The 72089-nt window shown below is 45.0% G+C and overlaps 1 protein-coding gene and 1 non-coding gene across 2 annotated transcripts; one reads left to right on the top strand and one right to left on the bottom strand.

Annotated features, from left to right (window-relative positions):
• Nucleotides 1-35408: 35408 nt before the first annotated feature.
• LOC129383396 (glucose dehydrogenase [FAD, quinone]-like) lies at nucleotides 35409-67344 on the bottom strand. The gene is made up of 11 exons (XM_072284125.1): nucleotides 67209-67344; nucleotides 64642-64844; nucleotides 60637-60832; nucleotides 57578-57715; nucleotides 56775-56899; nucleotides 53152-53322; nucleotides 51260-51404; nucleotides 43335-43489; nucleotides 40248-40425; nucleotides 36536-36752; nucleotides 35409-35655 (listed from the first exon to the last, which is right to left on the bottom strand). Exons 1-11 carry the CDS (start codon nucleotides 67342-67344, stop codon nucleotides 35505-35507), a joined length of 1815 nt encoding a protein of 604 aa, XP_072140226.1. The 3' UTR covers nucleotides 35409-35504.
• Nucleotides 63270-63341, top strand: TRNAT-CGU (transfer RNA threonine (anticodon CGU)). Its single transcript has one exon. It is a non-coding gene; the product is annotated as a tRNA-Thr (tRNA).
• Nucleotides 67345-72089: the final 4745 nt, after the last annotated feature.

Here is a 72089-nt window from a genome sequence, read left to right as displayed (position 1 = left end):
GCATAAACTTGTGTCGCCGCCTGCCGTCAGCTGCAGAAGGCAGCGTTTCAGGGAAGGCTGCCGCGTGTTGCCCGCTCTTGGGACAGGCGACTGCCCTACCACAGCGGCATCGGAGCCAGCTGTAGAAGAAGAAGACGACGACGAACGCGAGAGCAGTGACATGAGCGCGTCTCCGCGCGAGGCGAGCTCATGGTATAGGCCATCAGGTGTGATGAACGCGGTTTTTTCTCTGTCCATATCGTCAACAGCGATCTGCCAGTATCCCGAATGAAGATCAATAGGCGAGAAATAGCTGGAACCGTGCAGGCAGTCAAAGGCGTCGTCTATACGTGGGAGCGGGTAGACGTCCTTCTTAGTAATTTGTTCAGATGACGGTAGTCTACACAGAAGCGCCACGTGCCGTCCTTCTTCTTAACCAACACCACAGGTGACGCCCAGGGACTCGAAAAAGGCTCAATGATGTTTTTATCTAGCATTTTGTTGACTTCGTTTTGAATTACTCGGCGTTCCGACGCAGAAACTCGATACGGTCGTCGGTGAATAGGCGTAGCATCGCCAGTAAGAATCCGATGCTTGACCACGAGCGTCTGGCCTAAAGGGCGATCGTCGAAGTCGAAAATATCTCGGTAGGACGATAATACTTGGCCAAGCTCTTCAGCCTGCGCAGAGGACAGGTCCGTCGCAACCATTTTCTTTATGTTGGGATCGGCACCCGAGGCTGGCGCGAGGGGCATGCTAAGCTCGCGAGAACCATCGGTCGATAACGCTGCCACGTATTGGTCGCCATGACAATCAACGGTGGCAAAGGCAAATACCTTGCGGTAGAACTTGTTTTGCCAATCCAAAGTTACAGACAGTCGTGCTAGTGCGGTTCCCAGTAATATTGAGTTTACTGTGAGGCACTGTAACGTCATACCTTATTGCAATGTCGGGCAGAGGAGTGACGAGGTACTCGCCATCAGGAACTGGTGGGAAAGACAATAGTTCAATGTAGGCTATTGACTTTGGCTGCAGGCGAAGAAAGCCGGTGGGACGTAAGCGGCAGTGGGGTGCGTCAGAAGGTTCTGCGAGCAACGGCAACTCAAGGCGAAGGGTACTGGAAGAGCAGTCAATAAGAGCAGAATCTGCGGAGAGAAAATTGAGGCCGAGAATGAGGTCATGGGGGCAATGAGCAATTACGGTGAAGAGGACAGGAGTGTGGCGGCCGGCGATGCTGACACGTGCCGTACACATGCCGATGATAGGCACAGTACCGCCATCCGCAATGCGGCCGACGGGTGTCGACGCTGGGGTGAGGAGCTTGTTCAGTCGTCGTCGGAAGGCAGCACTCATAATAGAAAGATGTGCTCCTATGTCGATGAGTGCCGTGACAGGATAGGCGTCATCGTCAACGTCAAGAAGGTTTTGGTTCGTGGGTAACGTGAGCAGAGGATATGAGGGCAGGGTCGACAACGCAGCTTCACCTCCAGAAGCTGCAGTGCCTAGTTTTCCGGCTGGATCCGGGAGGCGATAGACGGCGAAGAGAAGCGACGGGGTTGGGGCGAACGAGACTGATGACGTTGAGGAGAGGGCGAGCGGCTGCAGGGAAGGTTCGGAGCAGGAGCATCAGCGGCAGTGGATTCATTGCGGGCGGTATAGGGAACGGAAGGTCCAAAGGTGCGGGAATAAGCGGCGGCGTATGTCCGAGGAGGTGGTGGTGGCCATCGGTTGCGGCAGTGACGAGCGACGTGGCCGATGCGACAGCAGTGGAAGCAGATCGGCCTGTCATCAGGGGTACGCCAATCGGACGGGTTGCGGCGAGATGTGGCGGAAAAAGACTGCCGAGGACGAGGAGGGCCGCTAGAGAACTGGGGAACGCTGGGTTGAGATGTGGAACACACGGAGTTCAGACCCATGTTCTCAAATTCCTGTCGGACGACCGCCTGAATCATCGCAATGGTGGTTGCTGGCGGATTGGGAGGCGTCATGGAGAAAGCTGGAGAACAGGCGGCCTCGAGTTCGCGGCGAACAATACGCGTGACATCGTCACAGGTAGTGGTCTGACGTGGTCGGCCCTCACACGCCGACGCAGCAGCAGTGTTGGGTAGCCACGTGATGTGGTGTGTGATACGGCGGCCCTTAGCTTGTTCAAGGCGAGGCATTCTTTGATGATGGCGTCGATAGTCGAGACGTTGCCGAAAACAAGCAAATTCAAAGCGTCGTCGGTGATGCCTTTTAGAACATGTGGCACTTTATCTCCTTCAGACATAGCATCGTCAGCTTTGCGGCATAGAGCCAAGACGTCGAGGATGTAGGAAACGTACGGCTCTGCAGATGACTGAACACGAGACGCAAGAGCCTTTCTCACGGCTGCCTTGCGCCCAATGGAGTCGCCGAACAGTTCCCGTAGCTTCTCTTTGAAACTGTCCCAACTGGTTATCCCGTGGTCATGCGTTTGGTGCAACACGCGTGGGGTGCCGTCGAGATAAAAGATGACATTGGCGAGCATAATCGTTGGGTCCCACCTGTTAGCACTGGCGTGTTCATAGAGCTTGATCCAGTCGTCAACATCCCGTCCCTCCAGGCTAGAGAACACACCTGGGTCACGATGTGGGGCGACCGTGACGATTGGAGTAGTGGGACAAGCCGAAGCAGTTGCAGAGGTGGGCGCGTCACCGGGAGGCATGGTGACAAGCTCGGTGTGCCGACCACTTCGGAGTTCCGTAGTGAGGACGGAGATCGCTGACCTTCACCAGAATGTTGCGTGTGGAAAGACATAGACAGAAGGGGCTATTTACAGGCTATATACACTGGAGCCAGGCAGCCAGGCCGACACTCGCTCGCGCCAAGTGGTATGGTATGGTATGGTACTCCTTATGCGATGGCGCACACCCACTGTGGGGGACAAGTGCACCGACCAACTTCATCGTCGTTCTCGCGGCGGCTCGTCTCTTGAGCATCGCTCGATGATATCGTTGTAATATATATATATATATATATATATCAGGAGTATAAAGCTCACAGGCAACGATGCCTTCTTCCATCCGAATTCGCGCACGTTACTGGCTCGCCGCCCAGACAGAAAGAAATCAATGGTAATATCCGTCATCGCATAGTCTCATCTCAGGCTCATTACACAATAATAGGTACGTTTCATAGTCATTATTGAGATTGGCCGTTTGTTTAGACGCTGCTAGGACTACAGAGGCGGCGCTGCACCGTAATTGTGCTTTCATTTCCAGTTAGCCGATGGCGCTATAGCAGTAGTACTGGTGATGCATTGACGATGCGAAACGCTCTAAAGGCGTAATTGTTCGCTGCATCATAAGTTTTCTACTTTCCCATAATATAGTACGTGATGAAAGTGGCGTTCAAACGCCAAATAGACGCCGAGCAGACGATGCGGCGCGGGTGAAGAATTATACGAGCATTCGCCCATGTTTCCGGATAATTGGGCTGCACGGATTATCTAAAAGCGTACAGACGAAATAAATCCCCGTGTCACATTCATGTGAACCTACTAGGAGAGAACTACTAAGAGAGAGAGACAAAAGGGGAGAAAACACAGGGAGGTTATAGCTAGTGTAAGTTCCAGCTGGCTACCTTGTGCTGGAGAACGGGGGCAAAGGGAACAAAAGGTGAAAGAAGAAAAAAATTGAGAAGAGTTCACACAATAACGAGGTGCTACGCGCCACAACAAAGGCGGTCGCACAATTCACAAGCCCTTACAAACTTGAGCAGAGCCCTTAAGAGGAAGCTTTAGCTCGGGTGCTCCTATCTAAATACATGTAAAAAGAGAATTCGTTTTTCTCAGCAACCACTGCACCAAATTCGATGAGGTTTGTTGCATTTAAAAGAAAAACTTATAATCTAGTGACTGTTGGTTTTGAATTTTTTATTTACGTCGTCAATATTGTATTGAAGATTGGCAAAAAGCAAACATTTTCGAAAAAACGAAACTATCAAGTTTACAACTCTGTAACTCAACAACGAAAAACGATAATACAATGCTGTAAATTGCATCTATTAGCACATCTAAAGCGGACAAAATTGATATATCACACATGAATACAAAAAAACTAGCAATATGGGAATACAGCTTTTGCAGAACCCTTGTGAACAACGTAACAAAGTCACATAAGATATAATATGACATATCGGATTTGTCCGCTTTTAACGATCTAATGGATGCCGTTTACAGAACTGCGATATCTGTTCTTGATGCAGAGATATGAATTTGTAAACATTGTGCTCCTGTTTTTTTTTCAAGCTTCCGAATTTTTGAAAACTCTTTTAACAAAATTCAGGACCTAAATCGAAATTCCGCTTACAACAGTCACTAGAATTTAACTTTTTCTCTCAAATGCAACAAATTTCATTAAAATCGGTTCAGGGGTTATCTCAGAAAAAGTTTTTGCGTTTTACATGTATTTGAATAGGACGCGTCGGAGTTGGGCTCGAGCTAAAGCTTCCTCTTAAGACCTTGAGCCCCAACCCGTCTCGACCAGTGTCCTACAACGTTTTCTTCTGTGAAGGCGGCTGCCACCGTTCGAACGCCCTACGTCGTCGAGGCTGAGGAGGCGGCCATCGCTTTAGCCGCTACCTCGACCGACACCAGCGTCATACTCTCCGACTCCAAGCACGCCATCTCCAATTTCGCCCAAGGTCTTGTCTCGCCTACCACCTTACGGCTCCTTCGCCCACTCCTACTGGAAGACGAACCACGTCATATTGAACTGGTCTGTGTCCCCGCCCACTCGGGCCACGCCGGCAGCGAGTCGGCTCACCAACACACTCGAGGATTCGTCGACCGAGCGGTGGGCCCCTCCACGTCGGACGCCCCGGTGCCGGAGCCCCTGGTCACCTACCACGACATTACCCAGCACTATCGCCTCGAACAGTACGCCTACCCACCCCCACATGGCAGTCTTCCCAAGCGGCCCGAGATCGCCTGGCGTCGCTTCCAGACCCACACCTTTCCGTGCCCCCTAGTGCATTCGCTCATCCACCCTAGTGTCATCGATCCATGCTGCTGCCTGTGCGGCGACGTTGCCTCGTTGAACCACATCCTATGGGGCTGTCCGGAAGATCCCGCGCCCGCCGACCTCATCTCGCCACCCCCCACCGACGAAAAATGGGAAGCCCTTCTCTCCAGCACCGACCGAGACATCCACACACAGGTCCTGGCACGAGCTGAAGACGCCATCGTGAAGCACAGCGTGACAGCCTACGTGGCTCAGCCTCCCCTATCCCTTACCCCTCCTAATAATAAAGTTGACACTAACTCACTCTGTGAAGGGGCGATTGTCTAGTTTTATTTAGCGACGTCGCGAACCGGTTCCTCCCATATTGGAATGGCCGACACCTCTACTTGCGATACCTGCGGCTACGAGGAGATGATCGAGCACCGCCTCTGTGACTGTCCCTGTTACAGTGTGTCAAGAAAAAAAAAGCTTCTAAGATAGACTGTAGGCCATGGGCGCATGCCTCAGCAGGCGGAACAAAACATCCATAAGAACTTTCCGCTCGCAAGCCAGCGTGTTGAGACGCTAGGCGCATTTTATGTACTACCAATTAAATGAACACTCCACGCGATTTTCTCCGTCGTCAATAATTACACATTACTAAAAAAACATTACTAACATTAATTGTGCGAGTTTCCTTTGTGCCAGCATTTGAATGCCAAGTGGCGAAAGATGTCTAGGCGTTTTCGTATTCCAATCGCACAGACGGGTGCGCAGAAGAATCGGTATTCTAAGACCTTAAGTTGGACAGCCTTGCTTGCTGTAACGAAATGTAAAACAGCTATGCAGAGCCTGCCCGCACATGCCATGGTTTTTCCACACGTATGGTATCCATGATAGTACCTGCCGGTGCAAGGCTTTTGCAGCGGAGCACCGCGTTCCTCACATCGAGCAACCGTGACGTCACGTGTTGTTATAACGCCGCAGCTTAGGGGCTGAGCCCAACGCTCCCCCATTCCCCTTACACGAGCAGTGACGCGATAGAGAGTGGTGTGCATTGACTCCGAGCCCCCATCTCAACCTCGACTCACTCAGGAAGACCTTGTCTCATGGTAGCCACAGCGCGACAGATGCGGACAGAAGGAATAGAAGGGGACACCATACGAGTAGGTGTCATCCTGTTTTACCGCGATAGCGTTAAGGGCCCCGTGTCGCAAAACCGTGAAAAATGCTATCGCGTTAGAAGGGGTTCGTGTGTAAGTTTCCGCGTAACAGAGTTATAGTTTCTCGTCTATTCAAATTGCAATCCGACGCTGTCATGTATGTAGGTCGTAATTTGCGACTTTTCTACGTATTTTACCTTAAGAAATTCAATTAGTTGAGTAACTTCCTTGCGCCACATGGAAGGCTTGCGTGACTGGGTATTCATGGTTCGAAATTCTTCTTGCCAAAGCGACTTCTGACGCTGGACGCTAGACGCGAAACGCCGACGCTGGATTTTCTGTGACCCGGTGTTTATAAAAAAGTTTATTTCAACAAAAGGCGATACGAACATTGGGGCTTTAACGCACTCGCGTTAAAATCAGATGTTGACGTCGGATGTTGCTTGGCGAAAAATCATTCCGAACCACAACAACGCAGGCCCTCCGCGTGACGCAGATGCGTTACTGAACTAATTGAACTCCTCAAAGTTAAATACGTCAGCAAAAAGTTAAAGTACGACCTAAACACAACCTGAAGACATGATAGTGTCGGTGTTTAATTTTAATATACCAGAAGAAAAATACTTGTGTTGCGCAGAAACTCAAACACAGACCCCTTTTCCGAGCTGCGCAGCCCGCTCGGTTCCTTGCGACAACACCATCGCGCTCCTCTCCGCGCAACAGCAAGGCAGCTGCGGTTGCCGGTAAGCTTGGCAAGCAGTCAAAGACCTTAGAAATCTATCGCGTTCCACTACTCTTCAAGGCGAAGCTTAAGTGTCCCACAAAGTTTTTTTGAAAGCACTATTGCGCTTTTCCCACACAGTGAAAAGCTCTCCCACGAATTAATAGAGGCTTATCACATTAGAAAGAAGGGCTCACTGTTAGCCAGCCATCCATCTCGCTGCAAGATAGCGAGGTCGCCTTGTTAGATCTTGGGCAAAGCCACTGAGTTGCCTCGTGCCTTAGTAACTTGTTTGTTACGTTGGTTAATCAGTCGTGACATGTGTATCACCGTCAAAACATGCGCCATCTGCGGTATGAAGGTTGTTTTTGATAGTGTATCTGCGTATGCTGCGAGTGCGGGTGTTAGTGATGTGATACGTGGTATTAAATGTCTTTTTTTCTTCCAATAAATTTCAGTTGTTAGTCAGCGCCGTATTGCGTCCCCTTGTATTCCTTTTGTCCACGTCTGTCGCGCTGTAGCTACCATAAAGCTCCACCAACTCGCCCAATTTTCCATCTTATTGAAGGCGTTGTCCTTCATCAACTTCAAATGTTTATTTTAAAGAATATACTCTCGACGTGTCGCAATGAGTGGGGTGCATCGACGGCACATCATAGCGCATCATGAGGTCTCCCGTAATCTGACTGCTTCCATCTGTATGGAAATCATCATTTAATGTTTATTAATGAAAGCCACGTCTTTCTTTCTTTCTTAACGACTTCACAACACTTTTTCGTATCGGGTATGTTTCAAGTTTCTTTGATGGGCCGATCCCATAAGTAGTGCGTAGCCTCGCCAATGAAATTACATCATTTTAAGCTTTGAGCGCAGTTATTGCTTCGCGCTTTTAATGTTTAAGTCTGAGAATATTTAAAATGAAAGGCATGCGCTGTCGGTGTTTTTGTTTCATGCCATTTGTTCGCGGGATGCCATTCTCGAAATTCCGAGGAATAATGGTTGCCAAAAAATGTAAGACCAGCAATGAGCAACTTTAGTGAAATAATGGCGTGGCAATATAACCCACATATACCGCATGTAATACAGCAGAACGAGGTATATAGCATACACATACCTAAATATATGCAGAAACTCATGGCTATGATGACACCGACGGCGACGCTGACGGCGAAAATTCGCTTGGAATGTTCACATAATTGCTATCGCAATAATAAAAAAAATTATAGTAATGCACGTGGCAGCACTCCAGAAACAGAATTGTAGACAAAGCCCAGCAAGGACCGCCACCTGCATCTCAGACAGCATTTGTAGTGCTAGCCGTGAATTGCCACAGCACAAAAAAAAAAGAAAAGGAATAACCAGCAACCCTCGTCTGTGTAGTATCCGTACATAGTGTTAAGCACCGAACTATTGCTTCATGAGAGAGAGAGAGACAGAGAGAGAGTCGCACCGGTGCAGACGGAACAATAGAACAACTTGAGAATGGTAGATATTCGGCCTGGTCGTTACGACACACTGCAAAGGAAGCGCAAGAGAACAAGGACTGAAGGACACACCACAGCACGTATGCTGTACTCTCTTTCTGTCCTTTTTTTTTTTTGCGTGCAGCAGAACAGCATTGCATGCTAATGTCCGGTTTTGTTGCGACACCCTGGCACATTTGCAGCGGAGGTATTTAGCACGTTTTGCATAGACCTGTAGATACAGTAGTCGCGCGCAGACAAAAGCGTAAGAAAGCACAGGCCTTTTTTTTTTTTCATTTCTAGAAAAGTAAGATATTCTGGTTCGCAGTCAAATATATTCATGAATTTATATGACGCTACAAATGCAGTCGAGAGGTATAACAATTCTCCTTTCTGAAATCATCCATTTTGTATATTACCAAATAACATTGTCACAGGCGTTGCAATGACGCAGTATCTGTGCTTGAAAGATGCGGTGGTTTTTCGAGTGTCTTCTGCGACCGTAACAATAGCCGACACAGACGTTTTCGCAACGGCGGCGTTGAAGGCGTGCAGAGAAAATGTGTGCGCCGGTTTGCACGTGGCTGTTTTTCTGGGATTTTTTTTAAATAGTGGGTTTTAACGTCCCGGAACCTAACAGTGGGTTATATGGGACGGCGTATCGTTCAGGTCTCAGGGTTAACTTGGACCACTTGGATTTCCTCAGCGTGCACCCAGTGCACGGTACTTGCACGATGGTTCTTGCATTCCACCCACATTGGAATGCGGCCTCCGCCTACGCGTCTTCTCGCAGCGACGTTTGCCGTGGATGCAGCGCTTTCGCATGGCCGATTAATGTCGTGTTATCGTGGAAAGCCGGTATATCGGGAGTCCCCGGGCGGCTTAGATATCAGAAACTGGAACTAACGGAAAGGCTCCTGTGGCGCCCACCTGATAAGGGCGATCGTCGAAGCTGCGTTAGGCATACGAAAAAGGTTTATAGAAGCGCTGTAACTTAGAAAGCATTCCTGCATTTTTGAACGTGTATGAGAGTTTTAGACATATCGAGACGCCATCTTATTGAGGAAATGACAGCCGAAGGGGTTCAAATTGTCGATGCGCTTCATGTCTGCACATTTAAACGTGCCGCAATGGTCACATATTGGGTAAATATAGGCATGCTGCACACGAGCAATGTTTTGATGCACGCCAGAAATTTTAAGTGCATCTGTCATTCGCGGGCTTTGTTAAAACTCGCCTGTGACAAAAGGAAAGAAAGAAAAAGAGAAAGGAAACCGCATTGTTTTCCAGTGTTCTGATATAACAGTACGCAATACCAAGACCACATTTATTGAAAGTTGGGTACGTGTTAGGGGTGGCTAACTTTCAGCATATCTATCTCCAGGTGAGCTTTGCCAATATAGCTATGCAGAACACTCGTTTGCTTCGCCTTTTCCAGCGTAATACGAGGCGCCTAGGACACGCACGCACGCACGCACACACACACACGCACTCACACACAAAAATTGTGGTTTAATTACAGAAAATTTGCGTTTCTAATGCAACCGCTCGAAAGAAACAGCCTCACTGGAAATTGGCTTGTGATTTTGTGTGTGCGTGGGGGGGGGGGGGGGGGGGGGCGCAAAGTGCGTTCTGTTTCTACACCGTCCATTTCTTGGCCATGAGCCGAAAGTTACACCTTCAGAGGTGTGCAGCGTGATAGCGAGAATCAATCCCAGCCAGGAATTGAGACGTGCCTGCGTTAGAATAAGCATGATAATTTTATATAAATGACTGATAGTTCGACGGGGCCAAGCTCACGCTGCACCACACCACATAGCAGTGCGCCGCAAAGTGTCTCAAGAAAACACTAACGAAACAACAACGCGAGAGGGATGGGAGGCCATGCACTCCAGCTCGGAGGAGGGGGCCCGTAGTGTTGTCATACTCCAGGCAAGCCGAAGAGCTCAAGCCAACGGGGCCCTAGAGTAGGGGCCACGACCAGTCTGAATACTGCTCGTCATATTTTGTACAGCAAAAGTTTGCTACTACTTCTATAAGCGTAATTAATAAGTATGAGCGCTTTAGACCATCGCCTAAATTTAGAGATACTTTAGGATATTCAGAAACAAATGTATATGGTCTATATCCTTGTATAAATTTGTAGAAAGTTTCTGGCTCAAATTACCTAGCTCATGCCATGCAGACCATTGTTTATTAAACATAGAACATCTCCCATCCATCATCTAGGGTTATTTACTATAATTCGCACCTTGCATAAATTGAGCTTACCTCGGCCTAAGTTCATAATCCAACTCTCATCAGTGACACAAACGCACACTCATACAAGCACCAGACGCTAAGAGTAATGACATTTACCCCGACTTCGCGCAACGTATGGCTCCCACATGTTGCATTTACTGGTTCCGAATGCCCTTAACACAAACAAAACAATTGTTCAGCAGTTTTTGAGCATGTGTTGGGCCCAAACCCAAATTAGTATATTCGTTCTATATATCTTTTTTTTCCCACGGTATGAAAGGAAAAAGTACTGCTATGTATTGTGTTTGAACTTCATTTACTATATCGTAGTGTTGAATTGCAATTATGTCTTAAACCTTCCGTTTCTGCTGTACCTTTCTTTTATGCTTCTTTTTTTCTTCTCAGTGGATTCTATATTTGAATTTTACTGTTGTCTTACATTAACTTTAATTGTAATTCTGCATTGTGTACGGTTCCTTGATTCATGATGTATGTAAATTGTATTTTTTCTTTTCACTGCTGCCATATTGTAGATGGGCCCCGGACCCCGTCAGTCTGCTTCAAGGCAGCTTTTTGTCCCGGGCCTTTTTCTCTTGGAGAAATGAATGAATCTTGAATCTTATCATTGGTTTATAAATTAACAAATGATTGCTTATTGTTCTTTATATAGATCTTTTTTGTGTCTTCTACTGTATGACTTTCTGTTCTGATCCTCTATTAGAACCAGCTGCCTTGCCCTCTACAGATGCGGCCGGCAGCTTATACTGAATATAATTGAATAAAAAATAAATGATTATTATACGGTTTTCTTTTAGGAGCTACTCAACAAGCATGTTTTGGTGAGCTTTTTGAAAAGTATACCAAATGGGCTTCCTGTATACGCCCATTATTATGCAAAGTACGTCATAAAAAACAAGAATATGGTTAACGTTTATTTTTCATTATTTCATAGACTCTCGCGACACACTTGGGGTCCAGCGAGGACTTACAAGGACTGCTCTTCCGTTCCTACTCGTCTCAGTAGCTGAGGCAATCCGCAGGAAAAGAAAGCAACCTAACACCGAAGCTATGGTCATCGAAGAGCAGTGCACAAAGAAGGACCGTAAGGTCGTGGGGATTCCACACAAAAATCTAATCGTCCATCCACTTAAAAAAATCGATGAGCGGATTGGCGCGCGTGTAGTCCTTTTCTGCCCCACGCAAGCTTTGTTCAATATCAACGAGAGGCACCCCCATCAAGAAACAAAAAGTCCAGTTGAAGTCAAGCGCCGTAACCGTTACGTGAATTGTGTGCACGGGGTTGAGTACAGAATTCTCTCGAAATGCGGCGCATGTTACGTGGGTTGGACAGGCATGTGTTTGAACGATCGTCTGCGTGAACACGCGAATAATGTTAATGAAAATGAAGGTTCTTTAGCCCTGCATTGCAGCGCATGCGGATGTACCACCTCGGTTCGGAAAAACAAACGTAATCTTTACACACATCCCTGGCCTTATCACGAATGGAGTTGGCATTCTTAGACAACGGCAGCGCCACCAGTGAGTGGTGATGGCATTTTTGTTTTTTATGTTTTTTTCTTCTGTATTTTTTTATATAGCACCTTGTATCAGGCAACAAAATTTCAGTTAGCAGTAAGCGCTTGTCCTCGTTTTTTCCTGCGTCCCCTGTCCTGCTTCGCGCTGCACCACACGGGGTCATTATGATGGCCGCTTGTATTTTCCCAGCTGTGATTCGGGACATGACTGAAGCATCAATAGCTTTCACTCTAGTAACATTTTTAACCCTTCATGGGAAACAAACTAAAGGCATTTTTCAATAGAGAATACAGAATTTCACTTTGATGGATTCAGTATCGGGTACATATATTATACTAAGAGAATTCAGTTTATAAATCAACATTCATATCGGCAAATGCCTGTTTTGATGATGTTTAACATGCCGCCAACTGGGCACAGTAGTATCGTCTCTCGGTAACGTCTTAACATTATTCTATTTTCTGCCCTTGAACTCTTCCCATTTGGCCTATGCATACGAGAACTGAAGAGCAGCTACAAAAAATTATACAAGAATAATAGCCGCTTTGGTAACCTTGAGGCAAAGTAAATTCACCGTGAGCTCCCTGGGACTTCTGCTTTTTGAGATATGAGAGCTAGGAGTGAGTGTGTCCGTTTCCGTGCAGTATTTATTTATTTATTTATTTATTTATTTATTTATTTATTTATTTATTTATTTATTATACCTCAGGAGTCCCATAAGGGACATTACATGAGGGGTGGGTACAGGGGATATAACATAATTACAGTCAAAATTGGTGAATACAGGTCAAAAGAATACAAGTCAGTAAGTACAAGGCGTGATAAACAAAATAACGATGCGTAGCAGTAAACACGATAATCCTGTGGGTTGACGTGAATGTGTGTGATTTCTTCGGTGGCAGATTTGTATCCTGCATGCTCGGTAATCGTAACAATATGGCCGGGAAGGTGATTCCAGTCAAACGCAGTACGAATAAAAAATGATTGATGAAATGTTGAGGTATGGGCACGCTGATCAACAAAAGCATTTGCATGGGTGTTTCGTGACGTGCGATGGATGGGAACGATGAGTTCATTTTTAGGTGACAAACAGGGAAAGAACTTGTGATAAAGATTTAGACGAGAATTTCTGCGGCGATGAGCCAGGGCGGGTAGATCAAGTTGTAATTTTCGTGCTGTGATGCTAGAGTTGTAAGAGTAATCACTCATGAGCCGCTTGGTTCTGTACTGCTTCGAGTGTTTTAATTAGGTTTAGTTGGAAAGGGTCATACATTGCAGTAGCATAATCAAGTTTTGAACGGACTAGTGTGTCCGTTCAAAACTTGATTATGCTTAACAAGAGCTTAACAGAGGAAGGTGCAAGGGAGAGATTGCGATGGACGTAGCCCAAGACATGGTTTGCAGAATTAGTAACATGATTAACATGATTAGTCTAAGTTAGGTCGTGGGAGATGTGAACACCGAGAGAGGTATTTATTATGAAACAAAAGCTGAAAGGTCGGCCTGAATCAATGTTCTGATCTGCTACTCGGCGTTGGGGGAAGGGGAAAGGCTGTAGAAAGAAAGAAGAGAGATGTTGATTATGAGGATGAAGATGGTGGTCAAAATCTTGCACACTCCAAGACTCTTCAAAGTCTCTTGTCCAGTCCGTTCACATGCAAAAATTTGTTGAGAGCCTTCAGACTATCAGGCCGATGACGAGGATCATGCGAAGCTCCCAATAGAACTTTTTCAGTTAATGATCCAACGACAAATTTTGACAGAATGTCTGTCAACGATTTTCTCTGTTCATCAAATCGGGGGAAGATGCACAAGAGGTGTTCTGTCGTCTCAGGAATACCGCATTCCTCACATTTCGAACTCTCCGCGCGGCCAATGAGATGCAGGTAGCGCCGGGAGAAGGAAACACCTAATCTTAACATGCGCAGCAAGCTCGCATTGCACCTTTTCAGGTTCGTTGGTATCCGTATTTTCATCTCTGGGTGGAGTTCGTGAAGGCGGCGATGAAGATGACCTAGCGAAGCCCAATATACTGCGGTGTTATCGCGCTGAAGTCTGTACACTAGGGCATTAGTGTCTGGTCGTGAAAATGGGATGGACACTGGTGCGGCATTAATGTGGGCCATCTTTTCCTTCACGTCGGCGAGCTCATTTCCATGTAAGCCACAGTGTCCCGGAATCGACTGGAATCTTACGCAATGGCCGGCTCTTAGGGCGACATCATATGATTTTATCGCCTCTTGAGCAAGAACATAGTAAGGTTCTCGTTTAAGGGCAGAATCGATCACATGAACTGCCGGCTTGGAATCGCAAAATATACTTCAAGTCTGATATAGTCGATATATAACGAATTGCCTCCCGAATGGCAACAATCACTGCGGCCGTTGATGTAGTGTGGTGGTCGAGACGGAAATGCTTAATGACCTTCATATTAGGTATTACGCATGCCGCGGTTGAAGTGGTTTTGACACCGACCCGTCAGTAAATATGTGTATGGAAGGGGCATATCCATCAGATATACGGGTTAGAGTAAGTTGTTTAAGTCCACATGAGGGTATACGTGATTTTTTCCTGACTCCGGCAATATGTAGATTCACCATACGTCTTGACAAAGTTCACGCTGATTCGGCCGCTGCTTCTCCCGTAGTCCTGAGGGAAGGACATTCTCATAACGCGAAAGAGATTCCGAGAAAGTGCTGTCTGGACGTAGAATGCGAATGGTCGATAGAGGGTGACGTTCGTGGCGGGTCAATAGTTGAACATATACCTTTAAAGGTTCGCATGAGATATTTTTACTCTTAATTATTTATTTAGACATATCCCCGCTTAGCCCGAAAGCGTTACAGCAGGGGGGTTACAAGCATGAAAAGAATACATCTTGATTCACGCTACACACCTGTCCACATGACAGTCGATTCCACTGAGCGATAGTTTTTACAAAAAAAAAAAAAGAATTGGCGTACAGGCCCGTCCTAGCCCGGTATTCTCTATTCTTGCACTGGTGGTCAGTGCGTGCCGATATATAGTTTGGTGGTTTTATGTACATTTCCCTATCCATTCCAGTTTTGTTGTGACAGATTTCATGCAGAAGCTTTGGCCGCAGTTTCTTTCGGAGAGACGACAGGGATTCCCAGTTGCGCTCTGTTTTCATTGCTGTGCAACTGTACTTCCTCCCGTACCTACCCGAGACGAACCTGGCTGCTCTGTTTTGTATTTTTTCTAATTTATTTATAAGACATATCTGTGACGGGTCCCGAAGGGTACAAGCATATTCCAAAATAGGTCGTATACAAGTTAGGTACGCGGTGCTTCTTAGGTTAGAATTTTCACATTTTAAATTTCTTTGAATGTAATTCAAAGCAACTGCCGCTTTGCTAACTACATAGTCCACGTGTGCCCGCCAAGAGCAGTCGCCCGACAGCATCACGCCCAAATATTTAGTCGTGGATTTATTACTTAATATATTATTCATTTGACAGTAGCGGGCATCGATTACTTTTTTTTTTTGTAAACCGCACATGGACGCACATACCCGTATTCAAGTTCATTTTCCACTTATAGCACCATTCGCAAATACGTTCTAGGTCGGCCTGCAGTTTGAGAACATCATGCTCATTGTAGAAGCCATCCGCGAAGAGCCGCATAACGCTATAAACGTCTTAAGGAGGTACACGTGCTTCCGCAATCACGCCCTTTGTCGAAGTGCAGCGTGGCAGACCAAGACTTGTTCTCAGTGCTTGAGCTAGTAAGCTCACCAGTGTACGTAGGCAGGAAGGGCGAATGTTTGTAATAATCGGTAAACAGTATTGTATGTAGCCCTACGAAAAGTGATCCATATAGCTGGAGCAATGATCTCTCTGACGGGTGCCACTTCATGCCTGCTATATATTTAAGCATGTGTATGAAGCTGCTTAATTTGGACTTGAGCATCGACACTTGCTTAGACCAAGACAAGTTTCGGTCAATCATCACTCCTAGAAATCTGTGGTGCGTTACATACGGTATCATAATAATAATAATAATAATAATAATAATAATAATAATAATAATAATAATAATAATAATAATAATAATAATAATCATCGTCGTCGTCGTCGTCGTCGTCATCATCATCAGCAGCATCATCATCATCATCATCATCATCATCATCATCATCAGCCTGGTTACGCACACTGCAGGGCAAAGGCCTCTCCCATACTTCTCCAACTACCCCGGTCATGTACTAATTGTGGCCATGTTGTCCCTGCAAACTTCTTAATCTCATCCGCCCACCTAACTTTCTGCCGTCCCCTGCTACGCTTCCCTTCCCTTGGAATCCAGTCCGTAACCCTTAATGACCATCGGTTATCTCCCCTCATTAGATGTCCTGCCCATGCCCATTTCTTTTTCTTGATTGCAACTAAGATGTCATTAACTCGCGTTTGTTCCCTCGCCCAATCTGCTCTTTTCTTATCCCTTAACGTTACACCCATCATTCTTCTTTCCATAGCTCGTTGTGTCGTCCTCAATTTAAGTATAACCCTTTTCGTAAGCCTCCAAGTTTCTGCCCCGTACGTGAGTACTGGTAAGACACAGCTGTTATACACTTTTCTCTTGAGGGATAATGTCAACCTGCTGTTCATGATCTGAGAATGCCTGCCAAACGCACCGCCCATTCTTATTCTTCTGATTATTTCAGTCTCATTTTCCGGATCTGCCGTCACTACCTGTCCTAAGTAGATGTATTCCCTTACCACTTCCAGTGCCTCACTACCTATCGTAAACTGCTGTTCTCTTCCGAGACTGTTAAACATTAGTTTTCTACAGATTAATATTTAGACCCACCCTTCGGCTTTGCCTCTCCAGGTCAGTGAGCATACATTGCAGTTGGTCCCCTGGGTTACTAAGCAAGGCAATATCATCCCCGAATCGCAAGTTACTAAGGTATTCTCCATTAACTCCTATCCCCAATTCTTCCCAATCCAGGTCTCTGAATACCTCCTGTAAACACACTGTGAATAGCATTGGAGAGATCTATCTCCCTGCCTGACGCCTTTCTTTATTGGGATTTTGTTGCTTTCTTTATGGTGGACTACGGTGGCTGTGGAGCCGCTATATATATCTATCAGTATTTTTACATACGGCTCGTCTACACCCTGATTCCGTAATGCCTCCATGACTGCTGAGGTTTGAACTGAATCAAACGATTTCTCGTAATCAATGAAAACTATATATAATGGTTGATTATATTCCGCACATTTATCTATCACCTGATTGATAGTGTGAATATGGTCTATAGTTGAGTAGCCTTTACGGAATCCTGCCTGGTCCTTTGGTTGACGGAAGTCTAATCTGTTTCTGATTCTATTTGCGATTACCTTAGCAATTACTTTGTAGGCAAGGGGCACTAAGCTGATCGGTTTATAATTTTTCAAGTCCTTGGCGTCCCCTTTCTTATGAATTAGGATTATGTTATCGTTCTTCCAATATTCTGGCACGCTCGAAGTCATGAGGCATTGCGTATAGAGGGTGGCCAGTTTTTCTAGAACAATGTGCCCACCATCCTTCAACAAATCTGCTGTTACGTGATCCTCCCCAGCTGCCTTCCCCCTTTGCATAGCTCCCAAGGGTTTGTTTACTTCTTCCGGTGTTACTTGTGGGATTTCAAATTCTTCCAGACTATTCTCTCTTCCATTATCGTCGTGGGTACCACTGGTACTGTATAAATCTCTATAGAACTCCTCAGCCACTTGAACTATCTTATCCATATTAGGAGTGATATTGCCGGCTTTGTCTCTTAACGTATACATCTGATTCTTCCCTATTGCTAGTTTCTTTCTCACTGTTTTTAGGCTTCCTCCTTTCCTTCTATATTCTTTCCATATTATACTTTCTTATGTCAGGTATCTTACGCATGTTTACTAACTTGGAAAGTTCTGCCAGTTCTATTCTAGCTGTAGGGTTAGAGGCTTTCATACATTGGCGTTTCTTGATCAGATCTTTCGTCTCCTGCGATAGCTTACTGGTATCCTGTCTAACGGAGTTACCACGGACTTCTATTGCACCCTCCTTAATGATGCCCATAAGATTTTCGTTCACTGCTCCAACACTAAGGTCCTCTTCCTGAGTTAAAGCCGAATACCTGTTCTTTAGCTTGATCTGGAAATCCTCTATTTTCCCTTTTACCGCTAACTCATTGATTGGCTTCTTATGTACCAGTTTCTTCCGTTCCCTCTTCAGGTCTAGGCTAATTCCAGTTCTTACCATCCTATGGTCACTGCAGCGCACCTTGCCGAGCACGTCCACATCTTGTATGATGCCAGGGTTAGCTCAGAGTATAAAATCTCTTTTATTTCTAGTCTCGCCATTCGGGCTTCATTCGGGCTCCATGACATACAGTATGGGTGTGCCATTAATCGTAATATGGTAGTGGTGCATCGCTTTGCGAGTAACTGCAAGGGTCGCAACTTCGCAGTTGACAATTGTAGCCCTCACTACTGCTAAATACTTCGAGGGGCCCGACACTGCACATTGCAGTCTTGCACGAAGTTGTGGCCGAAAAACACCAGAAGCCCATTGCAGATATCGTCAGCGTATAGGCTCATACTGGTAGTCTGTAGCACTATATCGGCGAGTCCAATAAGGGTTATATTGAACAACGAAGGTTTGAGTACACCTCTTTGAGAAATGCCAAGGCTGATTTGGCGACGACTGGTCTCCCCATCTGTCGTCGTCATAAATGTGGTCCGGCCTGTAAGTAACCAGTGATTAACCAGTGTATAACCAGTGAAACATACTACTTCCAATTCCTAGTTCTTTAAGTGCGTCAAGAATGGCGTCGTGCAACAAATTGTCATGTGCACCTTTGACGTCCAAAAAGAGTGCTCTTGACAAGCGTCGGCGCTTGTTATACTGTTCGACGATTGACACCGACTCAATCACGCTGTCAATGGAGGATCTTCCTTTGCGAAAACCCGTGATCATGTCTGGGTAAAGGTTGTACTTTTCGAGAAACCACTCTATCCTCGTCGGCGCCATTCTCCATGGTCTTGCTCACACAGGTTGCCAGGGCAATAGGTCTGTAGGAAGATATCGTGTGAGGTGTCTTGCCAGGCTTCAGAAGCACTACAATACGACAGCTTTTCCATTTCTCCGGCACAGGGCCTGAGCTTCGCGATGCATTGGAGAGAAATGGTGTTGGGCTGCTGAGCACGAGGTCGCGGGATCGAATCCCGGCCACGGCGGCCGCATTTCGATGGGGGCGAAATGCGAAAACACCCGTGTACTTAGATTTAGGTGCACGTTAAAGAACCTCAGGTGGTCGAAATTTCCGGAGTCCTCCACTACGGCGTGCCTCATAATCAGAAAGTGGTTTTGGCACGTAAAACGCTATAATTTAATTTTTTTAATTGGAGAGAAAGAGGAGAACAGTGCGTGCGTCTTCCCCCAGGGAACGCAGAGCAGCATATGTGATGCCATCAAGTCCAGCCGCTGATGATCTTCGAGATTAAGCCAGTGCAGCGTCTAGTTTCTGCATTGTGAACGTGATATCAAGACGCTCGCATATGGATGGTGGGGCTTGTCGGTCGATTGTTGCATGTGGACCAGAAGTTACAGCCACAATCATTTTGCAGTAGTCCTCTGCAACCTCCACGTCGCTTCTTCATTGTACCACTGCCAGAGCAGGGTATGGGTACTTTCTTGAGTGGGAAATCGTAAAAAGATGCACATTACCTGCCATATTTTACAGAGTGGTCTGCGAGGAGCAAGGGAAGTACAATATTCTCTCCAGCGCTTAGTGCCCAGTTTGTCTAGGTAGCGACCGACATGTCGTTGAGCCCGGCGACATAGTGCGGTCAGAGGTAGATATCGTTCTTCAGTATTTCCTCTCGGCGCGATGACGCACAGCTCATAGTTTTTCATATCCGATGTCGATGGAGCTTCTTGGTACCGATAGGCGTATGAATTTTGTGGTGTCATGAAGAGCTGTGGCAATAATACGTTCTAGATCAGGCGGCGAAGATTGGTCTGAGCAGGCGTTGTCCACCAATGTGTGATAATCTTGCCAGTTAGTACAACGAATGCAAGGTGGAGGAGCTTGTAGTAACCATGGCAGTTGTACATGTGTAGGTGTGTGGTCACTACCATGCGTCTGCAGATCTGTGCACCAGGTGGTTGAGGGTAGAAAGCTCCTCGACACGAATTCAAGGTCTAAGGAGCTGCTATATGTCGCGCCTGGGATAAATGTAGGAGAACTGTCATTAATGATTGCCAAACGTTCGTTATGCATGAAGTTTGCCAATTCTTCATCCTGTCTATTCATCGTAACACTGCCCCATAATGGGTGGTCGGAATTAGAGTCTGCGATGATTATATGTGGTCCAGGGCACATTTGGACGACAGAATTCAGGTGTAGGCGATAAATTTATCTTTCGGTGGTATGTATCCTCCAATGATCGAAAACACGCGCTGATTATGTCGTACCGTCACACAGATGTATTCATTAGGAGCATGTTCCACGACCATATGTCGGGCGTACACGATGTAACGACGTATGCACAGCAGAAATTTGCTTCCGGAAACGTCTTTCCGTGACCAAAGTTTTAAATATTGTGATAGTTGGAAGGGAGATGGAATGTTGGGCTCGTAAACAACCACAAAAGGAAACTGATACTTGAATATGCGTCGTCGAAAATCCGAAAGGCGCCCACGCAGACTACATGCGTTCCACTATATAGCAAGAGATCGATGCATGCGCTCTTCAAAAGGACAAGTTCTTCCTGACAGCGCCATATTAAGATACTACCCTAAAGCCGCGAGAAGCGGCTCTAGGGTATCAATAGTTTGTAACGGAGTAATCGCTTATGGCGTGCATAGACTAGAAAGCACGTCACGCATCGCATTCATCAGTTGTCGAAGCATATTCTGGACATTGCCTTCATCAAGCTTAACAGCAGGACGCATCGTAGAACCTTCGTTCGCGTGGTCCTTGTGAGAGCCTATCAATGGCAGGCAAGGCCAGGCAACCTCAGCAGCACCTTGCGCGGGGCCAGTCACTGCGGGCGTTCTAGCGGGTCTCGATATACCGACAGCGATTGCTCGGTCTGTCCATACGTTTCCCGATTCTGTTAACGGTTGTGCGGACAAAATACGGGATGCTTGTTGAGGCTCCGGTTGACGTGGCCTGGTTTTACTACTGGCACGCATGTGCTTTTGCCGTGAGTGGTGCGGCCATCGGTGCACTAATGCAGCTGCCTTCCCGCGGAAAGAATTATCTCTCGCCATTTTCCTGAGAATCTGTGTTTCAAGTACGATTTTTGGACATAACATGCATCATGTGACTGAGCACAGTCGGGACACTTTGGGGCATCCGCTTGACAGTCTTCCATTTGGTGACTCCCGCCACATCGTTGACATGTCATGATGTTCTCGCAGGCTGCACTCACATAACCTATCTGCTGGCATCTGTGACACTGCAGCGGCTTTGGCATGTATGGCCGCACAGGATGCCTCACATGACCCACTTTTGCAAACGCTGCTAAGGAAGCTGAGTGAAAGAATATCTTAATGCAATGTGGCTGTCCGAAGTGATGAACATGCAATATTTGAGCTGTTGATGTCACAAGTTTGGTGAGATTCTCGTCCGTGATTTCAGAGTCCACTTCAGAGATCACGCCAATTGAGGCATCTTTCCCATACACTTTGACAGGAGGAACCGGAATGTTGCCAAGTGTCTGAACTCCCTTCAAATTCTCTAGTAAGGTTCCATTTGCTGCATCAATCGTAAGTACGTTCTTGCGGGAGTTGATGCGAACTTCATTCATCTGACCTAGTGCTATGCGGTCGAAGAACTCTGTTAAGAATTGTCTAGTAAGATGTTCAGGTTGTCACTTGTTGGTGTAGCCGTGTACCCTATTGTAAAGTACTGGGTGCCCTTAGTCGCCGTCAACTCACACCGTGGTGATGTCCGGCGTAGTTTCCTTTTGAGACGACAACCTCTGAAGACCGTGAATCCACCCTCTGATTCCATTGCCTCTTTTGTGGAGCTATCCGTAGACTTAGCGAGCCCTGCGCTTCCACGGGCGATGTCTTCCATCTGGAGCTATGCAGGTGGCGGATGGCCGACTCCAGGTAGCCTTGGGAGAAAGCCTTCCCCCTTTCTAACGGAAGACGCCCTCGTGAACGTGGCAGATGACGAGAAAGCACCACAAAAACACAGCGGGACGCATACAAAAAAGGCTCTCACTTCGTCTTCCTTCCTCAGCTTAACAAAGTGAACACCGAGGTATTTGAACGAGTCAAACAGGCAGAGCGGGATAAATTGAATGCACAGATTAGGAAGATTACTAAGCGGGTTCTCGGGTTACCCGTATACACATGTACAGAGCGCTTAATGCAGCTTGGCATTCATAACACTCTTGAAGAGATTGCAGAGGCCCAGGAGCGCGCACAGCTAACTCGCTTCACAACAACGAAGGCAGAGAGATCCATCTTGCAGGAACTCGGACATCACCCCGATAGAGTAGCGGAGGAGTTCTCTGACGTTCCTCCGTCGATTCGTGAGAACATTACGGTCGCGTCAATACCTAGGAATATGCACCCCGGTCGTAATCGCGGTAGAAGAAGGGCAAGGGCGGCCAACCTCCTTAGGCAAATACACACTGATCAGCGACAAGTCAGCTTTGTGGATGCCGCTTCTTGTAAGGTACGTCGGCCGTTCACCATCGTCACTGTTGATGGTCGGCAAGGAATCACCAATGTTGCTTCGGTTCGGACGAGAGACTCCGAAATAGCTGAACAAACGGCTATTGCGCTAGCCCTGCTGGATAGCTCACGGGATGTCATCTATAGTGATTCAAGGTCTGCAGCCAGAGCATTTGAAAAAGGCACCGTTTCCAAACAGGCCCTCAGACTTATTGGGGGCAAGGCAATCACGCACCATTTCATTTATTGGTTTCCCGAACATCAGGGTCAGATAAAGGGTGATCCTCCCAACCTCAACGAGTCGGCTCATGGGGCTGCGCGTGAACTTGCCCACCGCGCTACCCTCTACCAATCGGAAGCCGACTCCCCAGAGAACAGGGACACGCCCTCCACCTACAACGAGATTACTAAACACTACTATCTCAGCCGTAGAACCTACTTTGTTCCTCATCCGCGCCTCAATAGAGCTCAAGCATTAACGATCAGTCTACTACAAACGAATACCTATCCCAATCCGTCGCTCTTACATAAAATCTATCCGGATACTTACACCAATGCTACCTGCCACGATTGTGGAGAAATAGCCACGTTAGACCACATGCTCTGGCGGTGTGCCTGGTCACGCTCTATCATCGCTAACAGCTCGGCCAGATGGGAGGCGGTTCTCCGCAGCCCTCTTCTGGCTCACCAACTCTGGGCTGACCAGCAGGCCCACGATGCGGCCGAGAGGCTCGGCTTTCCGGTACCAATGTGGGAGCGGCCCGCTTCGTGAGGACACACGATCTGCAGGACTTAATTAAAAATTTCCCATACCATACCATACCGGGAATTACAGGACAATTTTTAATGGTGTATTCAGGAGTTGGAAAGTTGCGACGGTGGTGAAGTGAAATTATTACAGTTTCATTAACAATATAGTGTAGTACGGGGAGAGAGAGAGAATGAGCTTTTTTTATCATGATCGCGTATCTTCCTCCTATAGTAAAACCTTTAATTCATGACTGCGCATTGCTCCAATGACTCGCGCCAAGCCACTTGCCCTGTGGATAAGCTGTTGGTGCTCCTGTCGGTCATAGTTGACCAGCGCAGCCTTTCAGGAGGAAGTTGTGGGTAGAAAATTTTGGGGAGAGGGGGGAGTAGCCAGGAGGGCATTCGCAGGGGTAGTTAGAGTTACTGTGTATGGCTCCGTATACAGTAACTCCATGAGGAGTGGTAGCCTGTGGGTTTTGTTCGACAGAAGGGACCGCAGGCAAGATATTGGTGACTTCGGTCTATGACGCGAGCAATAGCAACCGCCGCAGTTGCTTTCTTCAATCATTGCCACAGTCGTAAAATTAGATGTGGGAAGGTAGTGCATGGATGAGAAGTCAGCCAAGCACTTGCGGGGCGTGGCATTTGCGGAGGCGGAGGATGTTTGCGCGCATGCGCGAGTAAGAGCGGGTGCGACAGAGGAAATGTGGGGACTTTTTCTCCTTGAATATACGACTCTGCCTAGGCACTACGGAGAAGTTTCTTGGCGCGCGTTGTATGCGCTTGTCCCTAGGCGTGCCGGCAGAAGTCGCGGGGTGCGGTAGTGCTGAACTTAGCATCGCAAGTTGGCGGCTCGACGCAATTATATTTATTCAATCATGTTTTTACTAATTAAAACAACGTGTCAGTATTTCGCATTATTGGCGGCGCCTCCAGGACATTAAAGCGGCAACGGGAACATCAAAGCTAGAACCCAGACTGGTCCGTGGGTTGGGGCTAGCAGAGGCCTGCGCGTGCCAGGAGAGCATAAGATCGGCTGTCCGCTATCGTGGAAAGCCAATTCTTTATGCGAACACCCCCTGGCACGCTTCGGCCTCCGCGGCCCCAACCCACGGGCCGCCTTGCTTCCAGCTTTGATCCCCCCGCTACTACTTGGGTGCCCCGGAGATCCTGCGCCGCCTGCTTCAATATAACCTCAGGTGCTCTCCTGAGGCCTCCGTTTGCCGGTTACATGTACCCTTCTGGAGCAGTGCTTGTAAAAAATGCAATCTATGGTCCCGACTAAAAAAGCGACCCGCCACTTATACAACACCAGTCAGAACATTTCCCCTTCAGATACATCGATCACCAAATGGGGCGTCCGTGCCCACTGCGTCACCGCGCAGGCAGCCAGCGCCCGAGCACAAACTCGACCCCCCTCCGCCATGCCGGCACACCTAGCGACAAACGCACGCTACACGCGCAAAGAAACTTCTCCACCGTAGTGCCTAGGCAGACTCACATATTCAAGGAGCAAAGGCCCCGAGATTCTCTCTCTCGCACCTGCTGTTACTCGCGCCTGCGCAGAAACGTCGAGCGCCGTCAATAGCACCACGCCCCGCTGTCCCTACTAGCAATTGTAAAAACGCGACCGGGCTACGTCGACGAAGTTTACACCGTGGTGGTTGTCACCTTTATGTGGCAGAATATATATGTCATGAAAAATGGAGGTGTGTTACAAAGAAATGGCTGAATGCGGTGAATTAACGCAACAATATTGTTACAGTATGGCATGTGCTGGCAGTGCGAAAACGGACGACGAGGGCTACTGTTTTCATGGATTGTGTTTGCATATAAAATTGCTCAAATAATTCCAGTTCTTAAAATCACACAATGATAACAATAGACCAATCGCGCTAACCTGAAATTTGGTGAAATTAATTGAAAGAAACCTATATGCCCGTATGCTTAAATTTGTCGAGAACAAAGACTTGCTTAATCCCTGCCAATTGGATTCCTGCCATCATGCTCAATCTGGCATGCTCACGTGAGCTTAGAAAGTAGAATAAAATTAGCACGGTGCCAAGGGCAGATAGGTGCTATTGTGTCACTAGACATCTGAAAAGCCTACGACAGCATAGAATACATAATTTTATTCGGTATATTACGAAATCTAGAGTTTCCAAATTATTTTGTAAACTGGATATGTGAATTTTTAATTGGGAGGAAATTTTACTGCTCTCTAAGAGGGTATTCTTTGAGAATACATAATCAATCACAAAGTATTCTTCAAGGAGCTGTCACTTCATTGTTACTTAACGTTCTGATGAATTCCATTCCTCGGCCTTCACATGTACAAAAATATGTATAAGTAGACTATATTGCTTTCTGTGCATCAGACAGTGATACTCACTTCCTATGTTATCAACTACAGAACTATCTCTACGCCATAGAAACCTGGTTAAACAAGATTCGTCTTTCACTTAACGTGAGGAAATGCTCGAAATTGGGTTTCCTCCTAAATAATCCCGTTAACATATCGCTATCCTACCGTCTCGGGACTATACCTCAAGTGGAGTCGGTGAAGTACTTAGGTTCCATGACGGTTCCCTCAGTAGGCTTGGCGATGTTGACCATATAGTTAAAGGAGTGAGAGCTGTTGGCATGCTACGTAAGCTATGCAACAGTCGGTCGGGGATGAGAGACCCACTACTAATGATATATGAAATGTATGTGCGGCACATTTTAGAATATAGATGCGTGCTATTTTCTGGTACGCCAGCTTATAAATTACGCGCCCTTGTTGTGATTGAGCGGGAAGCCCTGCGATTATGCTGCGGATTACTGAAACTTGAGGCAAATAACGTACTACATCAAGAAGTCAGGTTTCCTTCAATATTGTGCAGATTGCGGTTGCTGATGGTGCAAAAATTCTTAATATATACGAATTTCCTATCAGGAGATTGGAAAACATGTTCATTCCCAAGCCTTCATTATTTTTTGGTGTACACTGGCCCCGGTTTCCTACACCACAGGTGGTCTTTGTAGAAACGTTGATTAACCCCTTAAATGTATGTATTTGGGAGGTGCTACCTATTTGTGATGTGCAAAAGAGTCTACAAATCATCTGTGATGACATCTACCCAAACAATCTAAGATTTCCCTATCATGATATATTAAATGGACTATAACGAGATCATTTATTTAGTTGAGGTATAAATACGGTCATTGCAACAGACGCCTCACAGTGTGGAGAAAAATCTGGAATTGGCATATTTTCTCCTGCTCTAGACTGGTTATTCTCAATTAGGATTCCGGATTACTGATCCGTATTTCTGGCTAAATTTCTAGCTGTAGTGTTAGCCTTCGGTAAACTAAATTCATGATAATAACAGATTCTTTATTTTTATGTACATCGCTCACAACAAATAGTGGTACTAACCTTTTACGTACACTTCACTTTCTAGTGCCTGCCCATATAAATTTAATCAGAATATTTTTGGTGCCTGGTCGTAGGGAATTATAAATGAACAATATAACTGACAGTCTCGCGAGAGTGGTCCTCAATCACCCTGTACTATCATTACTTACCGCATCAGCTTACCTAACTATTACTAGGTTCAGGACATATGCAATCGCTCTAGACTTTTAGAACCTAACTATAGCAAATTTTCAGTACATCGACACCTCCTATTTTCTTTGTCACAAAAATTTCTTTCACACAAGAAAAACTAAAATAATTTTTACCCGGTTAAGCTGTCGAACACCGTTATTACACTTTTATCGTCACAGGGCTGGTCTGGCACCCTTCCCTCTGGGCCCATTCTGTGCAGTAGATGAGACCATGAATAATTTTTTTCTTATTCTGCCACCGTTTTTCTTCTTTAAGGAAAAGTATTTTAGAACCAACGTTCACGCAACATTATTTTTTTCCGTTTTAAATATCCTTTTTCTAGGAGCCTCCACTCTTGGAAACTACCACAGGGAGGTCTGCTCAGCCGCGGAGTAATTCATAGTTGTTTCAAGACGATTCTCTTAATTCTCCATCGCGTCTCCGCCGTTCTTACGGTTTTCCTACAAGCTAGTCTACAGCTCAGCTCTGCTAAATGCGATTTCGGGCGCCGTCATATCAAAGTCCTTCGCCACCTCGTTGACGCTGGCGGCATACACCCTGATCGCGACAACGTCCGTGCTGTAAAGGAATTCCCGCTTCCACGCTCGTCGAACGATGTCCGTGGCTTTAGAGGACAATGTTCCTACTTTCGACGCTTCATCGAGGACTCCGCGGACATCGCCCGCTCCTTGACTCGTCTTCTCAAGGAAAGCGTTTTTTTTTTTCGTGGGGACCTGACCAGGCCGCTGCCTTTTCCGAACTTATTACTAGACTCGTGAATCCGCCCATTTTGGCTCATTTTGACCCGGCCGCCGAAACCGAAGTCCGTACAGATGCGAGTGGTCATGGCATCGGCGCTATTCTGGCCCAACGACAGAATGGCTTGTCCCGCGTTATTGCCTACTCCAGCCGACTCCTTTCTCGTTCTGAGCAGAATTACTCCATAACCGAACGTGAATGTCTCGCTCTTGTGTGGGCAATCGCGAAGTTTCGCCCCTACATTTACGGGCGACACTTCTCTGTTGATGTGGATCACCATGCCCTCTGTTGGCTATCTTCGCTGAAAGACCCTACGGGATGGCTCGGCCGCTGTGCATTACGGTTACAGGAATACACCTATTCTGTGGCGTATAAATTAGGACAACTGCCCCACGATGCTGACTGCCTGCTCGACATCCTGCTTGCCCACCTGATCTCACCGACGACGACACTTATGGCTGTGTTATATCCATTACAAACTTTCTCGACATCGCAATCGAGCAGCGTCGTGACCACTCCTTGCAATCTTATCATCGATCGCCTCACCGCACAACCCTCGAACCCCCCACTCCGGCTCTTCATTTTAAAAGACAGTGTCTTGTATTGGCGCAACTTTGATCCCAACGGTTTCAACGAGCTTCTTGTCGTTACAGAACACTTATGCTCGGACGTGCTCGTGCAGCTTCACGATGGCCCCACCGCTGGCCACTGAGGCCGTCCCTCGCACTTAGACCGCGTCCGTCGGTGCTTCTGGCCTGCCCTTCACCGTTCCGTTCGACGATGCGTTGCAACCTGCGTGAACTGTCAACGCCGCAATAGACTCTCCTCGGGTCCAGCTGGCCTACTGCAGCCGATCGACATTCCCGGCGAGCCGTTTTTCCTTGTTGGCTTATACCTGCTTGGACCTTTTCCTATGTAAGCACTTGGCAACCGGTGGATTACGCTCGCAACAGATTACGCGACTCGCTTCGCTATCACGCGAGCTCTCCCCACGAGCTGCGCCACCGATGTCGCCGATTTTCTCCTTTGAGGTGTTGTTATACAACACGGTGCTCCTCGTCAGCTCCTAACGTATTGCGGCCGTTGTTTCCTCGCCAAAATCGTTGACGATATTTTACAATCCTGCTCCACTCATCATCTGTTCACGACAGCTTATCATCCACAAACAAATGGACTGACTGAGCGCCTCAACCGCTCGCTTACCGACATGCTCGCTATGTATGTGTCGGAAGATTATCGGTATTGGGACTGTGCATTACCCTTTGCCACCTTCGCTTATAGCTCTTCGCGTTATGACACTGAGGGTTATTCACCTTTCTATCTTTTGTATAGCCGCAAAGCACTGCTGCAATTTGATTCGTTGCTTCCCACAGATTCATCTGCCACTTGCTCCTACGCCCTGGATGCCATTGCCCACGCCGAAACTACCCGCCGCATTGCTCGTGACCGTCTTGTAGTATCTCAGGCTGTTCACAAAACGCTTTACGATCGCCACCACCGAGATGCCCACTTCGATTATGGCTCACTGGTCCTCCTCTGGCGGCCTTCTCGTCGCGTGGGCCTCTATATTTTTGGCAAATCAGAAAAATGAATTTTGTGGTTGAAATCTTGAAAGTGCAAGTAGTTTGAAGATGCTGTCAACAAGGGTGGCATGTTTGAGCATCCGCATACGGCGGCACTTCCTTGAATTTCATGTGACGCCACCTGCAGCGCGAAGCGTGACAAGGAATTCGTTGACCTCAATATATGCGTTGTGTCCCTCAAGCCAATGCAATAAACAAAGCATACTTCGTAAAAGTGAACACAGTGAAGTAAAGAATAAATGTTCTTGCTTCTTGGCCATGCAAACAGGGGTGATAGGATGACACGCGCCATGCATTTTTATGGCGAAGTTTTTCTCCTTGCCTAAATAGTGGGTGGGCGGGCCGAAATTTTTCTGGTAAACTAGGAGCGCGGGGATGCATTAGCGCTTTTTGGAACTTCGCATAGCAACAGGCTTTGGCTGATTTATGAAATTCTAGTGGCTAACCTTTCATTTAACGTCGGCACTGATCATAACATTATTCCAGTTGATAAACGAAATTTAAGTTTGTTCTTTTGGAAAATGCACAGGTCACAACAACGACGTTGATTTGTTCCTGTTGGTTTCCTAAAAAGCCGCATTTATGATCTCATTCATGAATCTTCGCTTTTTGTTAATTTTGCCCTTTGCTCTTCGTTTAAACATGTGCCACATAACTTCTGACGCCGCGGTCTAACAGTAGCACACCTGTTTTGTTTTTCTTTTCCTCCAATGGCTCATTGTCTAAGCCTATCTATACAAGCACAGTGACAACGGCGACAAACTGTGACCTTGTTTAGCCTCGCGTATGATCTTGGCCCTGACTATGCTAAGAAATGCTTTGCATTTAAACATATTTAAGAAAGTTCATCATCGCAAGAAATTGGCAACAGGTATTGCACAGTTGGGGGGGGGGGGTTGATGTCGAAGTCGTCTTCTTTTTTTCAAAATTCGCTAAATAATATCTCAAAAGAGGATGGCATTTTTGCAGCTAATACAATGTTCGATTGCTTCCGGCACATTGCACTGACGGCAGTTAAGAGAACAAACGAAAACACCTTTTCATTGAAAGCACGTTTAAACAGGTAAGGTTTCAGAATGAAGTTCTTGAAAGAAACTTTTTGTGTTAGGAGGAACAAACATTTTGCGAACTCTTTTTAGTACATCGTGAACTGGATGTCCAATGTATAATGAGTGGTAAAAAAGCACGACGAAAACATGGATAATTAATCCTTGTATTCTATCTTGTGCGACGCTGCTGTGCACAAGTACTAGATGGAAAACCGGGCTCGAAGGAAGGAAGTGAACTTCATAAATGAACCCCCACTAGCACGAGGTTGCCAAAAACTTGAAAGAAGCACTTAATCAGTTAAAGTATCACAAAATTAAACAGCAAGCGACGTTGGCCTAGTTGATATGGCATGCTTTTGCAGTGCGAACCAGCGCGGCGCTTGTGTTGTTTACTTTCTGTCAGTTCTCGGCTCATCGCGCTTCCCGGTTTCCCACTTCAAGAAAGAGAGGAATTCCAAGGAAGGCAGGGATGTTAACCAGTCAAGCGCATGGCTCGCTACCCTACGCTGGGGGACAATGTGTTGGACAGATTGTCTTTGTGCTTGAAATGGAGGACAGTGGCGCAATAAGTGGTCAATGTTCTCATCGCATCCGCAAACATCACATGCAGGACTCTCAGTCATTAAAAGTAGTGCTGAGTAAGCTTTCGAAAAGGGAACGACCAGCCACAACTGACACAGAAAAGACGCTTCACGTCGGTGCAGTCCGGCCGGAGGTCAGGACTGCTCTTCAAGTACATAAAAAAAATGTTACCTGCAAAATGACCGAATTATCGGATGCGAACTATCACGAAAAAAAAAAAATAAGTGAGAAACTATTCGCCACAGAAAAAGGTGCACTAATTCCAGCCTGCGCCAGGGTGTGGGAACGAAATGTTTTTCGTTCTGGTTTTAGTTTCGTTCCACTCAAATAAGTTCCGTTCCGTTTCTGCTCCGGAATGAAAAAAATATGATCCGTGACGGTTCATAACGGTTTTGGCTCGCATGCTAAAATTTTCCAAGCAATGTAACGATTAAAACATAGTATTTGTTTAGTAGTACATACATATATACATAGTAGTTTTTTAGTACTAAAACATAAATTATGAATTCGGAGATCACGCTCAGTGCCTTGAGTCAAGGCACTGAGCATGATCTCAGAAGCAGCACGTCATCGAGTGTACTCGCCGCAATGTGAGACCGTTGCTCCAATAAAAAAGAACAACAAAGCGATAAAACTTCGCTCTTTCATACTTCGCTGTGCTTTTTGCTCGGTTACGCCGCCGAGGGACGCCGACGCTCAACGCAGGAACGGACGCCTAAAGGCTACGTTCTAAAACGTGCCGCTTCGAATGGGTGACGCAAGCGCTGACGTCCTCAGGCTGCGGTGGCGAAGCGGAGACAGCCTGCTCACGAGGAGTTACATGATATCGTTACAGATAGCATTGCATGCTATTTGACCTTGGCGGCAGTGTGTACGCGGAAGTTTTCCGAGCGTCAGCTGCTCGGCGCTGCCTCAGTTGGTGCCATGAGGCGCCATACCGTGCACAGCTGTCATATCCTATGGGCTGGGCACGCAACGTCATTTTCGGTGCATCATGACGCCCTTAGTGACCGATCGCTGTCTTATCTAAGTGACGGTTTCTTAAGGCAACACCAACTTTGCATCGATTCTCATGCCTCGCACTCCGTGACGTTGTTTTAACACGTGCAGAAGCACCGCTGAAACGCTGAACCAAGAGTAAGACACTTGTATAGTCTTCCTGAAAGCTTCCAATCTCAACATTCTCGAAGAAGTTTAAATGTGTGTGCACGCTTACGAGCGTATTTCTACCGGTTGTATGTTCACGGCTTGTGTTGTGTAATCTTTCACCGTGCATCTAAACCGAGCAGCACACTAGGATGTCCGCAAGACAAAGACGTTAAAGCCACCGTCTCTATAATTCTCCTGTGCATCCAACAAGCTTATAGCGACCATTCTCAAGTTACTCTTGCTGAAGTTTACTATTATTTGGTAGACTGTTTTGAATTCGATAAGTTTTAACAGATGGAATCGCGTGCGTTGAACGACACTGCACACAAGCACAAGAAACATTTTGTTTTTGCGGGATTCTTGGATATCGGAGAATTATGTGTTGAGGCTCCTCCTCAAGTCTTTCAGTAATGCAAATTCAGAAACTCTGCTCTGAACTCTGGTCATACTCCGGGCATGAATACGTGGGACTTAAGGGGACACTAAATGAGCACGCTGCTCAACTATATTTACGGTAACTGTATTAGTAGTTTAGGCTTCTAGACTACCGAAACAGCTACTGTTACTGTGAGAGGGGGGCTTGGTAAGCCATAAAAAACGCGAGAACGAAAGAAGGTGGCCGAGTGACGCTACCTTGAAGCTACCCCACCAGTTCGCCGTGATTTTATCTGTTTTGACAGCGTCTACATGGACCTTGTTAAGCTGTTATTGGTAAAGATGAATTACATTGCATTCTAAAGAAGCCAAAGCTTGTTCTTAGTGTTTAGATAAATTATACTTCGCCATTATGGCCAAATGGCCCTTCCATCTTTTTCGTGGCGCATTGCAGGTCAGCGCATTTATCACCTGAGTAGATGCCATGTCAAAGGAAACGGATCCATTGTCACATTCCGTGGTCAACATTTCAAGCACCGGATGCAATAAGCGAGCTTCGGTATAGGGAGCTAACCGTTATGTATAAGTGTGCGAACCATTGATGTGGCGTCGGTGGCAGCCAGATAAAAAAAAATTCATTATTTGTCAAGCTCGTCCACGTTATTTCTCGTTTTCGCTGACTTTGTGAAGAAGCGAAATGGCATCACATCACGGCATCATAATTAAACTAAGCGTATAGAAGAATCTTCACCTTGGCGAAGCGGAGCAAATTCTGTTTTAGATGGCACGCAATGTGTCTTGGTGACAGAGTGTGTAATGCGTACTGCAGGCGGGCACCGTGGACCCAATTCATGCTGCAGTGCGCTCGCGGCTAAAAGCAGGTGGTGCTACCCGCCGACTCTAGGTAGAATTAGAGGCCCCCACAGGAAGCGTTCACCGCTCTCACTTTCATATGCCAAGCACGATCAGGGGGTTCAAGAAGCAATCATGCAGAGCGTAGTGATCGCTAAAGCACAGATAAACACAGTAGGTGATGGCAGGGCGACCGCTTCACTATAGTTCTGCGCTTTACTTGATGGCCAATTCCAGGCAACTGCTTCCAGAATTTGCAGGTCTCTTTCTTTTACGTGTGATGCGAAAATTACGCTGTATTCTTTTTTTATGTCGTGGTCTCGCTCACATTTGCTGATTGGAGTGTATTTCGACAAATGCCGCCACCTAACTGTTCGTAGCAAAATATCCAGCCTTACAATATGCCTCAGCTCATGGAACCAGATATTTCTGTTCGTTCAAAAGTAATCGAACGACTGTCGAAGCTGTCGTAATAAAATGGCCCTAGAGTGTTCCAAATAAGGCGTGTTGACTACGCTGGTCGACCACGATCACTGATGTCGAGATGAGTTTGGCTCCCATGAATGTGCCGAGTGGCTTTCCTTACAACCTTGGCTCATTTTGCACGGAAGGTGCCGGACTTCCGCGCAACTCTGCTCCCCGTGGGAGCATATACGGGGTGTGTTCCTTAGACCATACAAAAAATCGCCTGTGAGAGACAGTGTAATTGTAGTCGTTGAACAGGATTACTCGATGCGACCGACATTCGTCCCACGAGAAATCAAATGCATATTCAACTAATTAAAAAAAAAACAAATTATGTTGCTAAATAAATAGTTTAGAAACTAGTTTAGTTTAGTTTAAATATTGCAATTTACGAGTAGTAGCTGATGAGGTTGCAAGACATGTCACATCGCTTGAGACGACTTCTAAGGATCCCTAATGAAAAAAAAAAAAACAGTATTCACCATAACTCCCATATGGTCGTACCAAAACATCATATGAGATATGGGAAGAAACATGTTTTTAATTGTGATCCTATATGCTTCGTATCGGATTACTGGACATAGGAGTTGAGGCATATGTTTTCTTTTTTCTCAATAGTAGTCGTAAGAGTTTCGAGAAATGCGCCGGGAAACTTGCGGCCGAAACTCACTATTGTTCCCCTTACTTTTTCCAAAACGCTGTTCTATACATTGAAGCACAAAAGTAACTGGAACGCCCATGTATTTTGCCGCATATATTGGGAACGAATATGTAGAAACTGGTGTCATCCTGAAAATTCCTTCCAAGTGGAACAAATTTTCAGGGTAACAACCACTGGCTTCAATTTGTAAATTACAATATGTGCCGTAAAGTGACTAATTCAAACGTTAATTAGCGAAATTTTATGAATTAGTCGATTGTGCATGTCAATTTCTCATGCAAGTAATGTCCGCCTCTTCGAGTAATTAATCCAGCTCAATGACAAGAATTATGCTATTGTCACACCTGATTTTTAAAAATTATGTTTGATCTAAAAAAAGCATCCGGTAAAGTAATTCCTGCTGACCAGTCATTGTGGAAATAGCCGTGCAAGAATCGTGTTAAAGGTTGTTGCACTTAAAGTGCTTTTTACGTCAACGAGCCTCGGCATCGCTTATAGCATTTTTTCTCTTTCTCTGATCATCATCAGGGTCTTTTTTTTTTATTGATAATCGCACCGGCCTTGCTTCGAGGTTGGCCGGCATTCTGTATAGTAAATGCAATAATCGAAGGTTCGCGATTCGAGGTTTTACGTTTTCAGCAGTATTTAGGATAGTACGTACGCTTTACAATGTCGCTTATTGTAAGAGCAAGTTAAACAAGATTCATAAACAAATAAAGATTGTTTGGTTACCTTTCAAAAAGTGCTCGCGAGTAGTGTACTTGATGAGCTCACAGAAAACTGAAGCCAGGAGTTTCGTGTAGACTTCATATGTAACACAAGGTATCGAAGAAACACGAAAAAGGTCGATGAACATTTATTTGAGTTGATTCAATAAAATTACGCGCTACGCTATTGTAGCAGTGGTTAGTAATGCTGAAAAAGTATTCTTCTCTGTTCATGCTGCATTCACAGGAGCGTAATAGTCTTCCAGTACCATCTTAGATCCTTTGTCCGCGATCATCATGACTGCCGCATTAATATTTCCAGCTGGGATTCTGGGCATCACTGAAGCGTCCATGACTCTCACGTTGGTAACATTTCTCACCCTGCATGACAATAGAAATAGTCGTTAATACATACGTTTAATATGAGTTAGCAAGGGGACGCAGATTTTGTATAACGGAAACTCAGCATACAAACCAATATTTAAGTGGGCAAATGTCTATTTTTCTTGGCCTTATGTTCAACCTGCTGTGAACTGGGGACCACTTCACCGTCCGTAAAAGTACGATTGGGGCCACTTGGTTATACATGTGTGAATGCACGAGCTGTTATGCATTGGAATAAACCGGACAAAGAACACAAAATGTTCTTAAACGATATCCTTACGAGACTGTATTTTTCTGACCTTCAGCGCCTCACGTTTGTGGCAATAGTCTGCGTACTACAGAGCCAAAAAACCGCCAGAGAAAACCAAGAAAAACTAATTATCCGCCATGGTGAGCCTTGACTAAATTTCAGCTGTCAGAGACCTCTGTGGGGCTTGTTTCTTCCGACACGACAGCTCGGTAAGACATGACATGACAGACGTAGTACGACGCGGCAAAACGCGTTGAAGTGTTCATGGAACCACGTCTAAAGCCTTGGTGACTACTGCTCCAGCGTGTCTTCAGTCATCCTCATTCCGCAGTTTTCAAAACACGCGTAAATTCACATGTGTGTGCCCTTCCTTCTTTGTGTTGTATATAAGGGCCATCCTGGATGTTCTTCAGTGAAAGCGCGGAGCCTGAACACATGCAACTGCTTCAAAATGCTAAAAAATTAATGCAAGCAAATTCATTTTTATTATAGGCTAAGAGAGCGAGGACACTAACCTGAACCGAACCCTATCTAACGCAGCGTGTAGGCCGTTCTCCTGATTGGATGGTAATTGGTTTCACTTTTCAAAGATTGGTAACAAAAAGCGTAGAAGAACCGCTGACTCACTTTAGTCTCGAGTCGACGACTGAATTCTTGTGCTCACCCATAGAGCATGTGCAACAGACGTGTTGTCCAGGGAAAGCAGCCTGCCGGACAAAGCATTCTATGTACTCCCGTGACCAAATGGTGTGATTCTCGCAGTTTGGGTAAGACCCGTTCCAGATTTGAGCACCAATGTTTTTCATGGCAGTCGTGTTGAAGAGCTGCATCACTTTAAGGGTACCTGGTGAGGTATTAGTGCGGAAGAATGCAAAAAGAGCAATCGATTCATTAAGGTCAGGTCGCTTGCGTAGCCAACGTTGGCTAAGCTGTATTTACGAATAAAACATACTGAAGAATACTAGGCTTATGGACTACCACTCAACACCGACTTCATGTTTGTCACCTTGACTGCGCCTAATATAATTTTTTATCTCTCTAATGCAATCTAGCAAGAACACATTCTATTGAAAAAGTATATGTTATGTTTGTTTGCTTTTACCTCACCTACATCATTGACTAATAGTTGCCTTAACCAGGAGAATTTTAATGCGTTTTAGATTGTTAAAAACATTTCGTCTCACTCCCTCTTTAGTGTAGACCACTGTTAACAATGAACACGAACTACGAAAATTTCGAATTCAGACGTCAAGGTACACTGGTATCAAACTCCACAAGCAATCACCAAAACGATCTCTTTTCTTTACTTCACTAAGCAGAATTTTAAATTTGTTTTACTACAGGAGCCATCTTCTCTATGACTTTTTCTTTCGTGCGCGTCTGTGTTGCTTTCCTGGAGTATTCGTAACTGTTATTCTTGTACTTTACAGAAATTGTAAATTACTCCGCCCTCGATTGATTAAGTTCTATGAAATACTTTCGTGTTGCAATGTGATGTTGTGGCGCCAATTTTATTTTGTGGCCAATTTATGTTTATTCTCGCCTCTGTACTAATGATCGTGAAATATCCTTCTAGGAAACAGATGGGAAAATACTAATGTTTTATAGTAGCTTATGTTTACTTCCCAAAGCTGGAAAAAGGGCTACGAGTTCGCTATATTTCCAGTGGCATTCTGTGTCTCATTTTGAAGCAATTATCATCTGGTCAACTACCTAAGGACTGGAAGATTGCTAAGGTCGTCCCCCTTTTCAAACCTGGTCACAGGCACGCTCCTGGTAATTATCGACCTATTTCACCAACACGATTATGACGCAAATTCCTTGAGCATGTTATAGCTTTTCACATATTTGTAAGCGTCAGTTGTTAAACTATATTGGACAAGTTTGAACGTAAGCAGTAAGGCTTTAAATAAGGTCCGTAAAGAGCTTACATGACCGGCTCAATCGACGAGTAAAACGCGGGATTCCTCGGTTTGAAACAGAGCACAGTAAACTGCTTAACACCCGGCTGGAGTGCAAGTGTTCAATTACTTCCTAGGGCGAAGTACGTAAATACAAAATGGCGCCATATCCCTAATCATTGTGGGGGTTATGTGTGGAAATTAGTTCGTTCTCAAGCTGACCAGTTGTAAACGATCGCTATGTTGCCAATGTGGGAAAAAATTCCTAATTTTCGTGCACATCAAAGCAAGGCAGAAATACATGACATGAAAATAGATGGAAGTCCAAAGTGATAAATCAATTATTATTAGTGGTCACTGGATCCAACCTTTCGATAAGCGAACTTGTTTTCGTCAGGCCACCAACCGCTTTCCTTAGCAGCATTTTCATGAACACGTATCTCGCTCTCCTCCACACTGAGCGGGGGAAAGGGGGTAACAAGCTAGTGCACAGAGCATGACAAGGCAAGTCGAAGTGTACATAGGACTATTGCATAAACAATCAAAGGTGATTCTCAAAATAAATGACAGCTTGTGCGGTCCGCAGAAACAAAATGGGCGCACTACTGACACTAACGAAGTATGTTGCTGACTTTCATAGCGCTGTTTGAGGATGGCAGCGCAAAATATCGTCGACGTGCTTTTAATACAGCCGACATAACAGCCAGACGATGGTGGCCTGACGACGACGGCGGGTGACAATTGCACGGTGTCGACGGAAATAATGACGCCGCGACGACGACAGCACCCTTACCAAGACGGTATGACGGCAACGGAATCACCACGTGGTGACCACGATGAGATAGCAACGGCTGCGCACCACCGCTCTCTTTTCCGTTTGTTTAATCCTCGGGGATCCAGCGACCATTCACTTCGAAATTGTGTTGTCCCCATGCACTGTGCTAGAAAAGATGTGGTGAACCGGCAACATGATATAGTGCATCTTGACAACAGAAATGCAGCGGGCTTTGACGGGGATCGTGGCCTCGAAACCCCGAGACACGGTGTCACAGGCGGTGGCGATGATGATGATTTATTGGCATCCTCTTTGAAAGGGTGCGATGACAAATAGTCACCTTGCCTTCTTGAGTAACTAAGATATGCTATACATATACTTCTCATTCTAGCGTTTTTTGTATACATCTCCTTAGTATATTTTTCTTCCTCAAAACTTCCATGTCTGCCTTGTACCACTACCTATGCCTGTAACACACCAGGTAGTATCAACCTTTTCTGTCTTTTCTTCCCGAACAATATTCTTAATCTCCCTTGATTACCTCGACTGCTGACCGGTTGAAACTTCCGTCTACTTTGAGCCAAACTTTTGTGGAAGACGTACGTTACCTACGGGTGTCACTGGGTGAATCCCTTCACATTCCACTAGGATATGCTAAGTGGTCTCCGGATTTTTGCTGCAGCACGCACATACCTTATTTAGTTGAGAATATTTGCTCAGGTATGTTTTTGTCCCTAGGCACCCAGCTCGAGCCGTATTTTTTCTTCTAATTTCGTTCTTCTCTTTCTTGTGGAGAAACGCGACACAGCGCTCACTTGTACTCAAAACTCATTTGTACAAACACATGTAGGGCTAAGAGTAAAATTAAATATACAGATGTTGTAGAAGTTAGATATATAGATGAAGCTTACACAATGGAATAAATTGAGTGTGATAATAAATTAGCAAGGCCCAGCTTTGAAATAAAAATATAATATAATCACGTAATAAATTAGGACAGATTATCTGGTACGTCTCTGGTTAACCAGATGTAAGACAGCAAAAAGTTGTAAGCTGATAGTTACATTTGTGCCGACACTGCAGTGAATTGATACAAGAGTTCCCTGTGAAATATTTATACCTGTTAGTTAGAGTGTAATTAACTCTGACTTTCTGCACCTGCTCTACGCGCCAGCTTAGTCTCTTCCTCCTGCCCCCTAGAGGTTGTGCGGCAGCCAGCTACGCCTATTTAAACACTGTTACGAAAGCAACTTGTCGGCACCAGCCAGTTAGACAAGGAGCTTCAGCTCAAGGTTGATTCTGTAAACAAAAGCGCCTGTGATATACGAATTCAGCAGAGCATCTATAAAGGGGGCTATTACAAAAAATAATATTGCTGGTAATTTGATAAGCCCTCACGCAATAACTCACAGGTAAGCATCTATTTTCACTCAAAACCGAGTATGCTGTTGTGTCAAAGCAAATGCGGCACACTACCGTAATAGGCAGTCGTGTAATGAAAATGTACAAAATGCGGTAAAGTAAATAAACACTATGCTGTGTTTTACCGTTCGGTCTGTTATGTCACAACATTACGTCGTGACAACAATGTTGCGTCATCGTATGGCGACATAGCAGTGGCGACGCCGTTATGGCGATGCGTGTAATCACTTGAGGCACCCACCGTTTACAATTCTGTCGACATCCTCTTGCTCAGACAAAAATTTTAGGTCGATGAGTGGCGATGCGTTCGGGTCCGTGTTGTTGAGCTTGACGCTGCCACGAGACTTTGGTCGCACCATGCCTACGGCGTTCATGAAGCCAGTTTTGTTGAACATCGGCCTGTAGTATTTATCATACGTCTGACGAAAAAACATGAACAAGTTATTGATAAAGCGTATGCTTCTCTCCACTGAAACTATCATATTCCTAAAGTTTAGCAAGCATAGGTTATGGAGACATGAAACCGATAATCATACCCGTCGCTGCCCTGGAAAGAAAATGTTTGAAGCTTACCAGTTTGTGAGTTTTTTCACGGCGGAACTACTATATTTTTACACTAACAGCACTCTAATGATAGGCCCTTGGGGCACACCACATTCTACGTTATTGATCTGAGACTTCGCAACATCTATAACTGCATAATGCGTTTTGATAATATACGAAGTTAGTATATGCTGGCGGTGGTGTCGGGCATGCCTGGTTAAAAGGTGCCTCACCTATGGTGAAGGGTTGAAGGCTAGCCTTTTGTTAATTAGTCGGTTAAGAAGTTTATGTCCTTCCTCCTTTTTTACAGTGAGGTAATTTAGTGAAGTTCATTAGTACCGATGGTGAGTCAAATTAGAGGACTAGTTATACGCAAACCGAACAGCTTGTCTGAATTCTTCCAAGAGTATAAATATTAGGATGAGTGTGTGGGACCAGGGAATGAGGAATCTCAACATAAAGTACCGACGTATGCTGGTTTCCTCTTTTAACAAATTACGACCGTAAAACGCATTACAGCAGAGTCTTGAAGCAGCAGAAGTAGCTACGGTGCGGCGATCCGTGAACCACTCAGCATGTATGTTCGATGGGTCCCTATGACGAGCGGTGGCTTTTCCGGGGCACGCTGGCTAGTTATCCCGTTTGATGTTAATTGAGGTTGTTGATAATGTGTAGACGTGGAAGGTGTGCCTCGCGAGACGAAGCTTTGATGCGACGAAGGCCACAGAAATGTGCGTGCAGTTATGGCGATAGTGTATCGCCATAAGTGCAAAGGTGCTAGTCCACGCAGGCATACTCTAATTTTGGCTGGACAGTTGTGGAATAGGCGACTAGTCTGACACCAGAAAGCGCTTTGAGAGCGCAGCTCTTATGCGCCGGTTCCTGCGGCGAGCGTCGGCGTCATTTCTAACCGAGCGAACGAGCACAGCGAGTGATGAAAGAGCGAACGCGGAGCTCCGCAGCGGGGGATGAAAGACGCGAGGAGTCAAGCGGAGGCGAAGGGTGTCGTGGAACCATGAGGCGGAGAGCGGAGGAGGAGGCTATGTCAAAAGGGTGACAAGAAAAGTATAACGTGGCGGCAATGGCTACGAGATAGTAGCACGCATCGTCTGGGAGGTCTGTCTGCCGCGGCTGCTGCGAATCGTACCCACGCGTCTCCAACGCGATGGCTCTCGCGATTTCCCGATTAGGGAGGCAGTCGCGCCACACTTCGCTCCGTTGGCAACGTGCCGCACGAGACGGATTGTCCGTGCCAGCGAATATATCGCGAAATGGAAGCACGTATAAAGCTACGCTCAATTTTCGCATTAGGTGGTATCGTAATCATGGGGGAGTTTTGAAATTGTATTTAAAGAAACACACAGCTTTCGGACGGTGAAACTGCATATGTTGCTGATATGAACATTCCAGGATAGATTTCTAGTAGGGTAACGCCGAAGTACTTGTCATTAGTCAGTGAGCGGGGAACAGGCTACATTATACGTATGTGAAAGTGGTGCCGTTTTTTTTCTTTTCTTTTGATAACGGGGAGGAATACACTTTCCTTTATTATCGATCCTTCGTGATTGTGTGCGCTAGTGAGAATGTTAGTTACAGCTGTGTTAAAGTCATCCTGATGACTATTCTTGGTTCTATTGCTTGGATATAGGTTCTATTGCTTGGATACACTCCGCATTGTAGTCGTTCCCAAACGACACCTGGCATATTAAAATTGCCAACTAAAAGCATTTTACTGTTCGCATACTGATGCATGTGTGCTTCCAATTTACCGAAATAACTGGGTGATGCATCTAGTAATCTGTATCGCATACCGAATATAAGTGTGGCTCCAACAAGACAGTTTTCTGCATAGGCACTCCAATTCAGGTAAATTGTGGATTAAAGCAGCACCAAACTGCTTTTTAATAACTCCATTTCCTCCATTTGATCTATCTTTGCGGGAAAAAAGGTATATTATGGCGGGAAAATATGAAAGTACCCACGAAGTGGCCTGTATATAACGCATGTATGCTGACCATGTATGTTCAGCTCTGTTGTGCGTAACAAGAGATGTCTTCCTCCGTAAAACCTGCTCATATAATGTCGGCTCACAGGCATCTCTAAAGCACACCCATCTGTTAATGGAATCGCGAATTACATTATACAAATTCTTTGATTTACCTTATTTTCTTTGATTTAGCCACTAAGTACATGCCACTGGGTTGCTTGGCCACTCCTCCAGAATGGGCATGTCCCACCACGTACGATTCTTACCTAAAACTCACTTATATCTTTAAAGCACACACACGGGCTGGCTTATAGGATGGTTAATTATATTTCACGAGCCCTTTTTATTGACTCTGCTTTCCTTGATATAGCTTTTCGCTGTGTTCCACTAAGGGTATGTTTGTTCTTGGCCAGTCCCTCAGAATGGTTACGTCCCACTCTGGCACAAAAGGTACAGAATCCTTAAATGTTGCTTGATACCGGTGTCGTACTTTTGTGTGCATGCACCTGTCATCACCAAATTGCATGCATCATCATTAGCTGTAAAGCATTTCATTGACCACTGTACTTAAGCTTCACTACGCATAGATTCGATCATGTGCGTTGGAGCTGCATATTTTCTGACGCCGCAGCTGTGCCTCTCACTGCGGCGTCTCTCATGGCCTCTTACTGGTTTCGGGCACCGAACCTCAATATTCAATCAAATAATTGATAATTTTCATTGTCTTTTATTGCGTGTAAATATTTTGCGCTCGAACGCGCTTGCGCGTAAGAGCTGCTGCATTATAGCGCGGCTTACCTCATTCGAAACGTACGGTGACTGTGCGATTTCTGGGCCTGGAAAAATATCCGCAAGTTCCAGCTCTATGTCGGGGTAGTCCTCAAGTTCACTCGAATTCTCGCCGCTATTGGTGAAGAGCAGTGCTTCAAAGGCACCCGGTATGGTGAGAAGTCCTGCGTTGGCAATAGAAAATTCTTCTGAGCTTCTGAACAGAAATAGTTCGTAGCAATGGTCTGATAAAAGTACAGCGAAAAGCACTGTTAATTTTTATTTGAGAGAAAGAAGTTTCGAGCAAAATGGTGCACATTGAGAGCACGTGTGGTTTAAACGTTTTTCGATGGTAAGGAGCCTAACTGACAAAGGCCGTCAATAAAAAAAGAGGTGCACAGCACTAAATACTTAGCAGAGTAGAGAGAAAGGATCATTTTTATTCCTTCTTTCTTTTCTTTAGTTCATGGGCTCCCTTGCGGCCTATCATTCTCTTCAAACACATGTATGTAGGCCGGCTTCCTACATACACTGCAGAAATCCCGTGTGGAACTTGTTATTTAATAACTATGTGTACTCTTCAGGCGGGTCTTTTCGTCGAGGTGTTGGTCTATGCACTTTCTTTCACGTAGTTGTTGTCCCTGGACAGTATCACTGACTTGCGGCAGGTGGTGGCATAGACTGCAGATGCGCGATTGGATCAGTTATGGTGATTGCGTAGTCAGCGGATACTTGCCTGGTATCAAAGAATGATTTGTGGCCAGCACTTGAAGCGGCAAGCGTATGTGCGAGTGCGGCAGTGTACTCGTACACGCGCGGAAATTGAAGTTGGAAAACTTAATTGAATGATATAATCCTAAAAATAAGGGCTCCGCCTTTACGTGGCGCCGGCTTCTCCGCCGCTATGTATGTATGTATATGTATATGCCCGTCTCTTCGCAGCTATTAGCATGCACACTCTTCTGATATCAAGCCTAAGCACTTCATATAGCGAGGCACCAAAGCGTCAATGCTGTGAAACTGTCATGGCGTACGTTACACCACCAACCGCTGCTGGCCTCGTGCGCAACTGATGGCAACAGTGTGACTGATGGTCTATATATTATACTGACTTCAGCTGAGTGCTCTTCTTTGCCGTCTGCTACGCTCCAGCTGAAATATCTGCACTTTCATTCGTTTGCTCTAGCCCAAGCTGTGTGTCTGGGCAGCATGAAGCTCTCCACTCACTGTCTGTACTTCTTTTAAAACAAGTACATTTCTTTAGTTCTTCCGGCCGTTTTTCGGACTTTCACCGCCTATACAAAGGCGCCGATGCTAAGGGCGCTTACCGTTGCGCAAGACCATTCAGGCGTCTGAAAGTTTACATGCTTCCGCATGTTTTTCACATAGCCCTTTAACTCCCTCGAATAAATTCGGAGCATTGATAATAAATATTCAGTTCGTAGCCAGCGCTTGTGCTTGCCAATTTAACCTTCGCACTGTACACGGACGATAATTTGCATGGTGTGCTTCCCGCGTACGTCATTGCAGTAAATGCTGTGAACATCTTGATGCGGCAGCGCAAACAATGGAGACACAAGAAAAGAAAAAACACAGGACAGCGCTGCGCATACATGCAGCGTTGCCCTGTATTTGTATAATATTATGTATATGTATGATTGTATGCATATGTATGTGTACGAGTAATCATAACAGCGCTGCCCTGTTCCTTTCCTTCATTCTGTCTTCGTCGTTTGCTCAACCCCGTCAAGATGTTCAACCATTACCAACCAGCTTGTCCAAACTTGGATTCGTCTACTTGAGTGGCGTTGCGCACCGCGCTGATTTGCACGTGCTCGCCAACTGGCGATAGCATCTTCTGTAAGGTCTGCTCCCGCTCTCGTCCGAGAGCGTCCGCTCTCGTCTCGGCCGAGAGAGGCCTAGCATGCTCGCCGCAGAAATCAGAATTGTTCATATACAATCCGAAACACTTAAGGTGCAAGGCACCATCGGAGATCAAAATTAATGTGGCGGGTAAAGAGGTACCAATAGTCGAGCAAATTAGAATCTTGGGCCTGATTTTCCAGTCACACGGCCACAATGGCGAGACCGTCAAGAGGCTGCAGAATCACGCAATACAGACCCTGAGCCTAATTAGGCGGGTGGCCAGCAAAGGCCGAGGGTTAAAGGAGAAAAATTTAATTAAACTAATACAGGCGTACATATTCAGCCGGGTGAGCTATGCAACGCCATATCTCGATTTGAAAGTGGTGGAAAGAGAAAAGATTGATTCTCTAATGAGAAAGTGCGTAAAACGAGCGCTGGGACTGCCCATGTGTACATCAACAGAGAGACTGATGGCTCTAGGAGTGCACAACACATGGGCAGAGCTGGCGGAAGCGGTGCGAACCTCTCAAATTGAGAGACTTAGCACCACGAGGACAGGAAGAGCCATATTGGCCAAAGTTGGAATAACTCCGGACAGAGGCCCCACCCAAAAGGTGGAAGTACATAGGGAAGTTAGAAAAAATCTGATTATCCCCCCCCTGCCAAAAAACATGCACCCGGAACATAGCAAAGACAGGAGGCATAAACGAGCCGAAGCATTAAAAATTAGATTCGGTAATACCTCGGAACATGAGGTGGCCTATGTAGACGCGGCGGGAGGTAGCGGCAGTTTTACGGTGGCAACGGCCGTCAGCGGCCGGGGTACTCCCGTGACCGCTGTCACTCTGCGCGGGCGCAACATAGAAGTTGCCGAGGAAATTGCGATCGCATTAGCTTGCGCTGGAACGGACGCGAAATTTGTGATCAGTGACAGCAAAACTGCCATACAAAATTTTAGCAAGGGAAGGATCTCGCCCTTAGCGGCCAGAATCCTAGGCCAGAGAAAGCTAGATAGAAAAATTCAAATAATTTGGACTCCGGCGCACGAAGCCGTCCCCGGCAACGAGGCGGCCCACGAGCTGGCTCGAGATCTCTACCGCTGAGCCGCTACGGGGCCCCTCGATGACCGAGGGAGCGGAGAGCGCATGCTAAAATATGGGGAGATCACGCAGCATTATAGATTGGCTCGTAGACTGGTATCCCCGCCAGACCCAAAATTAAACAACACACAAGCAGTCGCGTGGAGATGACTACAAACTTATACATATCCGCACCCGTTTATGGCGAACCACATGTTCCCCGAGGCCAGGAGCGATAAATGTAATCTTTGTGGGGCGAGAGGGACCCTCGACCACGTAATATGGGAATGTCCGTACTCTCCCGGGGGAATACACAAAATAGATAGCAGAGACGCCTGGGAGACCCTGCTGCGCAGCTCGGACTCTGAGCTCCAGCTCCGGCTCGTCCAACTGGCTGAAGAGGCTGCTGGGACCCAAGACCTCCCAGCCTGCATCTGATGCGGCGGCACTCGCCCCCTGCCCTGCGTGTCGGGGGGTGGGTAGATCACCTAATCCGTTGGACATTAAAGTTTATTCTATCTCGTCTTGTGAACGAGAAAGTTGAGGAATCTAACGCAACTCGCGGAGCGCTTCAAATGAGTTCGTGTATATCATGGCTCGCGTGCGAGGCGTCAATGAGCCTTGCATAGCTTGCTGTGTGATATATTCCACAGCCACGTTGAACAACGCCCACATGTCGTAAGGTGTTCCTGGTCGTCGCACTGCAGTAGCCGGCCATGGGCCCCACTCTGGTCTAGACTGCGGTTGGCAGTGGTCCTTTGGTAGGTGGAAGGAACCTACGCAGCGTCGGTAAAGACAGCACCGAGACCACTGTCACATCAATTGACTACAGCTGCTCGTTGAGGGACGTGGGTCTCCTTACTTGCCTTTGACGTGATAGGCTTATTTACCAGGATCCTTTCATCTTCACGGGTTAGAGTTTTCTTAGGTATACTAGGGAATTTATGAAGCATAGATTTGTATAACTGGAGCAGCTGACGTCCGGATCCTGTCCACATATATATATATATATATATACAAATATGGAAGAAGAAACATACGGAAGAAACTTTGGGATAGTGCAAAATCAGACCGTGAAAAAAAGGAAAAAGTATCACTTTCTTTTGACAAGCTTTACATTAACAAATCCGCATATATTTGGGACGAAGAGAAGGACAAAGTACCGATGCAAAAAAAAAAAAAACAACAACGACACTGAAACGAACCGCCGAATAACCCGCCGAGCCGCACAAGCCGCCTAATAAAAAAATTAACATTGATGAAGGTAAACGCCCGCACTGTCCTAAGCAAAACAGAAGCCTTGGAAAGCCTTGTAGTCTACTACGAGCCCGATATTGTGGCCATCATGGAAACATGGCTATCACCCGCTATATTCAACCACGAGATTGCTCCGCCAAACTACACAATCATGCGAAAAGACCGACCTTCACGGGGTGGAGAGTGGCCTTACTGATAAAAAAACTGTCGTCGCTTTGTCCTTCTTCCCGAGGTGGACAACACTGAAGCCGTTTTCTGCAAACGTTTGTGCGACGGGACGTCAATTGTAACCGGTTGCGTTTATCGGAGCCCTTCCTCTGACAGTGCCTTTTGACAGTGACATGCCTTTCAGCAATTCAAGAATATATGCAGCGTCATGTCCATCAATCCAGGATAATAATTGCGGGCGACTTCAACCTTGCTGACATAGACTGGCCCACAATGCACAACACACCAGAAGCCTCACAAGTGCTAATATACTTAATGCTAAATTTTAACCTCCATCAAATTGTCTTCCAATAGGTGAAGCGCCAATAGTGACGGCACACAAGAAGAAATAGAGACAGGACAAGGCAATTGTCGCTCGTCCTACCCGCGTTCAAGGCTCAACGAAAAATATCCTCGACCTCATATTTCTTAGCAACCATTTTTCTACAAGTTAAGTACAAATAGACATTATTGAAGGGATATCAGATCGCAGTATACCGATGTCCACATTCCAGCTTGATCATTGTATTACTACCCTGTCTACAGTAAAAAGTTTTTTTAACTTTCCTAAAGCAGATGACGCCAGCATACTAAGTTATCTGTCGCATGAATTCGGTTCCTTTTTTGGAAAAAGCATCTCGGGCATCTACTGATGTAGATGCACTGTGGCTATATTTTAAGAGCATTGTCCTGCACTGTATAACTAATAATATTACAATGCAAAAGAAAAGCAGCACCTTAAGAATCCATAGATCACACACGAAGTCATCCATGCTAAACGGCGCTCAAATCGGTTTCGTAAGGCGAATAATAATAACCCAAAACCATCTACAATCTTGAAGTTAAAATCTGCAGTTATGCATTTAAAGCAGAAACTAAAAGATTCGAAACAATACTACTACAGTGTCACTCTTGCTAGCTTCCTAAAATATAACCCATGAAGATTCTGGAGACATCTGCGCAGTACCGAGCAGACAACAACCAAACTAACTGAAGAAGAAAAAAGTGCAACGGCAAATAACTATAACGATTTCTTCAAGTCAGTCTTCACGGAAGACAATGGTACGCTTCCCCCTCTTCCACCATCCTGTACCTCAGTGCTTGATTCCGTAATGATAACGGATGCCGGAATCCACAATCTTCTTCTCAACATTGACCCTAAGAAAGCAAACGGCCCTGACGAAATTCCAAACGAATTCCTAAAAAAAAAATATGCTGAGTGGTGCAGTAGATATCTGGGACAGATTTTCGTAAGTCACTAGCAACTACTAATCTACCACACGACTGGAAAAAGGCTAAAATAATACCGATCCACAAGAAAGGAGAAAAAAATATTCTTGCCAATTTCAGACCCATATCTCTCACCTGAACTTCATGAAAAATACTAGAACACATCATTCTCAAACACATGACAGTGTTTCTAGAACGCGAAAACATCCTATCGCCTCACAGCACGGTTTTCGATCTGGCTTATGAGCCATCACTCAACTAACAGAGGTAGTTCATGACCTTGATCTTAGTATTAATAATTGTTCTCAAATTGACATGATTTTACTTGACTTATCTAAAGCTTTTGATTGTGTGAGTCACACTAAGCTAATTGCAAAAGTGGAACAAGCCATTGGGAAGGGAGAAGTTTCTGCTTGGATAACAGCTTTTCTAACACGCCGCTCACAATTTATGTTTGATCATATGCCATCTGATGTCGTTCCTGTCACATCTGGAGTACCACAAGGCTCGATACTCGGGCCGCTGTTATTTCTGATCTTCATTAAAGATATAACCAATAAAATAACGTGCAATATCAAACTCTTCGCGGATGATTGCGTGATATATAATGAAATTAACAGCCATAACGACCATCTCGATCTTTCTGATTCGCTTAACACGCTAGCCGATTGGTGCTCCCAGTGGCAAATGTCTATTAAGGTTAATAAATCAGTGGCAATGACAGTAACAAGAAAAAAGCAACCCACTCATTTCACCTATATCGTTAATGGCACACCTCTTTCGATGGTTGAGCAGCAGAAATATTTAGGGATAACGCTGACATCAAACCTCAATTGGCAAACACATAAATAATATTACAAGTACTGCACTGTGAAAGCTATTTTATCTAAAAAGACGCCTAAAGATCGCCCCACCGAACATTAAGCTTCTGGCCTACAAAATATTTGTGAGACCTATTTTAGGATACGCTAAAACAATTTGGTTTCCTTACACAGCAACTAACGTAGCTAAACTTGAAGCCGTACAAAGAAAAGCCGCAAGGTTTGTTCATAGCAAATATCGTTCTACTGACTCACCTTCACGTCTCTTAGCTTCCTCAGGCATCAACACATTATCGTCAAGAGCAAAACAAGGTCGACTGAAATTCCTGTTTCAAATTCTGCACCGTCAGTATAAAATTGATATCACCCAGCGATTTCATATCCGCAATCTAGAATAACACGGCATCAACACCAGCATACGCTAACCGAGTATTCCTTTTCTAATGACGCATTCATGTGCTCATTCTTTCCTCGGGTAATCAGAGAATAGAATGAACTTAACTCGTCATTAACAGCGACAAACTCTTTATCCCTGTTCGTTTCACAGCTGGAGCTCATCACAAGAGATTATTAACGACTTCTAATGTTTGTTCCATATTCTGTTTATGTTAAACTGACAGCACGTAGAAAAAAAATTGTATACACTTGTTTGTTCCCCATTATTTCACATTTTTGCTTTGTCTATGATGTGCCCCGGTTGTTGTTCATCTTATTCTGCATTGCTTAGTGTTCTGTTACATACGTTATCTACCTTATCTTTTGTATTGTGTTGCCTATTGTTGCTGTTTCATTCTTTAAGTAGCTCGCACTTGTATTTATGTACGGAAAAGAAAGAAAGTGTTCATGCCCGTCTGCTAGGCTAGCTCACGGCTGAGAGCGGCAGTACTGTAATATATATATATATATATATATATATATATATATATATATATATATATATATATATATATATATATACACACACGACGTCTATCGCGATTGTGGTTTGGTTATTCAATGACGGCGTCGATTGAAGCACGATTTCAGAAACGGTGGAGTTCTGTTCACGTATGTCTATGAAGGTCTTTTAGGGCATAAACTGATTCGTCTTAAAATGCGGAATTTGTGATTGAAGAAAGTGATCTGATGCGCACATAATACCCATAGGTACAACGGCGGTATGAAAACTGAACTCAGCATCTATAAGGAGCCCTTACGCGTGCCAGTCACTGTTTTTTTCCCTCCTCGCCTCACATACCATTAGCCGAGAACGATACGCGCCTGACCCTAGATTGGACCCCAGCCCTTGAAGACAAGCCCCAGCAAAAACAATAGGTGGGCACGCTACTCGCCTTTGCTATAAATTCTGCTCTCCTGCCGTCATTGAGCATCGCCAAAGAGGTATTTATAAATCTAAAGCGTCCAAAGTTTCTGCGATCTCATGAACAAGTGCTTTTTTTCTCTAAACGTTGGCGTCGTCCTTGAACAGTCTTAGTATGACCTAAATTGTCCTTACCTGTATGATTTTGCATGTACTCTGCAATGCTCTGATTCATGTTGCGTAGTCCTATTTCATCATTTGTGGTAGTTACAACGAGGCCAAGAAAAATTATGTGATCCATGAGTCCCACACCCACTGGAAGGTTCACCACAGGATTGATCTGCAAAAGGACCTCACTTATTACAATGTTCTGATCCCAATGTAGTCGCGAACGATTTCAGAAACAATTTCAGAGTGTTTTAGCCAAGCAGATTGACAAACCTCTCCACTCAGTCGCCGCGTGAAAATACTGACGCGCATGTGGAGAATGAGAGCCACTGTCCATTAAGTTAGATCAGGGAGTAGCGCGGCACCTTGCTTTGTCACATATTTCTTATTACTATTTGCTGTAACTGACCATATTTTGTGATAATAATATACGTCATAAGTAGTACAGAAAGCCGTTGCAAAGTTAGAGAACCATCAGGTAAAACAGTAAACTTATTGCTAATAGAGTTCGTCGAAGACTGGGGCATGCTTACTAGCGCGAGGAAGAAACAAAGACTTAAGAAGAAGGGAGCAGGAAAGAAGAGCGCTTAGGCCTTGCTCTGTTACTTCCTACTCCTTTCTTCGTAGGCATTTGTTTCCTCGTTGCACTAGTAGGCAGAGTCCTGTTCAATTTAACTAATAAAACTTGTTACGCATGGCGAGACATGGGAAATAAAAATATATATTTTTTGAATAGATAATTGTCGTTTTATTAAAGACTTTAGCATCAACATCCCACAATTACCAACTACATGTTCAGCTCAGCAACTAGTCACCGTGTGTTACACTTAACATTTAAATAGTATACTACAACAGTTCTCTGTGACCTTTCGACCACGAAGCTCGTGTGACAGGATGTCCACTTCCTCAACATTCTACTGGCATTGCGAGTGGCTAAGCCTCGCCGCATGAGCCATCCAGGATGGGTTGCCATTGATAAGCGACGTTAAAACACGCGCAAAGTTGAAAAAGTAAATTTACCTTGGGCAAACCGACCGAGACAAGTACCTTTTAATGTCTTTGCTATCATTATGTATTATTACCACAGTGAAAAGGAAAAAAGTGCGTAAAGAGATCACGAGCATAATATGTATTTTATAAGCCCTATTTCATCTAGCCACAACAACAATATGCCGCTGAGAACATGCCTTGTTCACGTCAGAAAAGAGCGAAACTAAAGAATGCTACCAGAAGCGCGCCATAGTTCATTATGCAAGAAAAATGCTGTTGGCTCTTGTAGTGCCCTGACCATAATTCTCCTACAGAAAGAAAGTAAAATTCGCTTCTGATGCGGTAACATCTGAACCTTCTTATTTATTTATTTTTTCTGACTCTCCACGTTCTGGAGTCCTGCGCTTGGAACGCGCGTATATAGGCAGGTGGGATTATATGCCAACTTGTCTGTAAACATTTAACAAGTTCTACGAAAGTGTTCTCGGGATAATAGGAAACATCTTTTGAATTAGCCAAAGGCATCCTTTTTCTCTCGAAATAATTATTTCACTACACTACTGGGGGGCAAGCTGGATTACTGTTGTAGCTTGCCTATAGCGGTCATCGCGGCAGCATGGTATTTCAATGTTCAACCGAGTCATTCATTATATCATCTCAACCGCTAATCATATTATCGTTCCCAGTAATGGAAATGTTAGCCAACATGTAGTTCTATAAAAAACAATTGTTCAGACGATACAATTAACTTTCTTTCCCGCATTCTTCAGAATTGTCACGTGGCCGTTTATCATGTTTTTATACTGTTCAGGTGGATTTCAAGAGTTATATATCTTTTTTTGCAAAAAACACTTCTTGTTTCATTTTCTGCGCTGAAACATTACAGACGTCGTACAGCATAGATTTGGGTCGTAAGGGCATACACTCACGCTGCTATTCTTCAGATCCTCTTCGGGCCCGATTCCCGACAGCATGAGCAGCTTTGGAGAGTTGATGGCTCCCGCAGAGAGAATCACCTCGACGCCGACACTTACATTCATTTCCACTCCGTCTTTGGTGAAGACAACGTGAGTGGCTCGTTTATTGCTGTCAAAAATTAGCTGTACGCACAAAGAGATAAGAACAAGAAAAGACGGTTAAAATAACTAGCCATATGCATGTGATGGCGACTCACTGAAGGCGTACGCTTTCCTTATTCTCTAATCTGACATGCCTGCATTCTCTGTATACTGGTTCCTTGCCTAACTGACATTTATTATTGACATCATCATGAATGTGCTTTTCTTGTTGTGTCCATGAGTGCGTATAAAGCACGTGACGGCCCTTTGGCTTTCCGCTTCCGGTGGCAGTTGCCAGCCTGCTCCTCGCTTCCCCTTTGCTCCCAAAGGTATATATGTTTTAAAAGCAAAAAAATACAATAATAATAATCTTGCTTGTTCCCTTACGTTCTTTTTTTCAGCGCGGCCTCACGCGTATAAAGCTTTAGTTTATCGAATTTGATTAGAAATATTTGTAGTAACGGGCCGGAACGCAGGAGCATCAGCCAGATAAGACATACAATTTATCGTCGAAAATCTTGCGGCTACTACTTCCTCTTCCTTGTCTTAAAGACTTGACGTTTTTAGCAGACGTAAGTGCATATCGTCGCACTGTTGAAGTACCGCATTTGCATCACGTACCTCTTTAAGCCTCACATCTTCCTTTCGACATACGAGCGAGATATCACATCATCATCATCATCATCATCATCATCATCATCATCATCCTGGCTACGCCCACTGCAGGGCAAATGCCTCTCCTATACTTCTCCAACTACACCGGTCATGTGCCGATTGCAGTCATGTTATCCCTGCAAACTTCTCAATCTCATCCACCCGCATAACTTTCTGCCGGCGCCTGCTACGCTTCCCTTCTCTTGGAATCCAGTCCGTAACCCTTAATGACCATCGGTTATTTTCCCTCCTCATTACATGTCCTACCCATGCCCCATTTCTTCTTCTTGATTTCAACTAAGATATCATTAACTCGCGTTTGTTCCCTCACCCAATCTGCTCTTTTCTTATCCCTTAACGTTACACCCTTCATTCTTCTTTCCATAGCTCGTGGCGTTGTCCTCAATTTAAGGAGAACCCTTTTCGTAAGCCTCCAGGTTTCTGCCCCGTACGTGAGTACTGGTAAGACACAGCTGTTACATACTTTTCTCTTGAGGGATAATGTCAACCTGCTGTTCATGATCTGAGAATGCCTGCCAAATGCACCCCAGCCCATTCTTATTCTTCTGATTATTTCAGTCTCATGATCCTGATCCGTGGTCACTACCTGCCCTAAGTAGATGTATTCCTTTACCACTTCCAGTGGCTCGCTACCTATCGTAAACTGCTGTTCTCTTCCGAGTCTGTTAAACATTACTTTAGTTTTCTGCAGATTAATTTTGAGACCCACCCATTTGCTTTGCCTCTCCTAGTCAGTGAGCATGCATTGCAATTGGTCCCCTGAGTTACTAAGCAAGGCAATATCATCAGCGAATCGCAAGTTACTAAGGTATTCTCCATTAACTCTTATCCCCAATTCTTCGCAATCGAGGTCTCTGAATACCTCCTTTAAACACGCTGTGAATAGCATTGGAGTGATCGCATCTCCCTGCCTGACGCCCTTCTTTATTAGGATTAACAACGGTTAAATTTGTTAATTTTCGCTTTTCATTCCTGTTTGACCGCTGCCTCTGCTCTCTCCCTTAGATCGCTTAATTTCTCAAGTCCTTGCGACTCTTGTTTCCAGTTGCCAATTTTGCACGAAAGGTGCTGTATAATTAGGGAAAGACCAGACGAGGTAACAGGTGACATTCATAATCCTTATGGGTTTAACAGTTATTGCAGGGTTTGATCATGGACGCTGTTTCGCATTATCTTATTTGCTAGCTTATCTGAACCATATCACGGGTGTATGGTTCCGAGGATCTACCAGCGTCGCTGTGAGCCATCACTCGAAGAAACCATGAAGCAAAAGGAAAAGTTAAACGCAACTGGCGTTGTATCCGGCCGCAGCTCGTTCCACGAGCATGCAGACCAGCTGAGTCCCTTTCCCGGTCCCTGGATCAGTCTAAACAAAAAAGGTTGAACTAACGAATCCGCAGCGATGCGTGTGACCGTTAAACAGATGATGACAACTGAACGCATCTCGAGTTATTTGCGCGGGCACCGAATCGATCAGAAAACTGGTCTTCACACCCCAGGTGAGGCCGGTAATTACCGCCATCGAAAAGCAGTGAAAAAACAACAGTCTGAAGATTGATTTGGCGGCGCTTTAGGAATGTGTGTCAGAAGTGGTGGCGTGGGGCGGGTAGGTGGGAGGGGGGAGGTATGCCGAATAATCCCCCTGCCCCAGTGGGTACGTTCCTGATGATGGTTCTGGCCGCCTCGACAGTCAACCGTTGTCAGAGGCCGTTGTCAGACGCGTGACTGCGAAGGTTAGTTTTCAGAACATCCAGGCCTTACTTTACATCTTTCTTAAAGTACGGGTCTCAACTCTAGGCGATGAGTTGACTTCCCCGTGAAGCATTTTGCACCTTTCTTTTGTCGTCATCGTTACCAATCTTGGTCCTATTTCTGTCCCTTTTAACCTTTCCCCCGCTCAGAGTAGCTGGCTGCACGATTGTAGCTCAGGCCGTCCTCTCTGCATTTGAGATTAATAAACTTTTCTCTCTAAAGGCAGAAGAATAGGGCAGTGACACTGTATTCAAGCATTTGCTTTCATTTATTTTTTGCGATAGCAATTATACAGACCCTCGAGCCACATCCGCGCCGTCAGCGCCATCGTTGCCATGCGTTCCTGCTCAATTGCACATGCGCGGCACGCGCGCGTAGAGTTTGAGCGAGTCTCCAGAGCATAGAGTTTCGCACAATTTTTGCGGGAAACTGTGTGCTCCAGATTTGCGTAATGCGTTTGGCTGCAAGAACTACAAATTTAAGTGGACGCACCGTCAACGCTGCTGCGCTCAACCGCCTCGGTGGCCGAGCCATGACCTTCCGCTTCTGGCACGAGCGTTGTGTGCACGCCCACAATAAACACACCAACGTTTCTGCTGAGTTGCTCTGACGCTGATTTGAGCGGTACGCGCAGCAAATCCCCACGCTAACGTTATCTAATATTTCACAGGGCGCAGTCAGTAACGCCGACGGTTTCCCGCCGGTCTCGTCTCGTGCACCATGAAAGTGCGATGCCTGCGACGCCACTGACGGCTTTCATCGCGCCAGAGCAAGGCACCTGGATACAGTGCCGCTTGGGAGCGTTGCTGTCGGGGCGCCTAACGCCAGCGTTAGTGTACTTCGCCGGAGTCGTGAAACACTCAGCAGCAGGAGTTGTCTCCCCGCATCAGTTGACTTGCGTGCTGCGTCGCGCCAGCATGTCGCACCCGCGTGTATTGAGAACAACACCGTACGAGGACGTCAAGCCTACCGCTAAGCGTTGCTATCGCAGTCAATGCTCTGCCCTTAGGACGCAACTGACAACTTTGTGTACTGTAATTATATTCTATTGGGAAGGCAGTGCTCACCTTAGTGACGGTGCTGTTCAGAGAAATGTGAAGGTTTGTTCGGTTTCGTTGTACATTCCGTATGAAGCACGTGCTTGCACTCATTCTCACCCCGAAGGCAGTGTTGGATTGCACCCTCGAGTAACCTGCGTGAAGTGTACGGTAATGACGTAATAGTTCTGCGGAAACCCGCAAGGTGGAGAGTAGTAATTAAGGAAGGGAAAATCAGACAATCCACCCGTTCGTAGCAATTGCTACAAAGGAAGCCCATGCGGGTTCCTTGAAAGAAAAGCCTCGGAGCTGAAGAAAAATTCGTCCTCGTCCGGGACTCGAGCCCGGGACCACAGCCTTTCCGGGGCAGCCGCTCTACCATCTGAGCTAACAGTTAAGAAACACGGTGCAAGATATCACCATAAACCCTACCGTTTTCTTTCATTACAGGTCTGACGATCGAACGCCGTGCCTCACTCTGTGTTTTTTCTTCGTTATATTTTTCTTTTAACAGCTTGACTAACGTTAGGTGACACTGTATATGCAGTGCGCGGGTAAGTCAGAGCTAGGTAAAATGAACAACGTATGGGTAATCAATAATTTTAAATAATGGGATCATTACGTATGCAGTATGCCTAAAAATAGTGATGAAAAAGGCGCCTGAAAGGGTTAAAGGTTATACATTAAACTTTTCTCTTTAATTCTGTCAATTTGGGCTCTAAATCATGCCAGAAGTATAAAAGAGTTTGGAGCTGAAATAGCCGTCTTTATTCATTTGGTTCCTTATTAGAAACTGCGAAGTCAAGCATGCAGAGAAGAGCCATTATTCTTACCGGTGTGGTTCGCGCCGTTGTAATCAACATAGCTGTAGTGGGATTCACTACACGCATTGAGAAAAGCGTAGCTCAGTGACGTGTTGTAGGGGGGATAGTTGATCGGCATCTCTCCCGACATTCCGTGGTACTGCGTTCCTGCACCCAATGAAAAGTGTGTCGCTTTCACATAAACGTGGTCTACGGCTGTCTGCCGGTATTTTTTACGTGCTCATGCATATACTATGAAGCAATTTGTTGCTCCGTACAGCTCTCTGTGTTGAATGGTACCTTGCTTTAATGGTACCGAACGTTCGTTTGGTTGACCACCTGCCTTCCCTCTCCTTACTTTCTCTCTCTCTCTCTCTCTGTTGCTTACGTTGTTTTCTCAGTTCAGGCATAGCGAAGCTTGGTATTCTTCTCGGGTATATCCAAAACGCACCACAATATTTCTTTTTATCATATCAGTGGGAGCTCCCGCTTTTCTAGTTGACAGTGAATAAAAGAGTAACGCCTGAAATAGACGCCTATGCAATTGCACTGTAGTCCATCCAAAGCCACACAAGCTGAACTCTAATTCTACCGTACCAGTGGGACAAAACCGGCTGCAGTTGGGAGGCCGCGTTTAGTGAAGATTGTTTTCTTGGTTCTTTATTTATTTATTTATTTATTTATTTATTTATTTTGAGGCCTGCGAAGTTGCACACCCTGTGGTGTGGTGTGGTCATGTGGCGCATGTGACTATTGATGCAATTGACACCCTTAGTCTACTTCTGACATTAAAGATTGTAAATAAAGGTGTCTTTAGGGATACGTTTTGTCAATATGTTGGTTGGACGCTAATCCCATCAACATCGAAACTCATTGGTTCTGCAGGATTTTTTTCTGTCAGCGTTAACACGCCGCCGTTATTGCAAGCACCAGTTATAGCACAGCTTGTGCACGAAGTCGCGCTGTTACCCTCGCCTCATTTTAGTGTGTCTTCGACGCGAAGCTTGCTACACCCGGGTTACCAACAGCTTTCTGTTTCTTGCATAAATATTGGCTGGCCGAGAGCTACGCTTGCCGCTATTGGCGCAACTTTGGTGTTGCTTGCCTTCTGGTCACAGGTTGGCCTAAAATGAAGTTAAATTCTTTATGTGTTCGTCCAACTTTTCCATGCTCTTCATGCTGATGCAGTCTCACTAGTCTTGCAAGAGGGCGCAACCAATGAATATGTTGCATGCTGCACGTATCACACAGAATTGCCAGTTTACCAAACTAACAGTGGCGTCGACTAAGGCACAAGTTAAAAGAACTCAGAACTGGCCGGAATGTGTTATGAGATGTTGATGGAAATGAAATGACCATAATTTATAGTGATATGCATCCAGTATGCTGTATGCGAATTAAGTGGAAATTCTAGTTTTAAATTGGCGATAAGCGGTGAGGCCTCGCGGTGAAATCTCGATACTTCGGATGTAATCTACGAGGTTACTGTATGTAAGTTGGCTCTTATGAAGTACAACATAATTATTGCTTAAAATTGCAGTTGCTGTATTATTAGACGCTTGCGCTTTATTCTACGCTTCGGAAATCAAAAGCGCACGCAAGGCTACTACAACATGCTCAACTGCGTATCACGTGTAAAAACATCGTTTCGTTTTGACTGGTTAAATACCAAAGCAGTCGGACAGGAAACAACGACAACACGTAGCTGTTATAGCAGGAAAACTTTAACACATTGGAAAACATGAATCGCAGGAAAGTCGATTTGATAAACAAAATAGTACTTTCTCACAGTTACATGCACACTTGTCGTCTGCCTCTCACTACTGCCGGCGTACAATCGCCATGGCGCTCCCCTATCACCGTTTTCAGCATCCTTCCAGTGAACGACTACATACCCAAAGCAGATAGAAAAGTTATCGTAAAAGAATCAGTGCCAATCCATTCTGTGAAGAAGGATGACCAGCAAAGCTGTGTATGTGGGCCCCTTAATGGCGAACTGCACCTCCGCCGTGGGTCGGCCCGGCATTGCACTATCTTCAATATTTTGTGCCTACACACGGAAACGATCCTGGGGAACTAGCCCTTGACAGCTTCGCTATAAAATGTTCCGTGGCGTTTTTCCGCGTTACCACTTCAAGATTAGACACTCTGACCTGTAAGCTTTCCATTGAATCAAAAAGAAATAGGTACCATGAAAACTGCTCTTCAGTCCCTCTAAGGTGGACAGTATTGTATACTGGCCTCCTGTACGTTAGCCGTCGGTGCTTTTTTTTTTTGGTAAGGTCTACAATGACAAGACTAAACCAATTACTTCTGACTGCTGTAAAATGGCCCCTTCAATGGCCGCTTCATTCGCTGTTCGAATATTTTCCTTCCAAACTGCAGGACTAGCGATGTGTTCTGATTGATTCAACCAGAAGAATAGCCAAGACTCAAACCGCCTTGCCCGCACCATTGCTTCCGCTACGGATCGAGAAGCATTCTAGTACCCTGTCAGCAGTCATTTACAGTCATAGCTCTTGCGAATGTATTACCTGTAAGCTTTTCTATACTCTTCTTGCTCATACTCCTCTATATGAAACCGAACGCCCCTGAGCGGCCGTTTGAAGTCCTGCTGTGCGTCCTTCTGTGTGTGTTCAGTGCTCCCTCCCTCCTTTCCTCTCTCCACCTGCTGTTGCCTCCGTTGTAGGGTAGAAATCCAGGCACTCGTCTGGTTGTTTCTGCTGCCTATCGTCTCCTTATCTTAGTGTCTATTATCTCTCTCCAAAACTGCCATGAGCGAAACTATACATTTTTTATGAAAAATGACACCAGTCGGAAATGTGTGCGCTGAAATAGAGAACACATTAACGTTATTGCCTGGAAAGTGTCATCGCAGCCTGATTCACCATTCGCAGCACCAACACTAAAAGGCAGATGTTTTTTTTTTTTTTGTCTGCTTCAGTCATACGCTTATAGATGCAATTCGCGACTCCAAAAAACGAAAATGTCAAGCATATTACCAAAGTCAAAAGCACTAATTAGGCACAGAGAGCGATGTTTCCTAGTTTGAAATCGTCCAAGCCACCATAACAGACGGATCGACTCACTCTCTTCTTCGGAGACGCCGCTCACATTGAAGAACTCGATGGCCTTGAAGTTGGGCAACACACTGGTGTAATTCCAGCCGGTGGCGTTGAAATCTTTTTCCCACAAGTCAAAGTCGTGCCTGCTGCCGCGCACGAAGTTCATCGAGTTGATTGAACCGGTACCGCCCATAATTTTGCCTAGGGTCAACACAGCCACCTGTTCCAATGGTCAAGAAGCAAATAAATAGATAAAATTCAGCACGTGGAACTTGACGACGTCATATGCAGCCTAACAAACCTGGTTACGCCCACCTCAATAAGGAAGTTTAACATATACTGAATTCTATACTTCAGCAAGGCTGAAAGCACAGCGAGTTAATGGACACTTTTGGCGCTAGTTGAAAACAGCGCTAAGATACGGCACAATACAAGAAAAACAGAAGACACGATAGTTTTTAGACGCACCCGCCGGAATATGTGCGTATGTTCTGCGACTAAGTGCACAGAGTTTCGAGACCAGTGATGCCACGGCTGCTGATTCATCAGTAGATCTACTGATTTTTTAAATTTTCTGCTGATTCAGTGATAAAGCGCTTGAATCTGCTGATTTTCTTGCTTTTCTACTGAAACGAAAGCGAAATCTGCAACTTTTTCAGTACAGAGGATGGATGGATGGATGGATGGTTATAAAGGTTACAGAGGTTATATTAATGTGATGCCACCTAGCGAGAGAAAGAAAAACGTGGTTGGCTCCGAGGTTAACATGTGTTGCCTTTCCAGTGTCTCAAACGTGGCGCTACCTCTGTCTTTGAGCAAAGCGGGGAAAAGGCATAGAGTTTCTATGCTCTATGGGAAAAGGTGAGGTGGTGAATTTGTGGAAGTGGGTGCACTACCGAGCCCCACAACTATGAAACCACCAGTATCATCATCATTATCATCATCATCATCATCATCATCATCATCATGACCAACCTATTTTTAGGTCTATTCGATTAAGCCAAGTTTCTCTGCACCTTCTGCACCTATTCACGGTGCACTGCACCTAGACCCTCGATTCCCCGAGGTGCAGCAGTGCACCCTGCACCCCCGTGCTCGATTGAACGGGGTGCAATGCAAGGTGCCGCCGCGGTGCACTGCACCCTTGAACCTTGCAGCGGGTGGGTGCAGCCCGGCACCCCCTGCACTTTTTCGTTTGAGGTGCCGTGCACCTTTTTCTGAATCGAACAAACATTTTATGTGCACTGCAGCACGGAGGCCTCTATGGAGGCCTCTCCCAGCGATCTCCAATAGCCGGACTTTCGCGCGAAATGCGCTAAGGACGCACATAGGCGGAGATAAGGCCCTTATTTAGGTTAAGCAATTGAGTGTGGAGTTTATATTTGTCGGTTGAGTTGTGAATTCCATTTTGAGTGTGTTTTATTTTGGGGTTGTTGCTAGTAAAGTCTGTTTGCTGTGCTCGCCTGCATCTCCCGACTCCATCTCTCACCGCAACATCCGCACGGCCCCGAGATCAGTGACAAATAACACGCGGAAAAGACGATAAAAGTAAGCGTGTGTGAGGATTTGGGGGGGGGGGGGGATACGTCTTAAACGACATTATTAAACGCAGTGAAATAAAGATGAGGATCAGTAACCTCGACCAAAGAGGCAGGCAGATAATTCCAACCTCGGCATCTTTCTGAAAGGAACGAGTTAAAGTAAGCCGGTATTCTATGTTGAAGAGCGCCTATTTTATGCTGATGACCAATCCCAGAAGAAACATTATACCAATTTCACGTAAGCTATAGATTCAGATATCATTCTTGTCAACTTTAGGTACCGTAAATAGTGAAGTTTACAGAACTGAGCTATCTGTAAACTGCTATGGGATTTCTCAACTAATTGCTTCATTTTTTAAGCTTTATTTTCTACATGTTTTGTCCGAAAGATCAGAAGTCCTAAATTATTGCTCTGCCTGCTCTAGTGTGCAAATACATCTTTCTTTTTCTCAACTACAACAAATTTCATTCAAATTGTTTCAGCAGTCGTCTGATCACAGCATTTCTTTTTCACACTTACTTCAAGAGGAAATGGAGCTGGTCCGGGGTAAATGGTCTGCTTAAGTTCTGTAAACTTCTCGGGGTACTATGGCACACAGGTTAATGTTATTGCATTAGTTCTATTTATTATTTATGGTTTTCTGAAACTGCTCGTCACTGATTCTGCGCTTCACCCTGCAAGCCAGCCTGCTTTTTTATTATCATAGCCGTCGAATGGTGGGGTCCGATTGAGCCACAATATAATTTTCGTAATTTTTTTACAACATGGTAATTTTATCTCCTGAATGGTACATGATTTACATGACAAATAGCAGATACAGGGCAGAAAGGCGCTCATTTGACCTTGTAACTGGCACTTTGTGCCCGTTGGTCAAACAAAAGCTGTACACGCGCTTGTACAGACATGAATATTTCACTTGGGTACAAGCGAAGTCAATCTAGGGACGATGCACACATTGAACAACGAAATTGTATGTGTTACAATTTCATCTTTTCTCATAGCACCACAATCCACATCCACCGCTAAGGTTTACGAGTGGTGGCGCTGGCTGACACTCCCAGGGTTACTTCTAGTAGTAACACATAAATACCCCAGAAAGTGGAGGGGAAGACGGTGCCGCGGTAGCTCAGTTGGTAGAGCATCGCACGCGTAATGCGAAGACATGGGATCGTTCCCCACCTGCGGCAAGTTGTTCATCCACTTTCATTGCCATTAATTTATAATTCCTTTACTTCAATCAATAAGGACAAGTAATTTCAGCTGTGTTGTCCTTGCTGTCTTATTTGTTGGACATGTGTAATATATGGCTAAACTCTATGTCACAAAATGGCGCCGCTAACGCAGTCACTTTTTTTTTCTTTTCTTTGTACCTAGGTAGGACATTAGGCAGTATAATAGCAAGAGCTTGGTGGCACAACCCACCGCCCCGTTCCAGAGGGGACGCTCATAACATCCGTCCATCCGTCCTCGCGCAAACGTTTCGTCTCACCCAGTATTCCGCAAACAACCGTACGCTTACGGACAAGCTAAAACTCTGTATTATGAGCACTGTATTACAAGACCGACACAGTCCTCTTGCATTCTACATTTCGCGCTCCGGTTACTTCATTGTTCTTTACGACGAGTCACCAAATTCCGCCACACTCGCCACAGCCTCTTCCCTGGACTCAAAACTACGGGAGAAAAATGAGAACACGTATATATGTTTGTGCTTGAATATATTCGTAGTTTTATTCAACACTCAATTACAGAAGATCGATTACAAGATCGACTGAACGATCGATTACAGAAGTTGCGTTCACACAGGGTGTCTAGCATCCGCCGACACATCCCCATTACAATGGAAAGTGCCAGGCTTTACAGAGAAGAGCGGTGACAGGTGGCACTGGTTGCTGTCTACGGCGTCGCGCAATGCATTGACGTTGTCCACGTCGGCGAGACCAGTGGGGCTTCTCAGACATGCATTCAATGCGATTGCGTCTTTCTTATAGCGGTGAATCCTTTCGTACGCAAGCACATACTTTAAATACGGTATATAAAGGCGAATGCTCCCAGTGCGATGCTACGAAAGCTTCGCTTTCAGTGAATACGAGGAACGGCAGAGGAGGAAACAGCTACGCGGCGCCTGTGGGAGCCGAAGCCCGAACCCCCGCATGACGCTAGAGATGCTCCACCGATTGAGCCACGGCGATGGTCGTTCCACGGGCCACTCGTACAGACATACCCTATACAGTACACTGTGGAACAGCCACCACGGCCGTAGCTGAATTGGTGGGGTATCACAGGCGTCGTGTGTGGGTTCAGAATTCGACTCCCCCAGACGCCAAGGTGTCGTTTCTTCCCCTTTTATTTCCCTTTTCTTTGTTCATTATGCGTGCTAATAGAGAACACAGGTCATTTGCCGCGTGCTTCTCCTTGCTTCATTTTATCAGATAAACTGGAATTAATACTGGCCTAATGCGACGCGGCGAAAATCCTCGAACTTACATGTCCTGGGAAAGAGAGGCACGAATTGTTTTGCGGTGTCGTGGTGTACATCCAGCTGTTGTTCGGCTTGGCTGCAAAGGCAGCGGAGAAAGGAACAAGCAGATCGTCCGTCTCGTTTAGGCCGGCCTCGAGGAGAAGAACCGTGAACGTGTTGTTGGCAGACAGTCGGTTGGCCACAACGCTGCCCGCGGAACCAGCGCCCACTGTAATGTGCATGGAGGAGGAACACTATTTGGCATCAAAATATCTGCATGCGTGTGCAAGTGTTATACATTTCCGTAAAGCAAGTTTGCGCACTTTAACACTTTACTGTGATAGAAACTATACGATCCGCCAAGGGTACGTGCCAATCGCTGAGTGGATGCTGTGCTGCGGAAAGGTGAAGCGATGCGTACGCGTGGCTTAGAGTTGCTGTTATTTATGTGATTAAACACTTCTCAGGGCTAGTTATGATAAACAAAACCTTAGAGAAGGGAGGGAGGGGGATTACCCAATACATAACTCCTTCGTCTCCCAGTTTCGGAATAAAGCGAGGTCGACCGTCAAATAAATCGTCTCTTTCTATTTGCTCACTCTTTCGGTAAAAATTGCACAAACATGCTCAACATTGCGTTTTTGTTAAACAGAGATGGCTTGAAGGTCAGAAAGCTCGAAGGTTGTGTTCGTTACTAAAGCTTTGGAAAATGGCTACCCTGTTCCCAAAGGTATGAATGGTGGGTCATTTATTGTATGCTAATGTGTAAAGGAAAATTTTCACTGTAAGTAGCGAATATATGTGATCGATGAATAAAAATAATTATCCATATGTTTCATACAATGGGCACGGTAAATATTGAAATTTTTTTTTTTTACAGGCGTAGAAGCAGAGGCACCCAATTATTTAACTCATGCCGAAATATACGAAGCAATGTGTTCATATAGCACTGCTAAGCATTTCTCTAGATTTGAGACGGAAAGTTAAATTCTAGTGACTGTTGGAAGCGGAATTTCAATTTAGGGGCTTAATGTTATTGAATGAAATTTCAAAAATTCGAAAGTTCGAAAAAATAGAGGCACGAAGTTTACAAATTAATAGACCGCCTTTAAGAATAGATATAGTGCTTCCGTAAACAGCTTCCATTAGATATTTTAAAGCGGACAAATTCTATATGTCAATTTATATATTACATGAATTTGTTACGTTGTGCACAATGGTTTCGCAAGAGCTGTTTTTACACATTACTAAATTTTTTTGAGATTCATATGTAAAATGTCAATTTTCTCCGCTTTAGATGTACTATCAGGTGCAATTCACAGAACTGTGGTATAATTTTTCGTTGGTGCGTAACAGAGTTGTAAACTCGATAGTTTTGTTTCCGGAATATTTGCGATTTTTGCCCATTTTTACTAACAAATTGACCACCTAAATCAAGAATTCGAACCCAACCGTTACTAAAATATAGGTTTTTCTTATAAATGCAAGAAATATCGCCATGTGCTGTGCAGTGATTGCACAGAAAAACTAATTCTTCTTTTACATGCATTTAGATAGGAGCACCCGAACTAAAGCTTCCTCTTAAGAGCTGCGCTTTAAAAGCGCCGGCTTCCATGCGCTCCGAGTATCGCGTTTCAATCGCTGAGCGCTCTACATCTGGCGAGAGGTGTGGAAAAAATTGTAAGGGTGGTATATTCTACTCTATTGAACTGACGTATTTGCATCTTCTTACAACATAATAATCAAGATCATATTGCGCTATGTCAACGATATAGCTGGTGTAGAGCACTTGATGCTGAATTTCTCCGCACCGATCACCAGGTGAAGAACTGAAATCTGAGGTGAACAGTGCCTCAAATAATTTATCTCAACGCACTACCGTACGGCTAAAAAAAAGAGGGAACATCTGCACACTTCAATCATCGTTAACAATCTGTTCCGAAGAATTAAAACATACATGTTAGTACAACTTCTCACAACCACAGATTGCCATAAAATGTGCTCGTGAATGTGCCACTCACGTGGTACAAAAACGATGGGGCCTTGCAGTGTCGCGGACAACGTTTCTCGACAACCCACCTCAAAGGCATTATATATATATATATATATATATATATATATATATATATATATATATATATATAATAATATGCGTACTATAATGTAGCTTAGTACCATGCACCTTGTACTATATGTCAATGCCAAAAGTTCCTAGAAATCAGTGCTGTCTGTTTTACGGGTGCAGCGTCTTTTTTTCTTACCAACAGCTGTTTTTATTATGTACTATATAGATCAACTAACTGGCCCATTATTCTGTTTTTTGCAACGAAATACTTCAGTTGTAATAAACACAACCTCTAATTTCTCATACATTGCGCTCACTTTGGCTCTATAATAACGAAGGAAATCATCCAGAGGCCAAGAACCCAGAGCAATAATGAGCACCATGATCACGTCTGTCCATATTTCCGGACAAGAAGTTCTTCTACATAATGACCAAGAAGTTAGACATTCAAAGTAAGGCTCATAGTCAGGAAACCTTACACCAGGTATACAGTCTTTGTTTGTCTCGGCGAAAAGCACATTGACTTACCTACTACAAAATCGTAGCACTTCAAAAAACCTTGATCTACGGCGTCTCCGTTGTTCTGTTCTTCTCCATCGCAAGAAGCGTTGCAAACAACGGCCAATACCAAGACCGCGGCTAATTTTACCGTTAATGTTGCCATTGTGACTGAGCGTCTGTAGCAAGAATAAAAGTACACAGCCCTGCACTCGCAAGGGCTGAACACGAGTTTCGTTCTTCTACAGCCCTGCTAGTGCAAGTAATGTACGTCTTGATACCGAGATATCCACAAAGGCTGGGAGCAAGCCACGGGACTATATAAGGGCATATTGGTGCTACGTATGTGGCGTTAAGATTCCACCAGCCAATGAAAATCGCGCGTGCCGCATGACTCGTTTCTCGTACAACTGACATTTACTTACTGCAGCAATGGCTGTCGTTTCAGCTTCTAAGGAGGCATTCTTTAACCTTATCAAAACGTAGTTCGTCATTAGTGACATTTCTGAGAGCAGCGCTCATTCGTGAAGTCCGGATATTTCCTATTTGTTGTCATCTACGTGTTTCTCCCTTCTGTTCGTATTCAGTGACGCACTTATGCTTAGGATGGGCTTAGGCTCACTCGCGACTGGTAAAGAATACCTAGAATTTTGCTTGAAGTCACCTGCAGTGCAATACCTGACTGCGACAGAGCGAATTCATTGAGGTAAAAACATTCCTGGTGTCCTACGTGTGAGGGCAAAACAAAATGAGAGGGAAAACAAAACATGTGCCATAGTGATGGCAGTGGAAATGAAACGCAAGCATGACGTTGTTTAGTGCCAGCTCAAAACCTTTTGGTAATACAGCGTATGCGCATTGCGATCTTCCTACTTTATCACTTGCTTGCTCTTGGCAATGTCTTCTGGCCTTCGCTGAAATGTCTCTTCTAGTCTCGCATTTGCCCGTTTGTATTCTTAATAATATATGGGGTTTTACGTGCCAAAACCACTTTCTGATTATGAGGCACGCCGTAGTGGGGGACTCCGGAAATTTTGACCACCTGGGGTTCTTTAACGTGCACCTAAATCTAAGTACACGGGTGTTTTCGCATTTCGCCCCCATCGAAATGCGGCCGCCGCGGCCAGGATTCGATCCCGCGACCTCGTGCTCAGCAGCCTAACACCATAGCCACTGAGCAACCACGGCGGGTGTTTGTATTCTTAGAACCTGTGCACAACAACAGCTTCTATTGTTGTATTTAATTGGTTCTTGCTATTTTAAGCAGCTAAACATTACATTTTTTTAAGAAGACCGACTGTTAGGACATAGCTGCTATGGCATTTTATTTAGTGTGTGTTCAACCAGAACGCACGAGACGATAGAAAGGCGGGGACGCGGTTTTCTACACAACTGAAGGTTGTTTGCAAGCGAACAATACACACTCACCTGTGAGCAGTAACCGAGAAATAACACAAAAATGTGCAAGACTACAAAAACCAGCGTCTCGGGCCGCTATTTATAAACAAACGGGTTTTGTGTTTGAATGGCTCACTTCCTATTTGATCATAACGGAATTTGACGTCATTGTTCGTGAAGCACAGTAAGCGTGACGAAAACATTTGGATGTGGTGACAATCATTTAGTTCTACTGAACTGTGACATTGAATATCTAGATTTCCTTCTTGCCAACTGCTTGCACACTGAATCATGACAGCCTCCGGCATATTTTCCTCACACAGCAAGCGCCTGTAAACGAGACCATTAATTTCTGACATCCCGCAATTCACATTGATGACTGGCGTTTGTGTTGGTCATTAGTGGCGGGTAACTGAGGCGTCAGCCTCAAGTTAAGGTTTCAACAAGGTCACTCGTCTTCATCAATGCAACAACGGCTTACCTTTTTCCTCTATGCGAAAGGTCAGGAGTCGGTGCGATAGATTAAAATGAGGGCTGAGCAAATGAAATCGAAATGTTCAAAAGGAAGGCTTAGTTGCGGAATGACTTGAGGTAGCGAGGGAAGGTGGGCTACTTGGTTGTTTCTTTTTCTTCTCCCCTTTGAGAATTTCCAGTTCCCCTTACCCAGTCCTCACCTCAATATTTCGTACCTGCTAGTGTTATTTGCTCCTGGGGGGAGAGATAGTTACATAGACACGGCCAAGAAAAGCAGTAGTTCCCCTAAAACCACCTCAAAGGGGGACACCTTTGCTCAAAACGTTCACTCCAGGCTGGAACGGCACCCTTTGACCCACTTCTGGGTTAACTAGATTCTCTATCATGCCGTGCACCGTTTGTCCTGCATAGACGTGCGCATTCTCCTGCTAACCGCGGCATTGCTAAACAAGCATAAACATTGTTCCTTCAATGAGTATACCGGTTGAGAGTTTGATGCCCGTGACGTCTTGTAGTTTCTTTTGTCCTTTTGTTTTGCGCGCTACTCAAAGTAGGTGAATATCAATAGGTAACAACTCGCTCAGCTTTCAGTTGTTCTGCAGGATTACAGATTACGAGCCGAAATGAAAGAAACTCATTGTACAATGCGCACCACTGTATTCTAATTGGTGAAGCAAGGAATCACTAATTTGCGTTTTATATATTTTATTTATTTATTGGTTACCTGCACCATAGGACATTACAGCAGGGAGGTTACAGACTTAACTAAGTACACGAACAAATTATTTCAGTGCGTGGAAAAAAGCATAATTTCTTGCGATATATACAATGCTCGATGGCCCGCTGTTCCAGTCTCGAACAGTTCTAACAAAAGAGGAATAACGCAAGACTACAAGAAAATTACCTTACCTTCAAACAGTGGTCCAGTCGCTTTGATATAGTGTGTGGTGTCAGTATATATTTTTCTGGGTTTATGCCTGCTTTAGAATAATAAACTTTGTGGAAAAATTTTATTCTGACATGCCTTATACGGTCCTTAAGCTCTTGCAATTTAAGTTTACGTTTGCTTTCTGTCATGCTAAGCTGCCGGCTATAGTTACCAAGAGCAAATATGATTTCCCTATTTATTTATAATTTATTTGTAAGCTCAGCTGTACGAGCGTATATGCGTCCCAACGAACACAACCATATTCAAGTATTGATTGTACATGAATGAAATATTGCTGCGCCTTCAAGTTCCCCGGTAAATTACTCTAATTCCGCCGCAATAACTCCGAAACTGATGCTACCCTATTTCCAATAAAGTTAACATGCTTTTTGTTCCGTCGTAAGCCAGAAGTGAAAAAGACGCCTACATATTCAAATTACTTGCTTCTGTTTAGAGTAAAATCATGAATTCTATACCTATACGGATGATTAGCGCGTTTTCTTGTGAAGGCGACATGAACACTTTAATTTATATTAAGTGATATATTGCAACGCACACAGCAATCTTCAATAGTATCTAAATCAGCTTGCAGGACTTGCGCATCATAAATGGCACCTACCACTCCATAAAAAACACAATAATCGGAAAACATCCTAAATGGAGACTGTATACCAACTGCGATATCATTAATATACAACAAAAACAATAGTGGTTCCAACACTGAGCTTTGGGGAGCTCCCGCCGTAACTGGTGCATATTGGGAAGATATACGTTCAGAACAATAGCCTGTCTCCGCAATGACAGATATTCGGCAATCCAGTCTGTTATTTTAACATCGAAGTTATAATCTTTTATTTGGAGAACAGAAGAAAGTGGCGACTACATCAAATGCTACGCGGAAACATAAAAAAAAAAAATGCAGCTTCACAACTTGTTGCTTATCGATTGCCGAGGCTAAGTCATGCATAACTCTACCAACTGTATATTGCAACATAAACCATGCCTGAAACTATGTTGGCTGGGGCTTATGAGATTATGTTTGGTTAAATGGGCCATAACGCAACTATATATTACATGCTCCATTATTTTGTAGGTTATACTACTTAATTAAGGAAACGGGTCTAATTCTGAACGGAGTTTCGCACACCACTCTTATGTGAGCACGACTCGCACTAACTTTCAATCTTCACGCATTTATTTATTTATTTATTTATTTATTTGTTTATTTATTTATTTATTTATTTATTTATTTATTTATTTATTTATTTATTTCACATACCTTCAAGCGCCAACGCATTAGAGATGCGAGGGGGGTACATGCGAAAAACAATAAGCCCGATTACTACAAGTATATATAATGCAAGCGACATGTGCAGGGGACGTAATCATTAGGAACACAAATACCAAGAAGGCTATGACATTCAAATTATATAAGTCTAGCGACATCTGAACTGAACAAAATGAAAATAGGGCGTGACAGCGCTTGCGCAAATACAGCGCATGTGGTCACGTGCCTGGTCGCAGTTGAAAAAAAGCAAACATGGTTCGGTGGGAAAATGCGCTGTCTTCGATTGACACTATGTCATCAGGAAGCTGGTTCCCTTCGCTCGTTGTGTGTGAAATAAATGAATATAAAAACCTGTTTGTGTGAAAAAAAGTGCCTCTTTCTTTGTGATGGTGATCAACTCGAGATGACAGATAAGCAGGTGCTAGAATGAGCTCACTGCTAAGGATATGATGATGAAATACTTTATGAAATTGGCATAAGCTAAAAGCCTTTCTGCGCAGTGATAAAGATGGTAAACACTAGTTGCTTTTCATAAAAGTTATGCCAGAAGTAGGATTGTAGTCTGAGTGAATGAAACGAGTGGAATTATTCTGAAAATTTTCAAGCGAATTAACAATAGTAACATTGTATGGGTCCCAAATAGCAGCAGCGTATTCCAATTTAGATCGGTCTATTGTTTTATGGAATAATAATTTCATTGATGAAGGGGATTTGCTAAAGATTTGCCGCAAGGAGCCTAACATACGATTTGAGTTATTGATTATGGAGTCCATGTGACATTTCCAGGATAACTCAGATGATAAAGTTACACTTAAATAACGGT

This window comes from Dermacentor andersoni, chromosome 8 (genome assembly GCF_023375885.2).
Source record: "Dermacentor andersoni chromosome 8, qqDerAnde1_hic_scaffold, whole genome shotgun sequence".
NCBI lineage: Eukaryota > Metazoa > Arthropoda > Arachnida > Ixodida > Ixodidae > Dermacentor > Dermacentor andersoni.
Note: the sequence above shows the minus strand (reverse complement) of the source record. Positions and strands in the feature narration are given on the sequence as shown.

Coding starts and splice junctions, on each gene's coding strand:
- LOC129383396 (XM_072284125.1), bottom strand. CDS start 67,344: ATGGCAACATTAACGGTAAAATTAGCCGCGGTCTTGGTATTGGCCGTT. Junction 51,405..53,151: donor AGGATCTGAAGAATAGCAGC/GTGAGTGTATGC, acceptor GTCCTTTTGCAG/ATCAATCCTGTGGTGAACCT. Junction 35,656..36,535: donor GTCGTCGACTCGAGACTAAA/GTGAGTCAGCGG, acceptor ATTGTCATGCAG/GGTGAGAAATGTTACCAACG.